The sequence below is a fragment of the Macrobrachium nipponense genome, chromosome 18 (genome assembly GCF_015104395.2).
Source record: "Macrobrachium nipponense isolate FS-2020 chromosome 18, ASM1510439v2, whole genome shotgun sequence".
Taxonomy (NCBI): Eukaryota; Metazoa; Arthropoda; class Malacostraca; order Decapoda; family Palaemonidae; genus Macrobrachium; species Macrobrachium nipponense.
The window spans coordinates 65,149,639-65,211,464 of NC_087211.1; the positions used below are offsets into that span (position 1 = coordinate 65,149,639).

General features: G+C 48.4%; 1 protein-coding gene across 1 annotated transcript; it reads right to left on the reverse strand.

The window, feature by feature from the left end:
* Positions 1–7,515: 7,515 nt before the first annotated feature.
* LOC135196624 (uncharacterized) lies at positions 7,516–49,082 on the reverse strand. The gene is made up of 9 exons (XM_064223465.1): positions 49,075–49,082; positions 47,965–48,165; positions 47,539–47,793; positions 37,059–37,245; positions 36,352–36,486; positions 35,510–35,654; positions 34,979–35,095; positions 32,877–33,015; positions 7,516–7,849 (listed from the first exon to the last, which is right to left on the reverse strand). The coding sequence occupies exons 1-9, from the start codon at positions 49,080–49,082 to the stop codon at positions 7,768–7,770; spliced, it is 1,269 nt and encodes a 422-aa protein (XP_064079535.1). The 3' UTR covers positions 7,516–7,767.
* Between the last annotated feature and the right edge of the window lie 12,744 nt (positions 49,083–61,826).

The following is a 61,826-nucleotide window of genomic DNA, read 5'->3' on the forward strand; positions in this document are numbered from 1 at the left end:
TCACTGTTCTGAAAATTGAACAGCCTTTCTATTTGGTGACAATGCTGGTTTATCACTGAAAACTTAATGACGTAAGCTCCAAGGGTACAAACCCTGTCTGAAAAGAACTGGAGCAAGACATCAGAATTGTAGGTACTAGAAAGAACCGAGGTTTTGCAGCTGATGTGCAAGCTATTCTCACCATAAAATAACAATTTGTCGAAAATTGTATTTTTCCTAACTATACAAACATGAGGTCCTTTAACAATAGGAATGTAACTTGCGGCAGCCGGAACTGGTCGTAAGCTTCAATCAAGGGAGTTCGGTAGTTAACTGCTTGTCCAACAGTCGCCGCACCGCACGACTGGGAGGTGAAGATTCACTTTGCTTTAGGCCCAGGAAAACAGAGTGAGGGGTGGCATGAGGTGGGACTATGTGTAAAGGACCTCAGGTTTGTATAGTTAGGAAAAATACAATTTTCGACAAATTGTTATTTGTTTTGATACGCAATACAAACCATCGGTCCTTTAACAATACGAAGACTCGCTTCTTGGTGGGTGGAATCTGAGTCAATGAACAGACTGGCGTTCATCCAACCTGGTTCCCTCCCTGGTCGTAAGAGCAGAGGGAGGGATCCTAGCCTCTGCCCAATGATCGGGGTATGTACCGCAGGATCAATGGTCAGACCTCTGGACCCAAGTAATAAGAGGGAGGCAAGCGTACCTCTCAAAACTAGCAAGCAAGAACATGTTCCTATTGCAAGAGGCAATATGAAGTCCTGGGTTTGTCTCTTGTTGGCTTCCACTTACCCCCTTGTTGGGGAAAGTGGTGGATAATCGCTCCTATCCCTAATGAAAGGGGTAGGATGGGGCTCAGTCAAGTAGCTTACCTGCATCGGTCTCCTGTTCCAGCGTAGTGACGACCGCGTCCCTCTGCCTGCAGGTAGAGGAGGAGAAAAAGATGGGGAAGAGAAGCCAGTCACACTCTCATTCACTCATCCATTCCTGCAGTCACACAAGGATGCGATGCTGTTCTGTCCACTCGGGTGCTGGGTAAGCTACACAACTTGTTGAGCAGCCACCACGGGTCCCAAGGAAAAAGTGTCCAAGGACCTGTGGGCTATATCCCGAAGGTAGAAGGAGGTGAAGGTGGTCTGGTTGGTCCAAACCCCCGCCTTCAGGACCTGAGCCACGGAGAAGTTCTTGCGGAACGCAAGGGAAGGACCAATACCTCTGACTTCGTGGGCTCTAGGACGAAGGGTACGGATGTCGTCGCTACCATCAGCCTTGTACGCCCTCCTCATCACCTCACGCAGCTAGAAAGAAAGAGTATTCTTGGATACTTCTCTCTTGGTCACCCCGGAGCTAACGAAGAGGCGTCGACACTCAGGCCTCAGGTGCCGAGTTCTCTTCAGATAGCGCCGTAGCGCCCTCACAGGACAAAGCAGCATCTCATCCGCATCGTTGTCGGTGAAGTCCAGTAGGGAGGGGATTGTGAATGACTCAAACCGGTCGTTAGGGACCGAAGGATTCTGAGTCTTCGCTACAAAGTTCGGGACGAAACCAAGCGTCACAGATCCCCATCTCCTGGTATGCTTGACGTCGAAGGATAAGCCATGAAGTTCCCCTACTCTCTTCGCCGATGCCAGGGCCAGCAAGAAGAGGGTATTGAGGGTCAGATCCCTGTCTGACGACTCTCGGAGTGGCTCGAAGGGACTTCGAGTCAGACTCCTAAGGACAAGAGTCACATCCCACCCCGAGGGCCTGAGTTCCCTGGGTGGGCAAGACCTCTTGAAGCTCCTCATTAGCAGGGAGATCTCGAATGAGTTCAAGATATCCACTCCCCTCAGTTTCAAGACTAGGGCCAGGGCGGCCCTGTATCCTTTGACTGTGGGGATGGAGAAGAGCTTCTCTCGGCGAAGGAAAACGAGGAAATATGCTACCTGCTGAAGAGTGGCTCTGAGAGGAGTAAGACCCCGTCTACGACACCAACCACAAGACGGCTCACTTTCCCTGGTACACAGGACTGTCTGATGTACCCAGCCATCTCTGTTGCTGCTCGGCAAGAAAAGCCTCTCGCTCGCAAGAGATGGCGGATAACAGCCAGCCGTGAAGATGAAGGGACTGGACTGACTGGTGGTACCATTCCACTTGTGGCTGGACAAGAAGGTTGTGCCAAGGGGGAATCTCTCTCGGTGCTCCTGCAAGAAAAGCCAGCAGGTCTGGATACCAAATGGCCTGAGGTCATTTGGGAGCCACCAGGATCATCCAGAGATTCGGAGTGACCAGCACTCGGCTGATTACCTTGCAAATCAGACAGAATGGGGAAAAGGCGTAAACAAAGAGGTTGTTCCACGGGTGTTGAAGAGCGTCCTCTGCAGCTGCCCATGGGTTCCGGCACAGCTGAGTAGAAAACCTGAAGTTTCCTGTTGTGCCGGGTGGCGAACAGATCCACGACTGGACGCCCCCACAGGTTGAAGAGCCTTTCCACCACGTCTGGGTGTAGGGACCATTCGGTCCCTATCACCTGATCCCGACGGCTGAGCTTGTCTGCTACTACATTCCTCTTGCCTGGAATGTAGCGGGCTGACAGCTCTACCGAGTGAGCCATGGCCCACGCGTACACCTGCAACGTCAACTGGTGCAACGGGAGGGACACTAGGCCCCCGTTTGACGTATGCCACTACCGTGGTGTTGTCGCACATCAACACCACCGAGTGTCCCATCAGGCGGTCCTGGAACTATTGGAGGGCGAGGAACGCTGCCTTGAGCTCCAGGACGTTGATGTGAAGGTGCTTGTCGTGATGATCCCACACTCTTGCAGCCAGCAACTCCTCCAGGTGTGCGCCCCATCCCTCGGTTGACGCATCTGAAAACAGCAACATCTCCGGGGGGGGGGAGTGCGGAGAGGCACTCCTCTTACGAGGTTCCTGTCGTCCAGCCACCAGGCTAGGTCCTGCCTCACCTCCTCCATGAGGGACACGGGGAAGTACGGCGGGTCTCTTGCCCGTGACCAACTCTCCTTTAGTCTCCACTGGAGAGACTGCAAGTAAAGACGCCCGTGAGGGACTAACTTCTCGAGTGACGACAGGTGGCCGATCACGACTTGCCACTGCTGAGCTGGCTGTTCCTGCTGAGACAGGAACTGGTAGGCTGCCTCCCTGAATCTGCTGATCCGCGAGTCTGCGGGGAAGACTCGTCCTGCTACAGTATCGATCAGCATACCCAGGTACTTCATCCTCTGCTTGGGCTCGAGATCTGACTTCTCGAAGTTCACCACGATCCACAGATTGCGGCAGAACTCGAGGAGTCAATCCCTGTCCCGTAGCAACTGCGAGCGGGAGCTCGCCAGGACTAACCAGTCGTCGAGATACCTCAAGAGACGTATCCCTGACGAGTGGGCCCAAGCAGACACCAGAGCGAACACTCGCGTGAACACCTGTGGGGCAGTTGAGAGACCAAAGCAAAGTGCCCTGAATTGGTACACCATCCTGTCAAGGATGAAACGGAGGTACTTCCTGGAGGACTGATGAACGAGTATCTGGAAATATGCGTCCTTCAAGTCTCACCGAAAGCATGAAGTCGTTCTCCCTAATGGAGTCGAGCACGGAGTGTGCCGTCTCCATCGTGAACCGAGACTGGCAAACGAATCGGTTCAGGGGAGAGAGATCTATCACCAGGCGCCAGCCCCCGAAGACTTCTCCACCAGGAAAAGACGGCTGTAGAAGCCCGGTGACTGATCCCTGACGATCCCACAGCTCCTTTGCTCAGAATGGCTTGGACTTCCTGCCGAAGTGCTACGTCCTTGGATGTTCCGGGTACGTAGGTCTGAAGGTGGACCGGGTTGGAGGTGAGGGGTGGCCGAGATTCGAAGGGTAGTAGATACCCCTCCCAAAGGACGTCTCCTATCCAGGTCTCCGCTCCAAAGCGCTGCCATGTTGCCCAATGGCTCGCCAGGCACCCCCCCACTTCCGGCAGCAGGTGAGGGGGAACGCCGTCCCTAGTGTTTCCCACCTCTCTTTGGATTCTTCTTCCCAGCTCCCCCTCGTGAGAAGGAGGGCTGGTTACGGTCGCTCCTAGAAGTCGAAGGCAGTGTCTTTCCCCTGGGCCTTGACGATGCAATCTTCTTGGCTGCAGAGGAAGCGCTAACCAAGCTCTTGAGCTTGGCCGCAGTAGCTCGAGGCTGCCCAGACGCCTTCGAGACTGCCTGGTGTACTAGACAGTCACTGTCATCAGTGCGCCGTCGCTCCACTGCAGCGTCCACCATCTCTCCGGGGAAGAGAGCAGAGGAACTCCGCACTGGTCCGTTCCGAAGACCCAGAGCCGTCTCACGCCCAGCCGCCCTGGTCACTTAGGTTAGGACTGCGTCCCTACGCCAAAGAACCAGGTTGGCCCACAGGTTTGCCGTCTGGTGGGCTAGGTAGGAGATGGCTCTACCTCCAGACTGGCACAGTCTCCCGAAAGCCGGGTCAGCTTCAGGAGTGATATTTCCCGAAGTGGCCGTGACCTTAGACACCATGAGGGACCACAGGTCTAACCAGGAGACTGCTTGGAATGCTGCCATGGCGGTTGATTCCCGGTTGATTCCAAGGAGAGTGCCTCTTGCTGCGAGAACCATAAGTTCTCCGACAGGAGCTGCTGCAGAGACACCCCTAGAGTTAGCCTAGCTAGTTCCGGGTTAACCTGTTTGGGCGGCAAAGGGTCCTCCGATGGCACATAGAATCTCCTCTGTCGCAGTAGAGGCGGGGGAAGTAGCTTGGAAGACCTGCCAGACTGTAGCGAACCCTCCTGTCCGGAGACGAGAGTCCACCTAGCCCAGCACCGAGTCAGCCAGAGCCGATCGCGGCAGACCCACCGTCGTCTTGGGTTCCTTCTTAGGACCCCAGAACAACTCGAGGTGGGAGCAGCGATCCTTCCCCGAGGTCATTGTGCTGACAAACAGCGCAATAACCTCTGCAAACGACCTCTGGATCTCGGGAGTGACCGCGTCTTGTGGAGTAGGACCGTCAAGTCCCTCCAACAAGAGCGCCACCCGAGACCCTCCTCCTTCCAAAGGAGGAACTGCAACAGACCCCTCCTGGTCTCCTCCTGGCCCTTGCGCGTATGACCTGGTCGGTCCTAAGACCGTGCCAGGCTCGTAGGGCGTCGTGGTGGGACTGTGAGGAGCGTGCTCCTCATGGTCACTCTGGATCACCTCGCTCTTCCCGGCGTAGCCCGAGGAAGTTGAAGGGATCGGAGAGGAAGACCTGACGCTCCCCCCTCGCTCACCGGCAGAACCGGTGTGCTTGGGGGGCTGCAGGCGATCGCCAACCCACGGTGGCGATCGAGCTGCAGGCCTGGTCGCGCAGCTCTCCAGGGGAGAGCGGCTGGACCAAGAACAACGGCTCCGGTCCCGAGCGTCAGAGGAGCTGCTGCTGGTCCCCCTACCCACCCAGTCCCGGTGGAAGTGGCGGTCAGGGGACTCGCGGTGGGAGCGGGGACTGTCCTCACGGCGCGTCGAGCTGGCCGGTTCCGGCGACCAAGGGGACCTCTTCCTTGTCTCAACCCGCGGCTGGTCTGGGACCGTCGCGTCAACCCTGGGAGCCCGTGTATCGCTACGAGAGCAATCGCTGGCCTGGCGGAGTCACCTGAGCGACTCTCACCTGTCTTCCGCTCCGTGCCTCGGTCCTGGCGCCGAGCAAACTTGGAAGCCTGGACTTTGGCTGCACAGTCACCCGCGGGCAACCGCACAATCGGTACCTCTCGCGAACGAGAGGCCGAGATGGAACCTGATGCAGCGGCAGAGCCCCTAGCACCAGGTGAGGCGGTACCGGTGTTAGCCGGTACCCCTCTGGTCCCCGACTTCTTCCTTGCGGAAGGGGAGAGACGGACGGGAGGACCAGCGGAAGACCCACCCGTCCCACCGGAGTGAGACGGACCCTTAGAAGTTCCCGAAGGTGACTTTTTAGGGGGGGAGGAGAGAGCCTTCTTCTTCCTCGGCCGTGAAGCCTTGGAAGCTGAAGGGGAAGAGGCGGCAGCAGGCGACGACGAAGAAGACGATGACGACACCTTCCTCCTCTTCCTCTTCTTCTTCGTCAGCTTGCTCAGGACAGTCGTCAGATCCTCCATCCAGGACGGAGCCGGGGCAATTGACGAAGCAACACGGCCCGGCTGCACCTGTCCAGAAGGACCTGCGACTGGAGCAGCAACGACGTCGGCAGGGGCTGGTCCAGGTAAAGCAGGAACGTCAGGTATGGCAGGCACGGCAGGAACAGCAGGAGGTGGGGCAGCGGCCAGCGACTTCCTGGGTACTGGTGGCAGGTCCAGGGGCGAGCTCTTTGGGCACCAGAAGTCGGGGGCTGGGGCGAGAGCGGTGAACCCGGGCAGCGGTGTTACGACCCTCCTCGGAACACTAGGGAACGGCGCCTGCACTGCAGCTGAAGGGGTCACCGTAGCAATATGCTGCGTATAAACCAGGTGGGGAGGGGCGGCATACCCTGAGGTTGACACGGTGGTGGTGGTGGTGGTGGTTACCGGACCGTGCATGACCGGAGCAGAGCCACTCGCCAGGTGATGCAACAGCCCCCGAACACTCAGTGTCCCCTGGAGACCCAACGAGCACCACACCTGGCCGAGATCGTCACCCGCAGCAGTCGCACCTGAGGAGGCAAAAGTCGGGTTAGTAGGAGGGGTTTCCCCCCGCCCGGGGGGGGGACAAGTCCCACCCCGAGTACAATTGGATGTTGGGGTACCTCGCCCCCTCCTCCACGCTCGACGGATCGGGCGAAGAGAAGGAGCGAGAAACCCCCCCAAAGGGAAGGGGAAGCGCCATTAACGCGGGAAGCTGAGATGGGGGAGGGAAGGAACGAAGACAACGTGTCCGTGACCAGGGGAGTAGCTGGAGAACTTTCTGATGACTCCCTGGCAGGCTTACGTCGCTTCCTCCTCCCCTCAAAGTGCGCCCACTGCTCCTCCGACCACAAAACACAAATATCACAGGGCTCGGCGCGAGAGCATTCATGCCCCCGACACCGAGCACACAATTCATGAGGATCAACTTCCAAGAAGGAGCGGAAGGCCCCACACTTACGGCCCTCCACACCAGGGCAAATCCTGCGGCTGATGGGGGGGCGTGGGAACTCTCCAGCTCACGAGAATCCATTATAATAATAAAATACAAAGCACAAGTACTTACAGTATTTTACGGACACACAATAATTAGCAAACCAAGAAACAAAGCATACGACGAAAGGCGGACAGAGAGAAGTGGAGAACACGTCTGTCACCCAGCGTGGCCGAAAGCAAAGTGGATCTTCACCTCCCAGTCGCGCGGTGCGTCGACTGTCGGACAAGCAGTTAACTACCGAACTCCCTTGTTCGAAGCTTACGACCGGTTCCAGCTGCCGCAAGTTACATTCCTATTGTTAAAGGACCGATGGTTTGTATTGCGTATCGGAACAACTAAACATTATAGGAAGTAAGCTGATCCTTATGGATTATGGGTCCTCTATAAGTGGCATTTGGCAACTTCACCAATATAAGTATGTAAATATAAAAAAATAATTCACCATTTTATTCATCAAATATAAATGTACGTACAAAAATACACATAACACACTTAATAAGCTTGACATCCTAATACCTCTATATTTATCAAATGCTTTTAAATATATGGTAACTGTTGCTGAACATATAGCTTATAAGCTGATATTAAACACCACTGGCAAACAGCTGTGGTTTAAGAGAAGAAAGAAGGAAAACTGGTTCCTACTCAGAGATTTTCATTCTAATAAACAAACCTTGTAGAAAGTTACTCTTCTCTCTTTGCAACTATTTGTAAAGATGCTTCTTGTATAGCTAATCTGGAAGCCTGATTAACTTCTCTCTCATACCTGCAAAGAAAGAGAAGAACATATCACAATACAGTGGTACCTCGAGATAAGAATTAATCCGTTCCGAGGTGGCCTTCGTATCATGAGATTTTCGTATCTTGGAACACATTTTACATGTAAAATGGCTAATCTGTTCCAAGCCCTCCAAAAACACCCCAGTAAATTATATTTCCAGGCCTAAAACACATGTTCTAGGGTTACAGCGCCGATCCGACAGAAGAAATATGACTCCAAAAAGGCAAAATACTGTACATACTTGAGTAATATTCAACTGCATGTAATGTTCAACCCCATTTTTACTGCATATATTAGGACTTTAGCATATGTCCCTTAGCAATAAGCCTAGCCTATGTTAGCGGTTGCTACTGTAGCCTAGTCTATGATTCTGACATCTAAACCTAAGAGCTAAAGGCTTAGAATATGCCAATAAAATGTATAAATAATCAGTATGTACTCATTTCAAATAATTTTATTAATTAATCATACTATAATACACAAACAAACAAAAAAAACCTTCAAATCGATTGTTTACATTCAGCTCTTACCCGTCTTACGAGTATCGAATGAGCGCCAAGCAATCATTTTTTCCTAGCACACAGTAAGCCATAAATTGTCATTAGTATCTCTCTTCAACTAATGAAACTACCAACAGTATAATAACCATTCATTTCTATCTTTATTCTATCTTTACCTAATGGAGATACCGAGTTTACTGACAGCTATAATGAAACATACGTATACGTAACGTAAATAATAAAACAGAAGAAGAATTATAAAAAATACGTATTTGTTGGCAGTCTGATTTATTTTATATTTTGTGATATCTAATTCACAATTTTTTTTTATTTTTTTTTTAAATGTATTGCATGTACTCATTTCAAATAATTTATTTAAGTAACCATTAACTATAAAAAACAAAAAAAAAAACCTTCCAAACGTCTGTTTACATCCAGCACTTACAAGTATCGAACGATCGACAAGCAATCACTTTACACAGTAAGCCATAAATTTTCATTATCTCTCTTCAACTACTGAAACTACCAAACATGACAATTTGTCCAAAATTGCATTTTTCCTAACTATACAAACCTGAGGTTCCTTTTACAATAGGAAGGTACTAGCGGCAGCTGGATAGGTCGTAAGCTTTCGAACAAGGGGTTCGGTAGTTAACTGCTTGTCCGACAGGCGCGCGCGACTGGGAGGTAAACAATCACTTTTGCTTTTGGCCCAAGCAAAAACTGCAGAGTGAGGGGTGGCATGAGGTGGGACTATGTGTAAAAGGACCTCAGGTTTGTATAGTTAGGAAAAATGCAATTTTGGACAAATTGTCATTTGTTCCGACACGGCATACAAACCTTCGGTCCTTTTACAATAGGAAGACTCACTTCTTGGTGGGAGGAATCTGAGTCTTTTGTGAACAGACTGGTGTTCGCCCAACCTTGGCAATGCCTCCCTGGTCGTAAGAGCGAGGGAGGGATCCAAGCCTCTGTCCGATTGATCGGGGTGTGCACCGCAGGATCAATGGTCAGACCTCTGGACCAAGTACTAAGAGAGAGGCAAGCGTATCTCTTCGTACCAGCAAACAAGAACAAGTTCCTATTTGCAAGAGGCAACATAAAGTTATGGTTTGTCTCTTGTTGGCATCCACTTCCCCCCCTTGTAGGAGGAAGTGGTGGATATTCGCTCCCATCCCTAGTGAAAGGGATAGGATGGGGCTCTGTCGAGTAGCTCACCTGCATCTCGTCCTTATCCAGCAAGGTGATGACCGTATCCCTCTTACCCACACATTAGGGGGAGAAAAAGATAGGAAGAGAAGCCAGTCACTCTCTCATTCACTTATCTATTCTTACAGTCACACCAGGACTCGATGCTGTTCAGCCTGCTAGGGTCTGGGTTAGCTACACAACGTGTTGAGCAGCCACCCCACGGGTCCTAAGGAAAACGATCCAAGGACCTGTGGGCAATATCCAAAAGGTAGAAGGTGGTGCCAGTGGTCTGGTTGTACCAGACCCCTGCCTTCAGTACCTGCGCCACGGAGAAGTTCTTGTGTAACTCGAGGGAGTGTACTTCTAGGTCATCTTGGTGCTGACGAAGAGTCTTCAACACTCAGCCTGGGATGTCGAGTTTCTTCAGAAAGCGCGGTCGCGCTTTCACAGGACAAAGCAGCATCTCCTTCGCATCGAAGGCGGTAAAGTCCATTAGGGAGGGGATTGTGAAGGACTCTAACCGATCGTCAGGAACCGAAGGGTCTGAGTCTTCGCTACGAAGTCGGTACGAAATCGAGCGTCACGAATCCCCATCCCTGGAGCTTGACTTCGCAGGAAAAGTCATGCAATTACCTCAGAGGAAAAGAAGGGATGTCGTATGACCTATCCCTCTTCTCGACTTCGGTGATGTCCTGTACCCATACTGGTCTATCCGTCTGCAGCGAAGTGTCTCACATTCTCCTATCCCCATGCAGTGAAGTTCTTCTTCGGGTCGGAGTGGATAGGACACCGACACTCAATGGTGGGTGGTCGATGGTTTATGGGTACTGTGACAAGCCGTTAGGACGAAGAAAAGACTGTTATGGAACAACCGAACTAAGTCCACAGCGAAGTTCGTACTGACTTGGGCGTTCTGACAGCTGCCGACTGACTGCGTTCGGTAGGAGGCAAGTTGTCCAAGCACCCGAGCAAGTCACGTGACCTTCGCCTTAAAAGGGTTATGCCAAGAGACTAAACAAATAATTTGTTCGTCACCGATGCCAGAAGGCGAGGTGATGATTCTCTTAAGGCATATACCCAACAGGCGAAAGTCAATTGCCTTCTAGAGACCGAGGTCCCTGATGGCAAGATATCTCATAGTATAGTTGATTCTCAGCTAAGGAGAAACAACACTATGTGTCGTTGAAGACGAAGGTGTACAGAAAAAGCAACCTACGTCTTCACAGCTGAACCGAGAGAAGGATTCTCAAGATTCTGAACCTGTGCTACAAAGACTGAGAACGCTAACGATATTCCATTGCTGTCCGGTGAGGATCGTAGTTGCAATAAAAGCGGAGAGCTTTTCAGTAATGAAGAGACAGGGAAATACTGCCTGAAGAACTGCTTCTCATGGGCTGAACATTTGGAAGTAGAGCTGTCAGGTCGGAGAGTAGGCGATGTCTTCTGACACATCTGTTAATTCGGGGCGAGCAACATGAATAATTGCACACCTACGAATACGAGATATTTTGAAGACAAACTCAGATGTCTGCAAAAATCATTCGCATTATCGCGGTGCGATGCAGCGGGAGACTAGTACAGACTTCTGTTACCGTGCGGTAAACAGAAAGATGAAAGAGTCCAAGAGATATCTCTGTTGAAAATTCTCGCAATGTCGAAAGCGATGAAATCGAGCGTCACAGCAGTAGATGGTCCTTCATTATTGCAAAAATCCCCGTTAATCAGAGACCTAAGTCCATGATTGTTGGGCAGAGATACGGTTCGGTAGTCAATCAAACCAGGGGAGAGAGAGACGTAACCGACCGTGCATCTCCGAGACCTAGCTGATACTGAGCTGCTATCAGGCAGTCAATACGCAGTAGCTCTCGGTGACTCGTCATCCTGAGTTGCCAGGTAATCCATTATTCCACGAAGGAATACGTTCGGCTAGAACCATCGAGCATAAAGAATACGCTCTGAGCAATTATTTATTTAAACGAAAACGCGGATTTCGGTAAATACAAAGCTGATTTGGTGTTGTCATGACAATACCAAGTATCTAAAATCGAAACTGATAACTGCTGGGAGGTTGCACGGCAACCCCGAGTTGCAGTTCAATTAAGATACAATTCGTCTCGGTCACAAACCGTAGAGTTAACTACGGTATGCGCCCCTACCCCCCGGACAATTCAACTGTTAAAAGAATCATGTCGCGAGGGTAATATACGTAGTATATTGTAGGTTCTGTACCACGACCTCCATCCTAAATTCTTTTCCTCTCGAGGAATGAGAATAAGGATTGGAGATTGACCGCCTTCGTCTCTAGTCAAGAGAGTGAAGGAGAAGTCTTTCCCCAAAGGAAGCTCAAATGGGTGAACAGAATACCGAAGACGATAGCTTCAAGCCAAAACTGGAAGTTCCCACCCGTCCGTTCTTCTCTATTCCAGGTTAATCGCCTACTGTGAGATACTCTTCTTTCAGCAGCAGTCCTTCTTCCAAATGCTAGAAATTACAGGAATTCGAGCATAAGCGAGGTTCCAGATTATCGTGTAACAATTATCGGGGATTCTCGCTCACTTTGGACCGTGGTCTCGCCTAAGTGTTTGGAGATCGTAAAAAACTCGAACACTCTGAGTGCGCTAGAAATTCCGTAGAATTCTAAGCACTCTGCGAAACCCCCCACCGAATTCGTCAAACGATATCGGCTGGTGGTCCTCTCGATTCCCGTAGAAATCGAGAAAGGGGCAGGATCCCTCCTCAACGACCGGGGCTTACGTCAGGTAGGACCCGAAGGTCCCCCCCGGTAGCGCAGCCCCTAACGTGGGATCTTACAGAGAAATCTCTGTAGGATCCCTCCCCTTTCCCTCGTAGCCGTAAGGAGAGAGGGAATGGGGGAGGAATTGGCTACTGGCTCGCCTTCCCAGCGGAACTAGCAGTTGGAGAAGAAAAGGAGCAGCCATCGCCTTACGGCGATGGCCTCTCAGAGCCTGGGAAAACGTATCGTCAGGAGAAAACGTTTTCCCAAGGAGGGTTACGAACTCATACTGTAGGTAAGGGTCTGCCGCCACTGTGAACGTCGTCTGGGTGGGGCTGATCGACACCTGACAGGAGAGAGCCGATACCGTCCTCCGACCTCTTCCCAGTCCTCGTCGAGGTCGAAACCTCTCAGGAGGACCGAAGGGGTATTCAAATACGGTGTCCGAAGACACGTAGAAACGCCTCTGTCGCAGTAGAGGAGGTGAAGTAGCTTGTTCGACCGGCCAGAACTGAGAGAGCCTTCTTGTCCGGAGACGAGAGACTACTGGTTCAACACAGTCGGCAAGCTCCGATCGCGTCAGACCCTCCGTCGATTTGGGTTCCCTCTCGGGCCCCAAAACGACTCGAGCCGAGACGTGGCTCTGCTGGTGGGAGCGGCGATCCTTTCCCGAGGTCGTTGTGCTGACGAATCAGCGCCATAACCTCGGCAAAGTTCCTCTGGATCTCGGAAGTCACAGCATCTTGCAGAGTAGGACCGTTAAGCCCTTCGAACAAGAGCATATTCCGAGAACCTTCCTCCTAAGAAGGGGGAAACAGCGACAGCCCTCTCGGTCTTTTCCATCCACTTGCGCATACGTCCTGGCCGGTCCAGAACCGTGCCTGGCACGTAGGGCGCGTCGGTGGCCCGGGATCATGAGGGGCGCACCCCTCACGATCACTCCCCAATACCTCGCTCCTCCCGGTGTAACCCGAGGTGGTTGAAGGTACGGGGAGAGGCAGACCTGACGCTCCCTCCTCGCTCGCTGGCAGAACCAGCAGGCTTGGAGGGCTGCAGGCGATCGTCAACCCGCGGTGGCGATCGAGCTGCAGGCCTGGTCGAACCGTCTCGCTGTGGAGAACGGCTGGACTGAGCACAGCGGCCCCGATCTCGAGTGTCAGAAGAGCTGGTGCTGGTTGCCGTATCCGATCGCTCTCTGTGAGAGCGACGGTCAGGCGACCTGCAGGCTCCACTGTCACAGTGAGACCGGTGCTTTGTCCTCACGGCACGTCACGTCGCTGGTTCCAGCCGTGGCTGGCACCGGCGAACGGTACCTTTTCCCAGCCTCAGCCCGTGGCCGGTCGTGGACCGTCACGTCCCCGGGTAGCCAGCTGGTCGCCGCGAGAGCGAGAGCTGGTCTGGTGAGAATCGCGTGAGCAGCTGTCACCAGTCCTTCCGCCCCGTGCCGTGAACCTGACGCTGAGCGGGCTCAGAGGTCTGGTTCCTGGCTGCACGGTCGCTGGTAGGCGACCGTACACTCGGTACCTCCCGTCGCGAACGAGAGGCCGAGACGGACCCTGATGCAGTGGCAGAACCACTGACACCAGGCGAGGAAGTACCGGTGTTAGCCGGTACCCCTCTGGTCCCCGTAGTCTTCTTCCTTGCGGAAAGAAGAGACGGCCCCGCTCCGAAGGAGCAGGGGAGGACCAGCGGAAGGAACCCTCCCGTCCCACCGAGGTGAGACGGGTCCCGAGAAGCTCCCGAGGGAGACTTCTTAGGAGGGAGGAGGCAACCTTCTTCTTCCTCGGCTGTGAAGCCTTAGAAGTCGAAGGGGAAGAGGCGGCAGCCGACGACGATGAAGAAGATGAAGACGACGACGACGACACCTTCCTCCTCTTCTTCGTCAGCTTCCTCAGGACAGACGTAAGATCTGCTATCCAGGGCGGAGCCGGGGCTGCTGTAGCCGAAGCCACAGGGCCCGGACGCACCTGTACAGACAGACCAAAGTCTGGGGTAGTACCACCACGAACAGGGACAACGTCAGCAGGTATGGGCATCTCAGGAACAGCAGCACAGCCAGCACAGCATCGGTAGGGACAGCCAGCGCAGCAAGCGGCAGGGACAGCCAGCGCAGCAACGGCAGGGACAGCCAGCGCAGCAAACTGCATGGACAGTCAGCCCAGAATCGGCAGGTACGGCACGGCAGCACCGGAAAAACACAGGAATGGAGCAGCAGCCAGCAACATCCTGGTACCGGCGGCAGGTCCAGGGGCGAGCTCTAGGGCAGCGGAAGTGTGGTCGCGGCAGCGCGGCAACCACGAGCGGCGGCGGCACGCCCCCCTCTCGGTACGGCGAACGGCACTTCACAGCGGCTGTAGGCAAGACTGTTACCACGTGAGGCGAGTACACCAGGTGAGGAGGGACGTCGTCACCTGGAGCGTGGTCACCACTCCATGGGTGACCGCAGTAGGCCCAGACAATAGAACCGGCAGCCCCGGACACTAGCACGCCCTGCAAATGGAAGGACGCCCATACCTTGCCAAGGTCCACCCTCGTGGCAATAGCACCTGCGGAAATAACAGTAGTAGTTAGATTAGTGGGGGGGGAAGTCCCCTCGCGCGGGGGGGTGAGCCCCACACCGAACGAGTGGAAGACCCCGAATACAATTGTACATCGGGCACCGAGCGCCCTCCCCCATGCGCCCGAAGGATTCGGGCGAGGAGAAGAACCCACCCCAGATAACCCCCCCCCCCCCCCCCCCCCCCCCCCCCCCCCCCCCCCCCCCGCAAGGGGAAGGTGGGATCTGTGGGAGCTGCGCGGGGGGGGGGGGGGGGGGGGGGGGGAATTCTCGCTTAACCCCCACCCCCGCACAGCCCCCATGTACCCAAACAATCAATAATAAGGAGCCCAAGAGAGCAATCGTGCCCTCGGCCCGAATGCAAGGGCATAAGGATCAATTCCCTGACTGAGCGGAACTTGAACCAAATAAATATTGATGCAATCAATAATAAAAGGAATAAAATGAAAAAGAATCTTGCATTACGATTCACTTCACAATGAATAAGGGCTCGGATCGAGCGCATTAGTAAAAGGTCCATTCCCGATTATGAACGGAAACCTTGATCCATAATGAATTGATGCAATCAAAATATATATGAAAATGAAAAAGAATACTGTGCTTGCGATTTCACTTCATACAAAATAAAAAGGGGAAGGATCAATTCCCGGGAAATAGCGGAAACATTGATCCAAGTAAATAATGCAATCTCAATAAAATATGAAAATGAAAAAGAACTGCACTTGCGATTTCACTTCATTCAAATAAAAAGGGGAAAGGATCAATTTCCGGGTAAGAGCGGAAACTGATCCAAAATGAGTATTGCTACAATCAAAATAAATATATGAAAATGAAAAAGAATACTGTACTTGCGATTCCACTTCCATACAGAATAAGTTTTTGTGCCGAGCGCATTCGCTCGGCAACGAGCATACAGGTCAAAAAAATATAAATGAAAAGGGCACTTACTTACGATTTTCATCTACACATTTCCAACCAAAATATAAGCTCGGAGCGAGCGCTCTCCCGCCCTCGGCACCGAGCATACACAATACGAGGATCATTTCTGGGAAAAATGAATTCCCGCACTTACGCCCTTCAGTCCCGGCCACTCGGGTAATCGGAGGGCGTGGAGAAACCAAGATCCTTTAATTCACAATTGAATTCAATGGAAATAAATATGAAATGATTATACTTACAATTCAGTTTCACTAGATAAATAGAAAAAGAAAAACACAACCATGCGAAAGCAACGACGATGAAGCGGGCAGAGAGCGATGATACACGTCTACACGCCAGCAGGCCGAAAGCAAAAGTTTGTTTACCTCCCAGTCGCGCGGCGCGCGCGCCTGTCGGACAAGCAGTTAACTACCGAACCCCTGTTCGAAAGCTTACGACCTATCCAGCTGCCGCTAGTACCTTCCTATTGTAAAAGGACCGAAGGTTTTGTATGCCGTGTCGGAACAAAGTATAATACCATGTTCATTTTCTATTCTTTATTCTATCTTACCTAATGTTTTTTTTTTATTAAATGTATTGCATGAATAAGTTTGTTTTTTCAATTTACAGCATCCTTTTACCAATAGAATACTTAAAGCACAAGGGGTAGATGCTGACCAATAGGAGAGCAGGACCTTATGGGGTGACTAGCATCAGGAACCAATGGGAGAGCAGGAGGATGGTGGCGAGTTTACTCAGATGGCGGCGCGGGAGTTTTAAAATTGTTCTCGGTGGTCCGGGCGAATCTCGGGACTTTCCGGCAACAACCTTTTGTATTTCTTGAAAACTTTTCGTATGTAGAGCAGTAAAATTTTTCGCATTGGCTTTCGTATCTCGAGTTTTTCGTAAGTAGAGCCTTTCGTATCTCAAGGTACTACTGTACTATTGAACAGAATGGTAATCTCCACCCCCCAAAAAAATTCTGCAACAACCTCACAAATTCAAATGAAATATATAACTTTTAAGAATAAAAGTATATTTTTTTTACACAAATTTGACATTTGGAAAATTACCAACATCTGTAATTCTTAAATGTCCCGAACACTGTAGTCTTTTATCTAAGAGGCATGAACATGGCCACAAGGATTCACAGTAGTCAACTGCCCACTTTTTGTGTTGTCTGTAATGCTACTTGCAAGTAATTAGTGGAGGAAGAAGAAACATTATGCAATAAGTCTGCATGAAAAATTCAACACTGAATTTTTAAAAATTTAATTAGTTCGGCCAATAGCTAGTCATTCACATATAACCTGAATATCAATTGAAATAAGGGGTATACCAAGTTGCTGATGGATGCATGAAGATCTCCTAGCATAAAAAGTTAGCACAGAACCTGAGGATCTGATAGGAACAGGAAATCAGTTATGTAAGTTAGAAACCCTATCAAGAAGCAAAAAAAGTTGTTAGCAGTTGAGTGCTTGATTACAAATCTCAGTAAAACAAATCACTTATCATTTGTGTGAGATATAGTAAGAAACAAGTGGCAAGCACAGAGCTACTTAAGGATGACTGATAGTACTGGCTGGGGACTGAAGACTTGGCATTACACACAATACTGATGGATGCCTGAAAGACAGCACACAAGACAGGAAGCAGAAAAGGGCCAGAAGCAGTAGTACATGGACAGGAGAACTGGTGTGAAGAGCAAAGCAGGACCTACAGGAGTTGCTAAATCAGGGAAATCTAAACAGATCCTGAAGGAGTGGCAGGGAGGCACTAGGCAATGTCAAGCTCTCTGCCTGTATTGACTAGAATGAAGGAAACAATGAAGTTGTCAAACATTTGCATTGGGAAGACACCTGATTATGGATGCTCCTGGGAAGGAACAACAGCAAGGCAAACCCAGCTAGTAACAGAAACATACATTCTACAGCTGTATAGAATGGGAAAACATGCAGTCCCCACTGTATCATTACGGCCCACTCTAAAGAAACAGGTAGTCATGGGAGCTTGACTCAATGAAAATAAATCAAAAGATCCCAAGAAAGTCAAGGAAAAAAATAATTGGAAGTACACAGTAGTATCTTGGTGACACTCAAAAGAGAATTTTCAACTGAAGAAATGCCAACCTTCTTCATCAGTGCCACTCTAACTCAGTCGAGGCAAAATTCCAGTGGACTGGAGACCAATCCTGTCCTAAGAAAACATTAATTTTTGGAATCAAATAGTCCCATCAAAAAGTGTACCTGTATCTTATTAAATCTCTGTAAAAGATGGCATGCAAAAACCATGTCAATACACCTTGTGGAAAGCCTAATGCAATGGAGAAAACAATTGTAAGTAATATGAAGAAAAATCACTCTTAAAACAATTTCACTAGACTGCAGGAGAAAATCCAAAATATAATAATTAGGCAAACTATTCACTACTATGTGCAAGTGGAAAATACAAATTTTGGGAAATTAAGGTAAAGGCTTCAAAAATTATTTTGTTTCATGATCAAAAAAATTTCAACAGTTTGGCATATCATAAAGAGCAGTGGTTCTAAAACTATGGGTTGTGAGATAAATTTTGATGGGTTGCAGGGACACAGGAAAATGATCATGTTTTCAGTTACTTAATTGAATTCTTCTTTTAACTACAAATTACTTATGTAATTTGTAAAGCAGTGCCAAGGATACCAATAGTTTGATTTTATGAATGAATAGCTGAACACTTTCTTTTTTCCATAACAAAATGATATTGTTAGTATACAATAAAGTTTTGTACATACTTACCTGGCAGATATATACTTAGCTTAGGTCTCTGACGTCACGACAGAAAATTCAAAACTCGCGGCACACGCTACAGGTAGGTCAGGTGATCTACCTTACCCGCTGCTGGGAGGCGGGTGTAAGAAACCAGTCCCCCTTTCTTTGTCAGGTTATTTTCTTCCACCTGTCTCCTGAGGGGAGGCTGGGCGGGCCATCAATCGTATATACTGCCAGGTAAGTATGTACAAAACTTTATTGTATACTAACAATATCATTTTTTGTACATGAACTTCCCTGCCAGATATATACTTAGCTGATTGACACCCTTGGTGGAGGGAAAGAGACACATACTTACTTAGAAAGTGGGGACAACACATGTTAAAGGAATACATAATATAAACCTCTGGTTCTTACCTGATTTAGGCAGAAGACTTGATAGTTACTGTCTATTAGTCTGCGTTGCCTAAAGAGTCTCAGCGAGGGCGTGACCTATGGCTGAAGGACTCTTTGGGTCTACCAATGGGAACTGAGTCCACTTACTTGGCAGAATCCAAGCAGGATCTGGTCCATGGGGATCAACCCCGCTTACATGCCAGAGCCTATCACTACCAATTGCAAGGAGCCTCAAGCACAAACCGATCACCTAACCAATTACTAACATTAGTATACGAAAGAAGGAGCTGCCTCCTGCAACTTCCTTCGTACAACCAAAAACTCAAACTTAAAACTAACAGGGAAAAAGGATTAAAAAGGATGTGTTTCAGCTCCCTGCCCCAGCACTGAATCCGCCGATACGTAAGGGCCTAGCCCAAAACACTTATCATACGTAATCGATACGTCCCTTAGGTAGTGATTAGAGAAGACTGATTCACACCTCCAAAAAGTGGCCTTCATAAGGTTTTGTAATGACAAATTCTTCTTGAAAGCCAAAGACGTCGCGATGGCCCGTACTTCGTGCGCCTTGACTTTCAGAAGGTTAAACTGTTGCTGATTGCAAGAAGTGTGTGCTTCTCTAATAATATTCCTGATAAAGAATGAGAGTGCATTTTTAGATAAGGGCCTACTGGGGTCCCTTACAGAGCACCAGAGATTGCTCTCATTAGCGGCAAGTCTTTTCTTCCTCTGAAGATAATATTTCAGGCTTCTCACCGGGCAAAGAGATCTCTCCTCTTCTGTCCCAACTAAGGAGGATAAGCTTTTGATTTCGAAGCTCCTGGGCCACGGCGAAGAAGGGTTTTTCTTTTATTCTTGGCTAGGAAAAGCCGGCAAGAAATAGCAAACCGCGGAGCCTCCTTGGAAACCTACCTCACCTTCTAGAGCCTGCAGCTCGCTGACCCTCTTCGCTGACGCTAACGCACAGAGAAAAAGAGTCTTCATCGAAAGGTCTCTGAACGAAGCAGCATGGGGAGGTTCGAACCTTGAGGACCTCAGGAAGAGCAGCACGACATCAAGATTCCAGCTAGGCACTAAGGAGGAGGTTCTTTTAACCGTTTCAAACGATCTGATTAAATCATGGAGGTCCTTGTCCTCAGATATGTTTAATCCTCTATGACGAAAACTGAGGAAAGCATGCTCCTGTATCCCTTGATGGTGGAGACAACCAACCCGCATTTTTCCCTCAGGAAGATAAGGAAATCTGCAATCTGAGTCACAGAGGTACTGGAGGAGGAAACTTTATGAGTCCTGCACCAGCGTCGAAAAACATCCCACTTCGACTGGTAGTACTCTAGATGTGGTGAAGGTCTACGTGCATTGGCAATAGCCCTTGCAGACTTTGCCGAAAAGCCCTTAGCTCTGACGAGACTCTTGATAGTCTGAATCCAGTCAGACTGAGAGAGGGAGGTTTTTGTGAAACCTGTCGAAGTGGGGCTGTTTGAGCAGATCGACTCTTAGAGGTAGGGATCTTGGGACATCCACCAGCCATTCCAGTACCTCTGTGAACCAGTCGTGGGCGGGCCAGAACGGAGCTATCAACGTCATCCTTGTTCCCTCTGACGCTGCGAATTTCCTTAACGTTTCCCCTATAATCTTGAAAGGCAGGAACGCGTAAAGATCCAGATTCCTCCAATCCATCAGGAATGCATCTATTGCCACTGCTCTTGGGTCTGCAATAGGGGAGGGGGCAGTATAGATCTATACCGCGCATTCCTGGAGGTCGCAAATAGATCAGAAGATGGGGCCTGCCCCACGTCCTCCACAGCTCCTGGCATACGTCCGCGTGCAGAGTCCACTCTGAGGGAAGGACTTGATTCCTTCTGCTTAGCAGATCCGCTCTGACATTTCTTTTCTCCCTGTACGAACTGGTGAGAAGCCTTATGTTCCTTTCCTCTGACCACAAGAGGAGCGATCTCGCTGTCTCGTACAGGGAGAAAGAGTGAGTCCCCCCCTGTTTCCGAACGTAAGCCAGGGCTGTAGTGTTGTCGGAGTTGATCTGAACATATTTCCCTTTTACGAGGGGTTCGAAGGTCTTGAGAGCTAACCAAATCGCTGTTAGCTCCTTCTTGTTGATGTGCCAGACACCTGATCCCCCATCCAGGTGCCTGACACTTCTCTCGACCCGAGAGTAGCTCCCCAACCTTTGTCCGAAGCGTCTGCATACAACACTAGGTTGGGGTTCCGAACCTGCAAGGAAAGGCCTTCCTTGAACAATAGAGGGTCTAGCCACCAACGTAGATCCTCCTTTATCTCTTGCGAAATCTTGAACGCAAAATCCAGACCTTGAGATTTCCGATCCCAGTTCCTCGTCAGGAAGAACTGTAGGGGTCTGAGGTGCAACCTTCCTAGAGAAACGAATTGCTCCAGCGAGGAGAGTGTCCCCAACAGACTCATCCACTCCCTCGCTGTGCATACATCTTTCTCTAGAAAGATTGCTACCTTCTCCACAAACCTCTTCGGGTCCTCTCTGGGGCGGATACGCCCGAAAAAAACCTGAGAAGCCATCAGAATCCCCAGATAGATACGCTCTTGACTGGGGATTAGCTGTGACTTCTCGAAATTCACTAGCAAACCCAGAGAAGCTGCTAGAGCCAACGTCAACTCCCCCCCCCCCGTAAAGAAAAAAGTCCGTCCTCCAGACATTTCTCCTTGGATTTGGCCCTGATAAGCCAATCGTCCAAGTAGAGGGAAATCCTCACTCCCTCGAGATGAAGCCACTGGGCAACGTTCTTCATCAGTCCTGTGAATACTTGGGGGGCCGTGGAAAGGCCGAAGCATAGGGCCCTGAACTGAAAAACGTTCCCTCCCCACATGAATCTGAGATTTTGCGAGAAGGATGGATCGGCACATGGAAGAAGAGTAAGCGTCCTGAAGGTCCAGCGACACCATCCAGTCCCCGGGACGAAGAGCTGCTAAGACTGATGACGTCGTCTCCATAGCGAACTTCCTCTTCTTCACAAAGACATTCAGGGCGCTTACGTCCAGAACCGGTCTCCATCCTCCTGAGTTCTTGGGAACTAGGAACAGACGGTTTGTAGAACCCCGCTGAAAGAGGGTCCTGAACCATCTCTATTGCCTCTTTCTCTAACATCAGCTCTACCGCTAGAGCGAGGGCTTGATTCTTAGTGGGTCTTTTTGTATTTGGCCACCAGTGCCCTTGGAGTGGTGGTCAAGGGTGGTCTCGAAATAAAGGGAATGAGGTATCCCCTTTGATGATCGCGAGGGACCAGTTTTGTCTGCCCCCCGTTTCGTGCCCAGACATCTGCAAAGTTCAGAAGTCTGGCACCCACAGTTTGTCTGGAGGACACCCGAACTATTTCTTGGCCCTAATAGACCGGGAGAAGGTCCTTCCTCTTCTAGGTGGTCTCGAACCTCTGGAGGAAGAAGAGCGACGAACGAATCCTCCTCGAAAGGGTTCTTGCCTACTTTGAGCCTCTTTCTTCGTCTTCTGCTGAAACGAAGGTTTCGGAATTCTAGCCAAGCGAGCTAGCATATCCTGCGTCGCTTTTGCTGATAACGAGCTGGAGATATCGTTAATAGTCTTCTTGGGGAAGAGTTGCGGGGAAAGCTGTGAATACAGCAAGGAAGCTCTCTGTGCGTGAGAAACCGCCTTGGTAAGAAAAGAGCAGAAAACGGCCCTCTTCTTTACCACTCCTGCACCAAAAAGTGAAGCAATTTCCCCGGAAACCGTCTCTCACTACCTTGTCCATGCAAGACAGAAACTGCGTGGAGGTCTTCTTCAGGCGAAAGAGTGTCATGCTCTTGAGTCCTCTTAGCCAACACTCCCAGGGTCCAGTCAAGAAAGTTAAAAACTTCTAAGACTCGGACATTCCCTTCAGAAGGTGATCCAACTCGCTCATACCCCACGTCGTCTTCGCAGAATTCAGCGCCGAGCGACGTGCGGAATCGACCAACGAAGAGAAGTCCGAGTCTGCAGAAGAGGGAAGAGTTAGACCCAAGGGCTCTCCTGACTCGTACCAGAACCCCATCTTACCCGTCAGCTTGGACGGGGGGAAAAGAAAAAACTGTCTTGCCCTTCTCTTCTTTTGAAAGCAACAGCCATCGTCAAAGTTCTTCATAGCCTTCTTCATAGACATGTAGGGCTTCATCTTAACGCTGAAGACTTCTTAGCCGTATTGGTCGTTGAAATAAGGACGGAGGAGACGGAGAAGCAACGGCCGAAAGAGACTCCCCAAAATCTTGCAAGAGGAGGTCTGTAAGTCTCTTATACGAAGAAACCGAAGCATCCTTGGGCAAATCTTCCTCCGAATCAGCAACAAATTCTTCCGAAGAATGACGTCTAGAAGCTCTACTGCCCAGAGGTAGAGCTAATCCTTGAGAGCCCGCCTGTTCGGAGAGCGACTACTAGGGCAGCGCCTACTGGAAGAAAAACAAACCACCGGGAGAGCGCTTACACTGGGGAGCGCCTACTTTGAGAGCGCCTCCCAGGAGAGAGCCTACTAGGAGAGCGCCTAGTTGTTGAGCGCCTACTAGGAGAGCGCCTACTTTTGAGAGGCCGCCTCCCAGGAGAGAGACTACTTGGTGAGCGCCTGCTAGGAGAGCGCCTACTTGGGGGAGCGCCTTACAAGTGGAGGCCCGTCTGTCGGAAACAGATTCTAACTCCACAGAAGAGCGTCTGGATAAGGGAGAGCGCCTATCAGGCTCTCTGCGCCTGCTAGACTCTTGGCGCCTGCCATCCTCAATACGCCTGCCAGGCTCTTGACGCCTGCCACGGGGGAGAGAAAAACATCACCGATGAATCCCTGTCAGAAGCGCGGCGCTTACAAGGCTCTGAGCGCCTATCCAATCGGAGTGATCTAACGGAGGAGAAAACTTCCGTTGCCGCCTACCAGGCTCTTGGCGCCTACTAGGCTCTTGGCGCCTACTAGGCTCTTGATGCCTACTAGGCTCCGAGCGTCCGTCAAAAGGAGACGTGGCCAGGCGAAGAACTCTTCTTCGCTCCTGACGAAAACGAGGCTCTTGACGTCTGTCAAGCTCTTGACGCCTACTGAAAGAGGAGCGGAAATCCTGAGGAGAGAGCCTGTCTGGCTCCTTACGCCTTACATGCTCACAACTCTTGCTGGGAAGAGAGGAGCTACTCGGAGAAAGATCCCGAGCTCCAGCCTGCACTTCTTCTGACCTCCTACTAACAGGCTCAAAAGCTCTTCTAGCCAACGGAGATTTAGCCGAAGGAACGTTCTTAGACTTCTTCACCGGAAGTGAGGCGTCCTTCCGACGATGAGAAGTCCGGCAATAGACTCCGCTAAAGCCGCAATCTGCGCCTGCAGACCCGCCAGGATACGCGCAGGAGATCTCTTAAACTCCTCTACAGGGGACGAAGTCCGAGAGCGAACAGGAGAAGCGTAACCGGACGAAATCTTGGTTCTCTTGCGTTCCACTTCTGGCTCTTCCGCGAAGGATTCGGGGCTGGAAGGAAGGGCGCAAGGATCCTTCCAGGGACCTCTGAGGGCGAGACGACTCCGATGCGCTCCATCTACGCTGAGGAGAAGGCGACGAAGATGACGAGAAGCACTGGCGCAACAACTCCTTGGTTCGATCCAAGGCAGCCTGGGAACGAGCAACAGGAACTGCCGAGGGACGCCTGACCGGTGGGGGTTCTCCCTAACCTTCCTGCGGCTTTCAACTTTCCTCCTCCACTGGTCTGGGAGTCTGGAAGAGGTCTAGGTTTAAACTAGGTTTCTTACTTCAGAATCATCCATGATTATAGATATGTAAGAGAAATCCAAAAGAAAAAATCCAAAAAACAGTCCAAAATGACAATTTGTCGAAAATTGCATTTTTCCTAACTATACAAACCTGAGGTCCTTTAACAATAGGTAACTATAGGAAGTAACTAGCGGCAGCTGGACGGTCGTAAGCTTCGAACAAGGGGAGAACGGTAGTTAACTGCTTGTCCGATCGTGCGCGCGCCCGCGCGCCCAAGAGGTGAAGAATCACTTTTGCTTTAGGCCCATGCAAAAAGTTGCAGAGTGAGGGTGGCATGAGGTGGGACTATATGTAAAGGACCTCAGGTTTGTATAGTTAGGAAAAATGCAATTTTCGACAAATTGTCATTTGTTCCGATACGTAATACAAACCCTCGGTCCTTTAACAATAGGAAGACTCACTTCTTGGTGGGAGGAATCTGAGCCTTTTTGGTGAACAGACTGGTGCTTCGTCCAACCCTGGAGTGCCTCCCTGGTCGTAAGAGCAAGGGAGGGATCCAAACCTCTGTCCGATTGATCGGGGTGTGCACCGCAGGATCAATGGTCAGACCTCTGGGCCAAGTACTAAGAGAGAGGCAAGCGTATCTCTTCGTACCAGCAAGCAAGAACTTGTTCCTGTTTGCAAGAGACAATCATAAATGATGGTTTGTCCTCAATTTGGCATCCACTTCCTCCCCCTTGTTGGAGGAAGTGGTGGATATTTACTCCTATCCCTACTGAAAGGGATATGGATGGTGCTCTATTGAGTAGCTTCAACCTGCATCTCGTCCTTACCCAGCAGGGTGACGACCGTGTCCCTCTACCCAAAGGTAGAGGGAAGAAAAGATGGGAAGAGGAGCCAGTCACACTCTCATTCCTCATCCATTCTTACGGTCACACCAGGACTTCGATGCTGTTCAGCCTGCGAGGGTCGGGTGGGTTATCTACACAACGTGTTGAGCAACCACCACGGTTCCCAAGGAAAAGATCCAAGGAACTGTGGGCAATAACCTGAAGGTAGAAGGAGGTGCATGCGGTCCGGTTGGACCAGGCGCCTGCCTTCATTACCTGCGCCACGGAGAAGTTCTTGCGGAACGCGAGAGAATGATGAAGAGGCGTCCACACTCATCCTGGGTGTCGAGTTTCTTCAGACAGCTCCGTCGCACCTTCACAGGACAAAGCAGCATAGCCTTCGTATCGGAGGCGGTGAAGTCCATTAGGGAGGGTATTGTGAAGGACTCGAACCAATCGTCAGTTACCGAAGGGTTCTGAGTCTTCGCTACGAAGATCGGTACGAAATCGAGCGTCACAAATCCCCATCCCTTTGTGCTTGACTTCTCAAGAGAAGTCATGCAGTTACCTAAGACGAAAAGAAGGGAATAGTCGTATGACCTATCCCTCTTCTCGACTTTGGTTATGTACAGTACTCATACTGACAAGCTATTAAGACGAAGTAATGATTGCTCTGGAACAACCGAACTAAGTCCACAGCATAGTTCGTAACTGACTCGGGCGCTCTGACAGCTGCCGACTGACTGGTTCGGAATCAGTAGAGGCAAGTTGTCCAAGCATCCGGGTAAGTCACGTGACCTTCGCCCTTTAAAGAGTTATGCTGAGAGACCAACAAATAAAATATTTGTTAGTCACCGATGCCGGACGGCGCGGCGATGATTCTCTTAATGCATAAGCTCAAAAGGCGAAAGTCAATTGCCTTCAAAAGACCGAGGTCCCTGATGGCAAGAAAATCTCATAGACGTTGAATCTCAGCTTAAGGAGAAACAACACTATGTGACGTTGAAGACGAAGGTAGGCAATGAATGCAACCTACGTCTTCCAGCTGAATCGAGAGAAGGAATCTCAAGATTCTAAACCTGTGCTTACAAATGACTGAAAACGCTAACCGCCATTTCATTGCTGTCCGTTGTGCAATGAAAGCGGGGCGTTCTTCAGTAATGAAACACAGGGGAGAGCCGCTTGAAGAACTGCTTCTCATGGGCTGAACGTTTGGAAGTAGAGCTGGCAGGTGTGGGAGTAGGCGATGTCTTTCAATACATCTGCTAATCCGGGGTGAACAATGAACAATTGTACACCTCCGAATACAAGATATTTTGAGGACAAACTCAGATTCCGCAAAAATCATTCGCATTATCGGGATACGATGCAGCAAGAGACTATTACAGAATTCTGTTACCGTGCGGTAAACAGAAGATGAGAGTCGAATAGATATCTCTGTTTAAAATTCTCGCAATACCGAAGACGATGAATACTAGCGTTTCACAGCAGTAGATGGTCATTCATGTATGCGAGAATCCCCGTTAATCAGAGACTTAAGTCCGTGATTGTTTTTGGAAGAGATACGGTTGTTATTCAATCAAAGCAGGTGAGAAAGAACATAAACCAACCGTCTATCTCAAAGCGGCAGCTGATACTGAAATGCCTCGGGCAATTCAATACGCAGTAGCTGTCGCTGACTCGTCATCCTGAGTTGCCAAGTAATCCTTTCCACGAAGGAATGCGTTCGGCTAGAACCACCGAGCATAAAAAGATATGCTCGAGCAATTATATTTAAGCGAAACGAATTTCGGTAATATAAAAGCTTAAATGGTGTTGTTGTGACAACACCATAAGTTATACAAAATTGAAACTGGAAACTCCTGGGAGGTTGCAGGCAACCCGGCGGGTTGCAGTTCAATTAGAATACTTTTCGTCTAAGTCGCAATCCGTAGAATAACCAGGATATGCGCCTACCCCTCGGACCATTCAACTGCTTAGCAGAATCATGTCGCGAGGTTAATATACGTAGTATATTTGTAGGATTCTGAACAACGATCTCCATCCTAAATTCTTTCCTTCAAGAAAACAAAATAAGGATTGGAGATCGACCACCTTCGTTCTCTATTAAAGAGAGTGAAGGAGAAGTCTTCCTCGAAGGAAAGCTTCAATGGTGAACAGAATACTAAGACGATAGTTCCAGCCAAACTGGATATTCCCGTCCGTTCTTTTTCTATTCCAAGGTTGGTCGCCTACTGTGAGATAGTCTTCTTTCAGCAGCAGTCTTCTTCCTAATGCTAGAAATTCCAGGAATTCGAGCATAGGCGAGGTTCCCGATTATCGTGTAACATATCGGGGATGTTCATCCGTCTCGCTCACTTTGGAGGACCGTGGTCTCGCCTATGTGTTTGGAGATCGTAAGAAAATCTAACACTCGAATGCGCTAGAAATTCCGTAGAATTCTAGCAGTCTGCGAAACCCCCACCGATTCGTCAAACGATATCGGCTGGTGGTCCTCTCGATTCCCGTAGAAATCGAGAATGGGGCAGGATCCCTCCTCAACGACCGGGGCTTACGTCAGGTAGGACCCGAAGGTCCCCCCTGGTAGCGCAGTCCCCAACGTGGGATCCTACAGAGAAATCTCTGTAGGATCCTTCCCCGTTCCCTCGTAGCCGTAAGGAGAGAGGGAATGGGGGAGGAATTTGATACTCGCTCGCCTTCCCAGTGGAACTAGCAGTTGGAGAAGAGTAGGGGGCAGCCATCGCCTTGCGGCGATGGCCTCTCAGAGTCTGGGAAAACGTATCGTCAGGAGAAACGTTTTCCCCGAGGAGGGTTACGAACTCTCACTGTAGGTAAGGGTCTGCCGCCACTGTGAACGTCGTCTGGGTGGGGCTGATCGACACCTGACAGGAGAGAGCTGATACCGTCCTCCGACTCATTCCATCCTCGTCGAGGTCGAAACCTCTCAGGAGGACCGAAGGAGTATTTAAATACGGTGTCCGAAGACACGTAGAAACGCCGCTGTCGCAGTAGAGGGAGGTGGAAGTAGCTTGATCGACCGGCCAGAACTGAGAGAGCCTTCTTGTCCGGAGACGAGAGACTCTGGTTCAAGACAGAATCGGCAAGCTCCGATCGCGGCATACCCACCGTCGGTTGGGTTCCCTCTCGGGCCCCAAAACGACTCGAGCAGAGACATGGGTTCTGCTGGTGGGAGCGGCGATCCTTCCCCCCGGTCGTTGTGCTGACGAATCAGTGCAATAACCTGGGTAAAGTTACTCTGAATCTCGGAAGTTACAGCGTCTTGAGGAGTAGGACCGTCCAGTCCCTCCAACAAGAGCAGCTCCCAGGACCCTCCTCCTTCAGAAGAAGGAGGACCAGCAACAGATCCCCGACGGTTGCCTCCAATCACTTGCTGCGTACGTCCTTGGTTGGTCCCTAAGACCGAACCTGGCAACGGCCTGGTCCGGCTCGTTTGACATGGGGATCGTGAGCGGCGCATAATCTCTCACGATCACTCCTATATACCTCGCTCTTCCTGGCGTATGCCGAGGAAGTTGAAGGTATCGGAGAGACAGAACTGACGGCTTACCCCCTCTCCCCTGACGGTCGCCTCCAATCACTTGCGCGTACGTCCTGGTTGGTCCTAAGACCATACGTGGCACGTGCGGCGTCGTGACGGGATCGTGAGCGGCGCACCTCTCACGATCACTCCTAGCTACCTCGCTCTTCCCGGTGTAGCCCGAGGAAGTTGAAGGTAGTGGAGAGACAGACCTGACGCTCCCCCCCCGCTCGCTGGCAGGACCAGCGTACGTGGGGGGCTGCAGCCGATCACCAACCCGCGGTGGGGATCGATCTGCAGGCCTGGCCGTGCCGCTCACCTGTGGCGAGCGGCTCGACTGAGCACGTCGACCCCGGATCCCCGTGCGTCAGACGAGCTGCTGCTGGTCACCGTATCCGCCCGGTCCCTGTGGGAGCGGCGGTCAGGTGACCTGCAGAGCTCGCTTTCGCCGTGAGACCGGTGAGGCGTTCCACTCGCGCACGTCAAACCGCTGGTAACAGCCGAGGCTGGTACCGTCGGTCGAGGGGACCTGGGGACCTCTTCCCAGCCTCAACCCGTGGCCGGTCATAGACCGTCACGTCCACCCGTGGGTACCGGTGGTCGCTGCGAGAGCGGCCGCTGGCCCATGGCGAGAGTCACCTGAGCGGCTCTCGACAGTCTTCTGCTCCGTGCCTCGGTCATGACGCTGAGCGAAACTCAGGCGTCTTAACTTTGGCTGCACGGTCACCCGAAGGAGATCGTACACTCGGAACTTCTCGCGGACGAGAAACCGAGCCGGTAACCTGGCTTAGCAGCAGAGCTGCCAAACCAGGCGAGGGTGTACCAGCGGTAGCCAGCACACCCTTGGTCCCCGTCTTCTTCTTCTTCTCAGAAGGGGAGACGGGCCCCGTTCCCGAAGGAACAGGAGGACCAGCAGAAGAACCCCCCCGTCACACCGGAATGTGACGAGCCCTTCGAAGTTCCCTGAAGGAGTCTTCTTAGGGGGAATAACAAAACCCGGTTACCAGGGCTGGTCGCTGCCGAGAGCCGGCCGGCTGGGCCTGGCGGAGATGTCCACCTCTGCGCGGGTTCTCGCCAGCCTTCTGCTCCGTCGCCGTGGTCTTGGCGCCGAGCGAACTCTGGTGCCGAAACTTTGGCTGCACGGTCTCCCGAGGGAGAGGAGCGTACACTCGGGATCTCCCGCGAACGAGAGACCGAGCCGGAACCTGGCGCGTTAGCGGCATCGCCGCTAGCACCAGGCGAGGAAGTACCAGAGCTAACCGATACTCCTCTGGTCCCCGTCTATCTCTTCCTTACGGAAGGGGAGACGGGCCCCCCGCTCCCGAAGGAGCAGGAGGACCAGCAGAAGGACCCCCCGTCCCACCGAGGTGGGACGGGCCCTTAGAAGTTCCCGAAGGAGACTTCTTAGGGGGGGGAGGCCAGCCTTCTTCTTCTTCGGCTTATGGGCCTTAGAAGTCGAAGGGGAAGAGGCAGCAACAGACGAAGACGAAGATGACACCTTCCTCTTCTTCGTCAGCTCACGCAGGACAGTCGTCAGGTCCTCCATCCAGGCCGGAGTCGGGCCTATTGCCGAAGCAACACGGCCCGACTGCACTGTCCGGAAGGACCTGGGACTGGGGAAGAACACACGGGCCATGGGCATTACCAGCATGGACAGGCGCAGGAACCAGGAGCGACAGGAACAGCAACCAGCTCAGGAGCGGCAGGAACAGCGGCAGCGGTAAACACAGAAGGGACAGCCAAGCCAGTAGCGGGAACCACATCAGCGACAGGTACGGCAGGCCCAGCCATCGCCTCGTAGAATCATCGGCAGCCAGCGTGGTACTGGCAGAACCGGTCCAGGGGCCGCGAGCTGCTGGAACAGCGGAAGTCTGGGGCAGGCAACACGAAGAAAACACAGGCGGCGGCGGCATAACCCTCCTCGGTACGGCGGGCGACCGGCCCTAGAAGCGGCAGACGGCGTCACCGACACAGCATGGGGAGTGTAGACCAGCTGGGGGAAGCAGCATAAATCGGCCGTTGAAGGGTTGTAGTGAGACCACTCCAAGGTCACCGCCCCAGCCTGCTAGACTCTGCAGCAGATCGTGGATGCTAGGCACGCCCTGCAGCCGCAGTGGTCCATACCTGTCCAAGGTCGTCTCCCACGGCTGTAGCACCTGCGGTAGCACAGACAGATTAGTAAGAGGGGTTCCCTCACGCACGGGGGGGGAGACATGTGCCCCACCCCGAACGAAGGAAGACCCCAAAAAACAAAATACGAGGAAGCTGAGCGGGGGGGCAGGAAAGAAGACGAAGAATCGGATACCAAGGGAGTCGCGGGAGAGCTTTCCGACGACTTCCTGGCAGACCTTCGCTTCCCCTACCCCCGCACAGCAGTGAAAAGTTAATATGAAAATGAAACAGAATACTGCACTTGCGATTCACTTCATAGAACTTAAAGAGGGAAAAATCAATTCCCGGTAAGAGCGGAAACTTGATCATAATAATCTGATGCTATCATAAATATATATGAAAATGAACAATACTGCACTTGCTATTTTCACTTTCACAGCAATAAATCGTAAGGATTAATTCCGGGTAAGAGCGGAAATTGATCCAAAATTAAATTTGATGCAATTAATAAATGAAAATGAAAAGAAAACTGCATTGCGAATCCACTTTCATTGCATTCTATTCATACAAAATAAGAGGCTCTTGCCGAGCGCAATCAAGCTCTCGGCAACGAACGCACAGGGCAAAAATATAATGAAAAAGAGTACTTACATCTTTCAATTACACACTTTCGCCCAAAATACATGACTCGGCGCGAGTGCGCCCGCCCTCGGCACCGAGACATAATTCAAGGGTTCCCAATTCAGTGAAAAGAGCGGAAATCGCCGTCTCTACGGCGATAGCTCCATGTTGATTCATAATTAAGTAATGAAAATGAAAACAGTGTACTTACAGTTTCATTTTCAAGTCAAACCAAAACCATTAGTAGAAAACACAATTATAAACAAAGCATACGACGATGAAGCGGGCAGAGAGCGATGACGAAACACGTCCTTCACACCCGCGGCCGAAAGCAAAAGTGATTCTTCACTCTCGGGCGCGCGGGTCGGGCGCACGATCGGACAAGCAGTTAACTACCATTCTCCCCTTGTTCGAAGCTTACGACCGTCCCAGCTGCCGCTAGTTACCTTCCTATTGTTAAAGGACCGAGGGTTTGTATTACGTATCGGAACAAAGCGTATGCCAAGCCAACAAACAAAGGGTACTTCACCAAAATCCAAATCGTCGGCAACGAGAACGAATTTTAACTATCGTAAGGACTGAACAACAGGTGTTGTCCAGCCGGCGACAGAAAATAATCTGACAAGAAAGGGGGACTGGTTCTTACACCCGCCTCCCAGCGGCGGGTAAGGTAGATCACCTGACCTACCTGTAGCGTGTGCCGCGAGTTTTGAATTTTCTGTCGTGACATCAGAGACCTAAGCTAAGTATATATCTGGCAGGGAAGTCATGTACAAAAATGTATATATCACTGTACATTTTCTTTCTCTTTAGTTTACACTGGGTCACAAAGAATTGAGATGTTCCAAAACAGGGCTGCTCACAAAGAACTTTGAGAACCACTGATACAGAGGTAATGAATGGACACAACTCCTTACAACCAAATTATTGTTTCTAAATTTATCTCTTCGATTAAGTTTTGTTTGCCATATTATCATCAATATCTTTACCACACTTTACTTAGTTAAGTCTCAGTGGAGTGAAAGAAACGGTTCACATATTTAAACTTTTAGGGATCAATGCTCAACTTGTCATGAATTCACCAATTTCTACATATAAGGATTTTCTAAATCGGCCTTAAGAATTAATAAAAACACAAAGAACTAAGATTACTTACTGTTGTGCATTTTGAGAACTGGTTTTTAAGTTGTCTAAAAGACCAATTGTGTCAGTAAGCTGATGAGAACGGGGCTCCAACAAGCATTCCAATTCACAAAGACAACTAGTCATATCCTTCAGAGCTCCAGATAACTGATCTGAAATGAAAATCATTGTACTTGTATGCAGCAATATAAACTGTAAGGAACACTGATTGCTAAAATCAGTGTTCCTTAAATAAAATGTTCCATAAAAATGTATTGTATAAAATTTAACACAAATTAATATCTGATAATCTGGAAATCACAATCTGATATAAATGCTATCTCCTGTTAATACAATGTGTTACAGTACAGTTGGAGAATGTCAGGACATCACCTTGAGTATGATGTAACATTTCTATGTCAACCGTATGGACTGAAAGGTAAAAAATTTTACAGAAAATTCTAAAAAGGTGAATATTTAAATTTTCTACCATAGTATTGAGAATAACTATATGTAATAATCTGCTTTAAAAGGTAATACATAAATGTTTTTATTTTTATATTTGACAGACACAAGGACATAGATCGTTAGTTATTGAAAAAATGCTCACTTTACTCTTGTACATACATGGACAGAATAAGTATTAAAAATTTGTTGTTTGCAGTAGGTAATTATTAAATGAGTGAATCCATCCACTTAAGAAAAGCCTTTTACCCTGGCCAACTTTGTCAGGTTTTAGCTGCAGTTACAGATTGAGCCCGACTATGCAACCAAACAGCAGTTTAGGTATTTACAATTGAGGGCAATCATTGATCATCAAATCACCTACAGTCCCTTTGGGAGTTATGTTAAATAGCATTCACAACAAGTACCATATTCACAGTTTCATGCCTAAAGAAGGTTAAATGCTGTAACTTGTAAAAGGACTGATTACTGGTGAAGCTTTCAGGAGTTAAAGTTCAGATAAATTACACCAGTCACCATCAATGATAAAGGTCTTGCAACCATAGAAGATTTTCAGTACAACACCACAGAACTTGAAAGTGACCCAGACACAAAAATCACCATTGAGATAAGTAACAATTATGTATTTCACTTTCAAATAGTATTATCTTAATTGTTATATTCTTTTTTTCAAAATATTGTGTGTTCTAACATGGAAAACATGGAAATCAACACATATGCCTTGCTTGATTAAAATTGAAATGGGCAAATTTATGACATCACAGTCCAGTATCAAGGATCCAGCCTCTTGTATGTGTAACTTTGTTCAAGAAAATTTATAAAGCTTGCTAATCTGTCTTGAAGACACAAAACAAAGAAGAAAGGGTCTTCAATATGGGATGCCTCAGGGCTACCTTGTTCAAAACTTATACTTGTGAAAAATACCTATTGGGAGGCTTACACATCTGAGGCATCTCTTTCTAAAAGTACTGGCAGTCCTTCAGGCTCAACAGAAGCACTTATATAGAGTCCACAAAGCTAAAAAAAACTTGAGATAGGGAAGACCTATAGCCATTAATAGCAAAGACAGGTAACTTCTTCACATGCCTCAGAACCAAAAATAAATCTGTTAAAAGTGGAATACAGGCATCAACTGGATCTATATCATCTCAACCACCTGCCAAAACCTGACATTAAGTACTGTAGCAGTAAACACAAGACCTTGAAAAACACTGTTATACTGTTAACAACTGCAGAGAACCAAAAATTTCAAGACAATAAAAATTGTGTGTAATTATTCAGTCCAGTACCCAACAATCCAGAGGTAGAAATAACCAACTAAAGAAAGTGACTGCTCAAGTATAAAGCTCCTTCATTTATTACTTACTAAAATAGTGAAAAAACTGGAAACATAAATATGTATAACCTTGCAAAATAGCAATCAGTTCTGGACAGAGCTGTACAGTGCTGCAGACATTCAGAAGAAAATAAGGTAACTATGCATATGAGATGACTACTATAATACTTCTGTCTGTTAGACAGGATTCCTGAGTCCAGGGGAAGGTAGACCTTTGGAGGCCATAAATGATGCAGATGTGATAGAGCAATTACAGAGATGTCCTACATTTTGATCTATTTGTACTTATGCCTCAAGAAAAATATAAGCAAATTATTTCTTTACTACATACTTACCTCTATAGGCTGCATGATTTGTTGGCATATACAGATTATCCATCTTTACTTGATGCAAATTTTTCTCAGATTCCTTTGTCAGAACTTCTAATGCAGATTCACAGCCTGGTAGACAGTCTGAATTATAAAAAAAAAATCAATAGTACAGTAACCGTATAATTGGAACTTGCAATGATCCTGTAATCAGATATCTAATTTAAAAAATCAAGTAAATTCCTGAAATATATCATGAATTTGATTACAGTATACAGAAAATTTTATTACTGTATACAGTATAGCCTCAAAGATCCAGCCAGGCTAGGGGGAAGGGCAAGATCTTTGCAAATTTTGTTCTAAATGTATGGCCTATTTGACAAAATAATTTTGCTTAGCTATCTCCTAGTGAAGTTAATGAAATGAAAAGTATATAGTATAGCAGATTTTAAAAATTCACTCTATGAGAGAGAGAGAGAGAGAGAGAGAGAGAGAGAGAGAGAGAGAGAGAGAAATTTCAAAAAATAAGCAACAAAATGGCACACATCATAATCTCACCTGCAAGTTTACAAAGCAGATCAGTCTGATCTTTGTAAGACTGGAAGACTTTCTGGTGATGGTAGAGCAACTCCAACTTCTTTTTACGCTCCATCACTTCCTCCTGTTTTTCACTTGTTAATTGATCCAAGAACACTAGTTGGGTCTTATTGGAAAGAAAACAGATGAAAATAAGATTTTAGGACTTCTTTATCACAGCTGATATATCTACAGTTAAAATCAAATACGTATACTTATTTGTAGAAATTACCGTTTCTGTGCCATACGCCATATTATACGTGATTAAGTAATTCATTCTAAAACAGTCTTTGTTCATGTTAAATCTTACTACATGAAAGACACATATTAGTTATCTATCCTCATAACACTATACTGTAATGTGAATCTTTATAAAAATGATCATTTCTTTTGCAAGAGAATAAAATTCACGTTACAGTCCTATTCTGAAATAAGCTTATTCAGTAAATTAGTATTAAAATACATATATGCAAAATTTATTCCATAAACTCTGATTTCTACACATCACATGACAAGAGGGCACCAAATAAGGAGTGTGCCTGTGTAACACAGTATAGATCATGTGAAAGGTTCTTATCAGTAGCTGTATGAATATGAAAGTCATAGATTTAAAATAAGAAATATTAAGAGAAACTTGATATGATGAAAATGAAATGTGTAACAACGAATAACAAGCTAACCGACACATCAGTGTTCTAGAAAAAAAGTGTCAAGAGTTTTTACTCCGAGGTCTTCCAATTATTTAGCAACTTTCAAAAACACATGCACCATCAAAAAACTCTTATGTAAGAGCTTAAAAAGGAACAATAATTCAGCAAACCTACCTTCAAGTCTTCCAACTGTTTGTTGAATGCCTCTTCTGTGACAACATCAATATAGGCTGCTTGCAAGTACCTTAAATATTCTTTTGCAAGGTCTTCAAAAGTAACCTCTTTAGTAGATCCTATACTTGTGTCTTCCTGTTAGTAACAGAACATACTTGCTTTAGTTTCACAAAACTACACCTAACTGACATTACAACATTATTATTATTACAGACAGTCAGTAGTCTGGTTAACCAAAGATACACTTAAATCAGTAGTCTGGTTAACCAAAGATGAACTTAAGTGAAAAAGAGCTAGAACTGAAACTATTTCTTACGTCAAGAATTCATCAGATTTACTTGTAAAGTTGGCAACAGTCCTTTTCATAATCTTTTATGAAATACAGTATACTATGCATCATTAAGTGTCCAGTATCCATCACTTTACTTATGAAAAAGCAACATTTTGAGAAAGTATGCTGTAAGTGTTTAATAAATCATGCTTTCTTTATGTAAACAGAAACAACCTCTGTGCATTGGTTTAACAAGGTCTTTGAGGCAGATTTCTAAGCTTTAAGAGGGTTAATCAGAAAGATATGTTGCTTAGTGAGGAGCCAAAATTGAAGAATGCTGAAAAAGCTGCTTGCCCAATTACAAATGTACAGTGTGCTTATAAAATAAAAGTTAATTTCAAAACAGAAATGGTATTAACTTTATGCAATGACTCACACTGAATTCTTTTTCACCAGTAGATAAGATAGTAACTTCATTCTTTTCACCACTACTCGAGTCCAGTCGTATAGCAGATATATCAGGAAGTTCAGGAAGCTCACGAATGGCACTATTTGTTATGTCACATCCTTTCGGACCAATAAGATTTGCCTTCCCAGGTTCAACTCCACCTACAAGTGTTGTACTTCAAGAAAAAATAGAAGAAAAAGTTTAGTAATATAAATCCCAACTACAAGCTTTGTATCAATAATAATTCTTTTTCTTGGTTATAAATAAAAAATAAATATATGCCAACCAGGGAAAAATGCTCCGGGGACAGTAGTTAAAGTTACCATGTCACAAATCCATGAATCTTAATCAATACTTTCCAAATAATATAAAGTACTATGCCAACAAAGTTCTTAACCACTCAAGTGGTTCAGTAAAGTTTCACTTCCTAAAAATATTCAATACTTTCCAATAAGAAAAAAATCAGCAGAACATGGAAGAAGCAGGATGAAAACCACAGTGTAGACCAAGAGAATGATGAAGAAATGAAGACTGAGACCAAATGCAAATTCAGACAGAAAATACACAAAATAGAAGTGGCTGTAGAAAAATCATTACTACATGTAACTAGGTCAAGAGAACTTGAAATTAAAATGTTAACAAAGATAAACTGTACTGCCTATTGCTAATAGGAATTTCAAAAGTACACTCAGAGTTTTCATATCTGCATTTATAGTTCAAGACTATTCCAGAGAACTTTATACAGTTAAGTCACTTTTTGCTGTTATGTTTTGCAGAACAATATCACTAGAATACAGTTTTCTTTAAAGTATTCAACATAATCTTCTTGTACCTTTCAAGTCTATTACAGTATTTCTGAATTTTTATAAACAATATTTCTCATACCTGTAATCAGCATCATACCAATAACTTTTGATTCCTGACATCAAACACTTAATTGTTCATTGCCCTACTGATGTTAACATTGTTTCTCAGTTTTCCAAATAATTTTCAAAACAACTAGCAAAGCCAGATAAAATTTTATCTAATGCACTAATAAAAGATTTTTTTCAAACTATGAGACAATCTAAAGGTAGTATACTCAAACCTGATAGGATTTCCTTAGAATGTTTTGAATTCAAGATTTACTGTCTGTTATTGGTTGAAATGGAGTCAAATAAAATTTCAAAATGTCCCCTGCACGTGGGTTCAATGGAATGCACCTCACATACTATACATAAAAAATTACTAAGCATTCTTATCAGCACCCTCAGGATCCCAGCAGCAATTTCTTTCTTGTTTACTTGACATCCATTCCCTCTTTCTTTTCCAATACTCACGAATCACCTCTACATACTGATATCACCATTTTAATGCATATACTCTGTAATAACTGTAATCTAGAGGTAAAGCAGAAATTTAATATTCAGACTTGTTTTCATCCAGCCCAGGGCAATCTCTCACTACTGGCCCCTAAATAAAAATGCAAAATGAAAGCACCTTGATCTTGAGACCGAAGATTGTGACTTGCCATCTTGACATTCTAATTTACATCAGTTATGGTATACTAGTTTGAAAAAAATCTTCTGAACTAAGTCCTGAGACCAATAGTGGTATGATTAACTTGCAGACTGCAGTATCCCTTACATAAATCCACCTTTCTAGAGCCAAAGTGATCAAAATTTAAACATTAAATTCATTACTGTAAAATGCACTTGCTGACTTCTACAACATATGTACATACAAGAGTACACTCCAATTCTATCAATAAATTCTTAGGCATAAATAAGATGTACTAGACTACCAGGTGAATTCTTCATTCTTACAGCTACTAAGAATGATTTTTCAATGTTACCCCAGTGTTGTTTTCACCATCTTCATCCTTCCAGAATGATAATTTTTTTGAAAGTAAATTGTATTTTTCCTAACTATACAAACCTGAAGTCCTTTATATTAGAAATTACTTTTAGCTAAGCTGGAAACGGCAGCTAGATTTTCAAACAAGGTGGTTAGGCAGTTAACTACCATTTGGTAGCAAACATTCCAATTTTCCTTTCAGCCCAAGCATCAGATTGAGGGGGTGGCATGAGGTGGGCATGAAATATAATGTAAAGGACCTCACAATTGTATAGTTAGGAAAATACAATTTACTTTAATAAAATGATATTGTCATGTTACAATAAAGTTTTATACATACTTACCTGACAGATATATACTTAGCTATAGACTCCGTCGTCTCCGACAGAATTTCAAATTTCGCGGCACACGCTACAGGTAGGTCAGGTGATCTACCCGCCCTGGCCCTGGGTGGCAGGACTAGGAACCATCCCCGTTTTCTAATCAGAATTCTTCTCTTCCACCTGTCTCCTGCGGGGAGGCTGGGTGGGCTATTAATCGTATATATCTGTAGGTAAGTATGTATAAAAACTTTATTGTAACATGACAATATCATTTTTATAAACATTCAACTTCCCTGCCAGATATATACTTAGCTGATTAGCACCCATTGGTGGTGGGTAAGAGACAGCTAACTACTGAAATAGACAGGTAAACAACATATGTTGTAGGTATTTATAAACCTTGGTTCCTACCTTATTAGGCTGAAGACTTCGTGGCTACTGCCTTGGAGTCTGCTTAGCCTCAAGAGCCTCAGCGAGATAATGATCTATGGCTAAGAGTTCTTGTGGTCTGCCAATGGGGTCTTATCCACTTACTCGGCAGAGCCTAAAGGCCTTTGTCATTGGGTGCTATTCCACTAACATGACAATACACCTTGTTCAAGGAGCACAAAACCGATCCCGATCACCTGATCCTAACATCCATGTTAGTTCTAAGATTGTAAGGAGTTATCCCCCCGAACTCCTCACAAACACCAAAAAACTCGAAACATAATTACACTTTCATTACAAAATATACAAAAAAAAAATTTTGTACTCCCCTACTAGTCATACATACCCTTGATCCCCACCCCTACCAGCAATGACACCTGCTCCCGTGCGACAGTAGTGAGCTTGCTACTAGAAACCAAGCACATATCTGACAAGAGGGTTTATGTACGATTACAAAAACACAAAATTAAGGATCAGTCTTTGCTCCAAGACCCAGTACTGTATCTGCTGATACAAAAGGACCTAGCGAGAAAGCACTTCTCATAGGTCACTCTCACGTCCTTCAGATAATGAGATGCAAACACTGAATTGCACCTCCAATATGTAGTCCCTCATGATATTCTTCAGAGACATATTCTTTTGGAACGCCAAAGACGTTGCTACTGCTCTTACTTCATGCGTCTTGACCTTTATTTAGAAGACCGAAGGATTCCTCGAGCAGTTCTTGTGAGCGTCCGTAATAACGCTTCTCACAAGAAAGCCAAGGCGTTCTTGGACATGAGTTGTTTGGGGTTCTTCACTGCACACCAAAGACCTTGTTGACAAGCTCCCATCTGTCTCTTCCTCTCTAAATAGTATTTAAGAGCTCTCACTGGACAGAGAGATCTCTCTATCTCTCTGCCTACCAGGTTAGATAGGCCTTTTACCTCAAAACTTCTGGGCCAAGGTTTTGATGGGTTTTCGTTCTTTGCCATAAACATTGTCTGGAAAGAACCAGATGGCGCATCTCCTTTGAACCCCACGTGGAATCCAGAGCGTGTAATTCGCTCGTCCTCTTGCTGTAGCGAGAGCCACCAGGAACAAGCATTTCCTAGTGACGTCGCGGAAGGACGCCAGATGTAAAGGTTCGAATTTATCCGATGAAAGGAATTTCAGGACCAACGTCTAGATTCCAACTAGGTGTTCTAGGAGTAGCTGCTTTCGAAGTCTCAAAAGATCTAATTAGATCGTGTAGATCTTTGTCGTTAGCAATGTCCAGGCCTCGATTCCTGAATACTGAAGACAGCATGCTTCGGTATCCTTTTATTGTCGAGACAGATAGGTGTGATTCCTCTCAGAAAGAGGAGGAAATCGGCAAATATTCACTATAGAGGTACTGGAGGAGGACAGCTTCTGACCCTTACACCACCTCCTAAAGACTTCCCACTTCGACTGGTATACTCTTCTCGTCAAAGCTCTGCGGGCTCTAGCGATAGAGCCCGCAGCCTTGCGAGAAAAGCCTCTCGCTCTGACAAGTCTTTCGATAGTCGAAAGGCAGTCAGAGCGAGACCTGGGAGGTTGTGATGAAACCTCTCGAAGTGGGGTTGTCTGAGTAGATCGTGTCTGTTTGGAAGCGATCTGGGAAGTCCACTATCCACTCCAGTACCTCCGTGAACCATTCCTGGGCTGGCCAAAATGGGGCTATGAGTATCAACTTCGTGCTCTTCGAAGCTACTAACTTCCTGAGCACTTTCCCCCAGGATTTTGAACGGGGGAAAGGAAAGGCGTAAGCGTCCACACCCGACCAATCCATGAGAAACGCGTCTATTGCGAAGGCTCTCGGATCTTCTACTAGAGAGCAAAAGGTCTTTATTCTTTTGGAGAGGAACGTCGCAAACAGGTCTATGTGAGGTCTCCCCCACAGGGACCAAAGACTTCGACACACTTCTTCGTGAAGAGTCCATTCTGTGGGAAGGACCTGGTTTCTCCTGCTCAGTCTGTCCGCTCTCACATTCTTGATCCCTTGAACAAACCTTGTGAGGAGAGTTATGCCTCTTTCTTCCGTCCAGGTTAACAGGTGTCTTGTCAACTGATAGAGGGAGAAAGAGTGCGTGCCTCCTTGCTTGCGTATGTAAGCCAGAGCCGTGGTGTTGTCTGAGTTATCTGTATCACCCCGTCTCTGACTAATCTCTTCGAAGAACTTTAAGGCTAGGTGTATGGCCACAAGTTCCTTGCAATTGATGTGCCAGGACACCTGTTCCTTGTCCAGGTGCCTGACACCTCCCTTGCTCCCAGCGTCGCTCCCCATCCCGACTCCGAAGCGTCGGTAAACAACACTGGTCTGGGTTCTGCAGAGCAAGCGATACGCCTTCGTTCTTTTGAAGCTGAGGGATCCACCACTTCATATGATCTTTACTTCTTGTGGAAGTTGGAAGACGTCGAGAGTTAGTTGACCCGTCTTCCAACTCCACACCTCTTTGAGGAAAAACTGAAGAGGGCGGAGGTGAGGTCTCCCTAGCGAGAAGAACTTTTCCAATGAGGACAGGGTCCCTAAAAGGCTCAGGTAATCCCTCGCTGAGCTGTTCTTTCTTTCTAAGAAGCTCGAGATTCTCGACAAACCTCGAGCGATTCTTTCTCGCGAAGGATATACCCGAAAACCCCGAGAATCCATCTGAATCCCCAGATAGACCAAGAAGTTCTGGCTGGGGATCAGTTGTGACTTCTCGAGGTTGACGCGCAACCCTAGCGAATCTATCATGTTCCTTGTTACTTCTAAGTCCTCCAAGCACTGACTCTTCGACTTGGCCCTGATCAGCCAGTCGTCCAAGTAGAGGGAGATGTTTATCCCCTCTAGGTGAAGCCATCTTGCTACATTCGCCATCAGGTTGGTGAATACTTGTGGGGCTGTAGACAGTCCGAAGCACAGAGCCCTGAACTGAAAGATCTTGTCTCCTATCACAAAGCGAAGATATTTCTTTGACAAATGGTGAATGGGAACGTGGAAATAGGCGTCTTGCAGGTCCAGAGAGACCATCCAATCTCCTGGGCGAAGCGCCGACATTACAGAGGCGGACGTTTCCATACGAAACTTCTTTTTCTGTACGAAGCGATTCAGAGCGCTTACGTCCAGAACTGGCCTCCACCCCCCCGATGCCTTTGGTACTAGAAAAAGGCGATTGTAAAATTCCCGGGGAGTGTGGATCCTGCACAAGTTCGATGGCCTCTTTTTCCCACATTTGCTCCACCATTTGAAGGAGAGTCTTTCGCATTAACGGGTCTCTGTACCTCGCTGACAGTTCCCGAGGCGTAGATGTTAGGGGCGGGCTGTCGTCGAAGGGGATTACATATCCCTTCTTTAGGACCGACACTGACCAAAGGTCGGCTCCCCTTTGTGCCCATACTCCTGCAAAGTTCAGGAGTCTGGCGCCCACTGGTGCTTGGAGGAGCAACAAGTCACTTCGATTTCTTGAAGGGCCTAAATGAAGACCTTCCTCTCTTTTGTCAGAGCTCTTCTTCTGGCAGGGGGACGAAGCCGCTGCACCTCACGAAAGGGCTGCTGAGTAGGACGAGATTCCATTCCTTAAACCGTCGACACTACCGTTCGTTCCTTTTTCTTGGACGTTTGCGTAAGTAGGTCTTTGGTGTCGCCTTCTCAGTTAGCGAGCGAGATATATCCTTCACTAACTGAGAAGGAACAGATGATCTGATAGAGGGGCGCGAACAGTAAGGCAGTCTCTGGCTCGGAGAAACCCTTTCGATAAAAGGGAACCATACACTGATCTCTTTTTCAGGAGACCAGCACCAAAAAGGGAAGCCACTTCACCCGAACCGTCCTGTACTGCCTGTCCATGCAGGACAGGACGCTATGGAGAATTTCTGGGTTTTTCAGAAACTCCGGATCCTTAGATTTGTTGGCCAGAACTCCGAGTGACCAATCCAGAAAATTGAACACCTCTAAAGTGACAAAAAGTCCCTTTAGAAAGTGGTTCAACTCTGAAGTGCTCCACGTCGCTCTGACCGATCCTAAGGAGTGACGTCTAGAGGCCTCCACTAAACTGGAAAAGTCGGCATCTGCAGAGGCGGGTAAAGAAAGACCCATAGTCTCTCCTGTCCCATACCAAATACCTCTCTTCCCGTGCAATCTGGAAGGAGGCATGCAGAATACCGTCTTTCCTAACTCCTTCTTCTTGTCCATCCAAGAATCTAAAGAATGGAGTGCCTTCTTCATTGATATCGCAGGCTTCATTTTCAAAAAGGCCGACGATTTAGCCGTAGCTGAGCTCGAAAAGAGCGAACGAGGAGAAGGAGGAGCCGCAGGACTAAGAGAATCTCCAAACTCTTGTAGTAGTAATGAGGCCAAGACTTTATAACTAGAAAGTCCCTCATTAGCAGGAGGTTCGTCGTCAGACAACTCGTCTAACCCTCGATCAGACGAAGGAGAAAGTTCACGTTTGGAGGGAGAGTCCTTCCAAGACCTCCTATGTTCTAAGGAGGAGAGGAGCTCCTATTTGGCGAAGAGTCATAACCTCCAGGAACGAGTCCCCGACTCTTGACTCCTGGCTCTTGACTCTTGCCTCCTGACTCCTGCCTCCTGGCTCCTGACTCCTGCCTCCTGACTCCCTGCCTCCTGGACTCCGGACTCCTGCTCCTGATCCGGACTCCTGGCTCCTGCCTCCCGACTCCTGCCTCCTGCCTCTTGGCTCCTGGCTCCTGCCTCCTGCCTCTTGCCTCTGGCTCTTTTTGCCTCCTGGGCTCTTGCCTCTTGCCTGGATGCCTCCACACTCTTGGCATCTTGGCTCCCTTGCCTCCTGGTTGACGTCCTCCCACTCCTGGCTCTTGGCTCCTGCCTCCTGGGTGGACCCCCGTCCTCACTCCTGGCCGGTGCCAGACGTCTGATTGTTTCATCCAGGTTCGTACCGGAAACCTCACCCTCGAGTAGGAGTATCGATCCTGGAGGTAGATACCTCCATACGTCTGGAGGATCTTTTAATAGGAAGGGAAGTGTCTTTCCTTCTAGGAGGCTCCTTTGACAGGACTCCTACAAACGACGAAATCTGTTCCTGCATCGCCATCATGAACCTCTTAGTAGCCTCCTCTTTATCCTCTTCGGGAGGAGGGGAAGGAGGAGGGGGGAGGAGTCCATAGCCTCCACCTCCTGCCTCCTTCTCACTCTGGTTGAAAGAATGGCTCTTCTTGCCTTCTTCACTCCCGATGGAGACTCCTCAGGGAAGTTTTCAGGGCTCGAGTCAATAGTCGGCGCCCTCCAAACTCCTCTTGAGAGGCCGAGATCGATCGGAATCTCTCCAATCACGTCTCGGTGATGAAGATCCCGACGACGAGAAACACTCACGTAGGACGCTTTTACAATAGCGGTCCTTGGCAGTCTGGGGTGTCACAGAAACCGCCGAAGGGACACCTGATCGGTGGGGATTCTCCACAACCTCCTTTCGGCTTCGACATTCCTTCTCCTCGGGGCATGTGAGCTTGGAAGAGGTCTAGACCTAGGAGCGTTGCTGAGCCGACCAGATGCCCCCTCCACTACACTGGGGACACTCATATCACTGTCCACTGACAAATCACTAGCCTTACCTTGATGGCAGCCATTTTGTTTTCCATCAACTTGAAGGCTGCTTTTAGATCTGCAAGTTCTTTCGCTGGATCTACAGGTTCTGCAAATCGGAGGAGAAGGGGCTGCAATGGAAGGAGAAGTAGCGATACTTACCCTTGGGGAAGATCCCAAGCTTGGAATTAGTTCAGATCTAGAACTACTTAAAACTTCTATGAGAAGCCTTCCTCACTCTTTCTCTTTCTAACTTTTTTAAATAATTAGTTAGATTCTTCCATTCGTTCTCACTCAAGTTCTCACATTCCTTACAAGTATTAGTAAAAGAACATTCATACTCCCTGCACCTCTTGCATACCGTGTGAGGGTCTACCGAAGCTTTCGGCAACCTCACCTTACAGCCTACATTCACACAACGTCTCACAACCATACCAGAGTCAGACATATTTAAAGAAAAATCCAAAATCAAGTACACAAAACAGTCCACAAAAAGCGCTTATTGCCAATCCAACAATCCAGATACGTCACCAAAAGTCGGTCAAGAAGATCAATTGCCGGTGAAAAAAGAAAAACCAATCGAGAGGAACCAACAACAATGTTGATGGTCCGGGCGACAGAAGAATTCTGATTAGAAAACGGGGATGGTTCCTAGTCCTGCCACCCAGGGCAGGGCGGTAGATCACCTGACCTACCTGTATGCGTGTGCCGCGAAATTTGAAATTCTGTCGGAGACGACGGAGTCTATAGCTAAGTATATATCTGGCAGGGAAGTTGAATGTATAAAAAAAAAAGTTTCATTTGTTCCTACACAGTATAGTATACAAACCATTGGTCATTTACATTAGGAAGACTCAATCTTGGGAGGAGGAATCTGAGTGAGTCTCTAGAACTGACTGGAGTTTGCCACACATGGATCTTCTTCCTGGTCGAAAGAGTGAGGAAGAGAACCATGCCTCTGACAATTGATTGGAGATCAATGGTCAGGCGGGTGATGGCAAAATACCATAGTAAGAACCTTGGCAAATGCAGAGGTCATCACCATAGTTGTGGTCAAGGTCTCAAGCGCATGGGTCACTGCAGGCATTGCCAAGTGAGCCAAGAGACTTGCCGAGATGGAGTGCCAACAAGTCCCAACAAATGCCAGGCTGCAGACAGGTCTGAAAGATGCTTCTCCACCACACCTGAAGAGGTTCCCCCGTGGAGTGACTGGAGGGCCCCCGAGCAGAGGAGACACTGATCACCTGGTCCCCCAATTCTCTTCGTCTGACGAAGCAGACAAGAGAAGGAGAGACCTCTCCCAAAGGAAAGGGAGCAAGGGGGACAACTGCCAGGAAAGAGAAACGAGGACAAAAGATTGGCCACCAAGGGAGTCGTCAGGGGCATATAACCTTCAGACGATACCTTAGTACCCTACCTCTGATATCATTTATTCCCGGCAAACTTCACCCACTGCACAGACGACCAGAAGCGACACTCATTACAAGAGAGTTCACGATCACAGTCACATCCCCTTCAGGAAGCACAAAGGACGTGAGGGTCGACATCAATACAGGAGCAAAAATAATAGTACACCCCTTACCGCCAACCCCAGGACACATGCTGGGGAGTGGCGGTCTTATGTACAGGCTTAACTGATTTGTGGGTTTGTATATTGCAATAAATAACAAACACACCAACAAATAAAACAAGATACCACTAGGAAAAAATGGCTAGTGACAGTCAGGCAGTAAACACATGTCCGCATCTGACGACAGCCAAAAGAAAATTGGAATGTTTATGTTCAGGTGGGATGGGATGGGATGGGACTCCCACCAACCGAACGGTAGTTAACTAACTTACTACCTTGTCTGAAAACCTAGCGGTCATTTCCAGCTTCACTGAAAGTAATTCATAATGTAAAGGACCAAGGGTTTGTACTATATTGTGCAGGAACAAATGCCTTTGAAAGTTATTTTGAAGAAATATTATATCAGAAAACAAATAGGAAATACAAGAAAAGGCAAAAGAATATCTTTAATGATCCCAGTGCTATGTTACTACTTATCTTAGCATTTGTCAACAAAAAAAGAAAATCATGCCAGGGGAATCAACAACTGAAGCAGGATGGAAAAAAGCAAGATGACAGACTAAATAAGATTCAGACAAAAAGTACACAATATAAGAGGTGCAGAAAGAACTCATTTCACATTAGCCCTGTAGAGGGTAAACCTGAGGTAGAAAAACTAATGATAGTCAAATACATTCACAAGTACATATTCTGCTGAAATGTCTGAAATTATAATGCAGCAATTAAAAACTAGCAGACAAAAAATACAGCAAAAGTAAAAATACAGTGTACCTGAAAATATTTTGTGTGCTCCCCAACATGGTCCTTTCTGCCAAGACTGTTGAATGAAGCTTTGAACTCCCACTAGCTGAAGATTTAGACTTCAATGGACTACGACCATTAAGTCTGGACTCATTCAGATTGAAAGCTGATTTGGCAGGTCTTGGTTTTGAAGTTACATTGACAGTGCTTCTCACTGCATTCTCAGATGTTCTTGTAATATTATTCAACGATTTTCCAACACCAGGCCTCTGAGACGATGAACCCCTAAAAATAAAGAAAATACATACACATCATCCCTCACCTGGGGGGTCCTTAGTTTGATCCTAATGTGAAATGAAAATTTATAAAATATTTTCTTTGGTAACAATTTATACACAAATAACCAAATTTCAAAAGCAATTATGAATTTTCAAACTTTGAGAAAAAATATCGTACCTCATCACTTTCTTCCTGGCAGTTGTGTCAGGCAAAGATGCCGGACCACTTGTGCAGTTCAGATTATTCTTGCTGTGGCTACTGTCATTACCAGTTATTCCACTCCTGCTGTTGCTGTTGTTATTTTTTGAATTGCTCAAACCAGTTCGAAACCGTGATTGAACAACGCGGGACTTTGGCTTACTTTGCTGCTTTTCTTTACTGTAAAAATGAAAATAGGTGACATTATGTTGCATACTAAATGACAGTCATTCTAACAACTAGTTTCAACATTTCTGTTGTTTTAGCATATTTGTTTTTCTTTGCTAATCTATTATATAATATAACCTTTACAACCCTTTTTTTTCCACACTACGATCCTTTTCCTTTTAAAGTCCTTGGGTTTGTAGCATCCTACTTTTCTTAATAAATTTCATTTAAAATGACAATTTGTCGAAAATTGCATTTTTCCTAACTATACAAACCTGAGGTCCTTTAACAATAGGAAGGTAACTAGCGGCAGCTGGGACGGTCGTAAGCTTCGAACAAGGGGAGAACGGTAGTTAACTGCTTGTCCGATCGTGGCTCGCGCCCGAGAGGTGAAGAATCACTTTTGCTTTAGGCCATGCAAAAAGTTGCAGAGTGAGGTGGCATGAGGTGGGACTATATGTAAAGGACCTCAGGTTTGTATAGTAGGAAAAATGCAATTTTCGACAAATTGTCATTTGTTCGATACGTAATACAAACCCTCGGTCCTTTAACAATAGGAAGACTCACTTCTTGGTGGGAGGAATCTGAGTCTTTTTGGTGAACAGACTGGTGTTCGTCCAACCCTGGAGTGCCTCCCTGGTCGTAAGAGCAAGGGAGGGATCCAAACCTCTGTCCGATTGATCGGGGTGTGCACCGCAGGATCAATGGTCAGACCTCTGGGCCAAGTACTAAGAGAGAGGCAAGCGTATCTCTTCGTACCAGCAAGCAAGAACTTGTTCCTGTTTGCAAGAGACAATCATAAAATGATGGGTTTGTCTCAATTTGGCATCCACTTCCTCCCCCTTGTTGGAGGAAGAGTGGTGGATATTTACTCCTATCCCTACTGAAAAGGGATAGGATGGTGCTCTATGAGTAGCTCACCTCTGCATCTCTGTCCATTCAACCCCAGCGCAGGGTGACGACCGTGTCCCTCTACCCAAAGGTAGAGGGAAGAAAAAGATGGGAAGAGGAGCCAGTCACATCTCATTCCTCATCCATTCCTACGGTCACACCAGGACTCGATGCTGTTTAGCCTGCGAGGGTCTGGGTTAACTACACAACGTGTTGAGCAACCACCACGGTTCCCAAGGAAAAAGATCCAAGGAACTGTGGGCAATATCCTGAAGGTAGAAGGAGGTGCATGCGGTCCGGTTGGACCAGGCGCCTGCCTTCATTACCTGCGCCACGGAGAAGTTCTTGCGGAACGCGAGAGAATGATGAAGAGGCGTCCACACTCATCCTGGGTGTCGAGTTCTTCAGACAGCTCCGTCGCACCTTCACAGGACAAAGCAGCATAGCCTTCGTATCGGAGGCGGTGAAGTCCATTAGGGAGGGTATTGTGAAGGACTCGAACCAATCGTCAGTTACCGAAGGGTTCTGAGTCTTCGCTACGAAGATCGGTACGAAATCGAGCGTCACAAATCCCCATCCCTTTGTGCTTGACTTCTCAAGAGAAGTCATGCAGTTACCTAAGACGAAAAGAAGGAAATAGTCGTATGACCTATCCCTCTTCTCGACTTTGGTTATGTACAGTACTCATACTGACAAGCTATTAATTAAGACGAAGTAATGATTGCTCTGGAACAAACCGAACTAAGTCACAGCATAGTTCGTAACTGACTCGGGCGCTCTGACAGCTGCCGACTGACTGGTTCGGAATAATCAGTAGAGGCAAGTTGTCCAAGCATCCGGGTAAGTCACGTGACCTTCGCCCCCTTTAAAGAGTTATGCTGAGAGACCAACAAATAAAATATTTGTTAGTCACCGATGCCGGACGGCGCGGCGATGATTCTCTTAATGCATAAGCTCAAAAGGCGAAAGTCAATTGCCTTCAAAAGACCGAGGTCCCTGATGGCAAGAAAATCTCATAGACGTTGAATCTCAGCTTAAGGAGAAACAACACTATGTGACGTTGAAGACGAAGGTAGGCAATGAATGCAACCTACGTCTTCCAGCTGAATCGAGAGAAGGAATCTCACGATTCTAAACCTGTGCTTACAAATGACTGAAAACGCTAACCGCCATTTCATTGCTGTCCGTTGTGCAATGAAAGCGGGGCGTTCTTCAGTAATGAAACACAGGGGAGAGCCGCTGAAGAACTGCTTCTCATGGGCTGAACGTTTGGAAGTAGAGCTGGCAGGTGTGGGAGTAGGCGATGTCTTTTCAATACATCTGCTAATCCGGGGTGAACACTGAACAATTGTACACCTCCGAATACAAGATATTTTGAGGACAAACTCAGATTCCGCAAAAATCATTCGCATTATCGGGATACGATGCAGCAAGAGACTATTACAGAATTCTGTTACCGTGTTTGCGGTAAACAGAAAAGATGAGAGTCGAATAGATATCTCTGTTTAAAATTCTCGCAATACCGAAGACGATGAATACTAGCGTTTCACAGCAGTAGATGGTCATTCATGTATGCGAGAATCCCCGTTAATCAGAGACTTAAGTCCGTGATTGTGGGCAGAGATACGGTTGTTATTCAATCAAAGCAGGTGAGAAAGACAAACAACCGTCTATCTCAAAGCGGCAGCTGATACTGAAATGCCTCGGGCAATTCAATACGCAGTAGCTGTCGCTGACTCGTCATCCTGAGTTGCCAAGTAATCCTTTCCACGAAGGAATGCGTTTCGGCTAGAACCACCGAGCATAAAAGATATGCTCGAGCAATTATATTTAAGCGAAAACGCGAATTTCGGTAAATATAAAAGCTTAAATGGTGTTGTTGTGACAACACCATAAGTATATAAAATTGAAACTGGAAACTCCTGGGAGGTTGCAGGCAACCCGGGTTGCAGTTCAATTAGAATACTTTTCGTCTACGATCGCAATCCGTAGAAATAACCGCCAGGATTATCGCCTACCCCTCGGTACCATTCAACTGCTTAGCAGAATCATGTCGCGAGGTTAATATACGTAGTATATTTGTAGGATTCTGAACAACGATCTCCATCCTAAATTCTTTCCTTCAAGAAAACAAAATAAGGATTGGGAGATCGACCACCTCGTTCTCTATTAAAGAGAGTGAAGGAGAAGTCTTCCTCGAAGGAAAGCTTCAATGGTGACAGAAACATACTTAAGACGATAGTTCCAGCCAAACTGGATATTCCCGTCCGTTCTTCTCTATTCCAGGTTGGTCGCCTACTGTGAGATAGTCTTCTTTCAGCAGCAGTCTTCTTCCTAATGCTAGAAATTCCAGGAATTCGAGCATAGGCGAGGTTCCCGATTATCGTGTAACATATCGGGATTCTCGTCTCGCTCACTTTGGACCGTGGTCTCGCCTATGTGTTTGGAGATCGTAAGAAACTCTAACACTCTGAATGCGCTAGAAATTCCGTAGAATTCTAAGCAGTCTGCGAAACCCCCACCGAATTCGTCAAACGATATCGGCTGGTGGTCCTCTCGATTCCCGTAGAAATCGAGAATGGGGCAGGATCCCTCCTCAACGACCGGGTGCTTACGTTCATGGTCGGAACCCACGAAGGTCCTCCCCCCTGGTAGCGCAGTCCCCAACAAGTGGGATCCTACAGAGAAATCTCTGTAGGATCCTTCCCCTTTCCCTCGTAGCCGTAAGGAGAGAGGGAATGGGGGAGGAATTGGATACTCGCTCGCCTTCCCAGTGGAACTAGCAGTTGGAGAAGAGTAGGAGCAGCCATCGCCTTGCGGCGATGGCCTCTCAGAGTCTGGGAAAACGTATCGTCAGGAGGGGGAAAACGTTTTCCCGAGGAGGGTTACGAACTCTCACTGTAGGTAAGGGTCTGCCGCCACTGTGAAACGTCGTCTGGGTGGGGCTGATCGACACCTGACAGGAGAGAGCCGATACCGTCTCCGACTCATTCCAGTCCTCGTCGAGGTCGAAACCTCTCAGGAGGACCGAAGGAGTATTTAAATACGGTGTCCGAAGACACGTAGAAACGCCGCTGTCGCAGTAGAGAGGTGGAAGTAGCTTGATCGACGGCCAGAACTGAGAGAGCCTTCTTGTCCGGAGACGAGAGACTCTGGTTCAAGACGGAATCGGCAAGCTCCGATCGCGGCATACCCACCGTCGGTTTGGGTTCCCTCTCGGGCCCCAAACGACTCGAGCAGAGACATGGGCTCTGCTGGTGGGAGCGGCGATCCTTCCCCCCGGTCGTTGTGCTGACGAATCAGTGCAATAACATGGGTAAAGTTACTCTGAATCTCGGAAGTTACAGCGTCTTGAGGAGTAGGACCGTCCAGTCCCTCCAACAAGAGCAGCTCCCAGGACCCTCCTCCTTCAGAAGAAGGACCAGCAACAGATCCCTGACGGTTGCCTCCAATCACTTGCGCGTACGTCCTGGTTGGTTCTAAGACCAACCTGGCACGTGCGGCGTCGTGACGGGATCGTGAGCGGCGCAATCTCTCACGATCACTCCTATATACCTCGCTCTTCCTGGCGTATGCCGAGGAAGTTGAAGGTATCGGAGAGACAGAACTGACGCTACCCCCTCTCCCCCCTACCCTGACGGTCGCCTCCAATCACTTGCGCGTACGTCCTGGTTGGTCCTAAGACCATACGTGGCACGTGCGGCGTCGTGACGGGATCGTGAGCGGCGCACCTCTCACGATCACTCCTAGCTACCTCGCTTTCCCTTCCCGGTGTAGCCCGAGGAAGTTGAAGGTAGTGGAGAGACAGACCTGACGCTCCCGCCCCCGCTCGCTGGCAGGACCAGCGTACGTGGGGGGGCTGCAGCCGATCACCAACCCGCGGTGGGGATCGATCTGCAGTCCTGGCCGTTGCCGCTCACCTGTGGCGAGCGGCTCGACTGAGCACGTCGACCCCGGTCCCGTGCGTCAGACGACTGCTGCTGGTCACCGTATCCGCCCGGTCCCCTGTGGGAGCGGCGGTCAGGGTGACCTGCAGAGCTCGCTTTCGCCGTGAGACCGGTGGGAGCGTTCCTCGCGGCACGTCAAACCGCTGGTACCAGCGTCGGTCGAGGGGACCTGGGGGACTTTCTTCCCAGCCTCAACCCGTGGCCGGTCAGAGACCGTCACGTCCACACGAGGTGGGTACCGGTACTGGTCGCTGCGAGAGCGGCCGCTGGCCTGGCGAGAGTCACCTGAGCGGCTCTCGACAGTCTTCTGCTCCGTGCCTCGGTCATGACGCTGAGCGAACTCAGGCGTCTTAACTTTGGCTGCACGGTCACCCGAAGGAGATCGTACACTCGGAAACTTCTCGCGGACGAGAAACCGAGCCTTGGTACCTGCTTAGCAGCAGAGCTGCCAAGACCAGGCGAGGGTGTACCAGCGTAGCCAGCACACCCTTGGTCCCCGTCTTCTTCTTCTTCTTAGAAGGGGAGACCGGGCCCCGTTCCCGAAGGAACAGGAGGAACCAGCAGAAGAACCCCCCCGTCACCAGTACCACCGGAATGTGACGAGACCCTTCGAAGTTCCCGAAGGAGTCTTCTTAGGGGGAATAACAAAACCCGGTTACCAGCTGGTTGCTGCGAGAGCGGCCGCTGGCCTGGCGAGAGTCACCTGAGCGGTTTCTCGCCAGCCTTCTGCTCCGTGCCGTGGTCTTGGCGCCGATGCGAACTCTGGCGAACCGAAACTTTGGGCTGCACGGTCTCCCGAGGGAGAGCGTACACTCGGGATCTCCCGCGAACTAGAGACCGAGCCGGAACCTGGCGTAGCGGCATCGCCGCTACACCAGGCGAGGAAGTACCAGAGCTAACCGATACTCCTCTGGTCCCCGTCTATCTCTTCCTTACGGAAGGGGAGACGGGCCCCGCTCCCGAAGTAGCAGGAGGACCAGCAGAAGGACCCCCCGTCCCACCGAGGTGGGACGGGCCCTTAGAAGTTCCCGAAGGAGACTTCTTAGGGGGGGGGAGGCAGCCTTCTTCTTCTTCGGCTTATGGGCGCTTAGAAGTCGAAGGGGAAGAGGCAGCAAACAGACGAAGACGAAGATGGACCCACCTTTCCACTTCTTCGTCAGCTCACGCAGGGACAGTCGTCAGGGTCCTCCATCCAGCCGGAGTCGGGCCTATTTGCCGAGCAACACGGCCCGACTGCACCTGTACCCCGGAAGGACCTGGGACTGGGGAAGACACCCATGGGCAGGACCAGCATGGACAGGCGCAGGAACCAGGAGCGACAGGAACAGCAACCAGCTCAGGGCGGCAGGAACAGCGGCAGCGGTAAACACAGAAGGACAGCCAAGCCAGTAGCGGGAACCACATCAGCGACAGTACGGCAGGCCCAGCCATCGCCTCGTAGAATCATCGGCAGCCAGCGTGGTACTGGTGGCGGCCGGTCCACCAGGGGCGAGCTGCTGGAACAGCGGAAGGAAAGTCTGGGGCAGGCAACACGAAGAAAACACAGCGGCGGCGGCATACCCCTCCTCTGTACGGCGGCGACCGGCCTAGAAGCGGCAGACGGGCGTCACCGACACAGCATGGGAGTGTAGACCAGCGGGGGGAATGAGCAGCATAATCGGCCGTGAAGGTTGTAGTGGAGACCACTCCAAGGTCACCGCCCCAGACCCTCGCTAGACTCGCAGCAGATCGTGGATGCTAGGCACGCCCTGCAGCCGCAGTGGTCCATACCTGTCCAAGGTCGTCTCCCACGGCTGTAGCACCTGCGGTACCACAGACAGATTAGTAAGAGGGGTTCCCTCACGCACGGGGGGGGAGACATGCCCCACCCCGAACGGAAGGAAGACCCCAAAAACAAAATACGAGGAAGCTGAGCGGGGGGGTGGGGGGGGGGCAGGAAAGAAGACGAAGAATCGGATACCAAGGGAGGTCGCGGGAGAGCTTTCCGACGACTTCCTGGCAGACCTTCGCTTCCCCTACCCCCGCACAGCAGTGAAAAGTAATATGAAAAGAAATAGAATACTGCACTTGCGATTCACTTCATAGAACTTAAAGAGGGAAAAATCAATTCCCGGTAAGAGCGGAAAACTTGATCCATAATAATATGATGCTATCATAAATATATATGAAAAAATGAACAATACTGCACTTGCTATTTTCACTTTCACAGCAATAAATCGTAAGGATTAATTCCCGGGTAAAGAGCGGAAATTGATCCAAAATTAAATTTGATGCAATAATAAATGAAAATGAAAAGAAAAACTGCAATGCGAATCCACTTTCATTGCATTCTATTCATACAAAATAAGAGGCTCTTGCTGAGCGCAATCAAGCTCTCGGCAACGAACGCACAGGGCAAAAATATAATGAAAAAGAGTACTTACATCTTTCAATTACACACTTTCGCCCAAAATACATGACTCGGCGCGAGTGCGCCCGCCCTCGGCACCGAGACATAATTCAAGGGTTCAATTCATGAAAAGAGCGGAAATCGCCGTCTCTACGGCGATAGCTCCATGTTGATTCATAATTAAGTAATGAAAACAGTTGTACTTACAGTTTCATTTTCAAGTCAAACCAAACCATTAGTAGAAAACACAATATAAACAAAGCATACGACGATGAAGCGGGCAGCAGAAGCGATGACGAACACGTCCTTCACACCCGCTGGCCGAAAGCAAAGTGATTCTTCACCTCTCGGGCGCGCGGGCGCGCGCACGATCGGACAAGCAGTTAACTACCGTTCTCCCCTTGTTCGAAGCTTACGACCGTCCCAGCTGCCGCTAGTTACCTTCCTATTGTTAAAGGACCGAGGGTTTGTATTACGTATCGGAACAAACCTGGATTTCAAAGGACTATCTATCAATCAAAGCTCCAATACCTTTATGAACCTGAACAATGACATGTCGCTGATTCTATAAGTTACTATTGATTAGTTATCAAAATTCATCTCAAGATATCATAAACAAAACCTTTGAAAGAAAGCAATTATCTTTGCATCGTGTTATGCATGAAATCAGTGTCTAAGTATGATATTGTTATTGTACAATAAAGTTTCATACATACTTACCTGGCAGATATATACTTAGCTATAGACTCCGTCGTCCCCGACAGAAATTCAAATTTCGCGGCACACACTACAGGTAGGTCAGGTGATCCGCCGCCTGCCGCTGGGTGGCAGGAATAGGAACTATTACCGTTTTAAGCCAGATTTTTCTCTTCCACCTGTCTCCTGAGGGGAGGTTGGGTGGGCCATACGATCGTATATATCTGCCAGGTAAGTATGTATGAAACTTTATTGTACAATAACAATATCATTTTCATACATTCAACTTCCCTGTCAGATATATACTTAGCTGATTGGCACCTTTGGCGGAGGGCAAGAGACAGCTAATTACTGACCTAATAGGTAAACAACATATGTTGTAGGTAATACAAGTTAATTAATAATACCCTAGTTCCTACCTGTTTAGGCGGAAGATTTCTTAGCTTGTGCTGAGAAGTCTGCTTCGCCTCAAAGCTTCAGCGAGGGTGTCCCCTATGGCTGAGAACTCTTGAAAAGGACTGTCAATGGGGTCTTATCCACTTACTCAACAGAACCTAATGGCAATTGTCACTAGAGTCTTATTCACTTACATGACAATATACTAAGCCTCTTGGCATATAAAGGAGTAAACAAAAATACTGATCGATCACCCGATCCTAACCGTGGATTAGTAAATATGATTGAAAGGCGTTATCCCCAAACACCTTTCAAACAACCTAAAAACTCAACACCAATAATTTTAAAATCACAATATATAAAATATAAGGACAAAAATTAAGGATCAGTCTTCTCTCCTTTCCCCAGCACTGTATCCGCTGATACATAAGGTCCTAGAGAGAAGCATTTCTCATATGTCACTCTCACATCTTTCAAGTAATGTGAGGCGAACACTGAGTTACATCTCCAATACGTGGCCGCTAAGATGTTCTTCATTGACATGTTCTTGTGTGAACGACAATGATGTAGCGACTGCACGTACTTCGTGTGCTTTACCCTTAAGGTCTTATATTGCCTCACTATCACAGCTCATGTGGGCTTCCGTTATGATGTTCCTAACAAAAAATGCTAGGCATTCTTTGACATAGCTCTTCTAGGGTCTTTAACTGCACACCATAAACTCTGATTGCAACCCTGCAACTGCTTCTTCTGCAGGTAAAATTTCAAAGTTCTCACAGGACATAAAGTTCTTTCCATTTCATTCCCAACTAATTGAGAAGGCCTTTTACTTCAAAAGTCCTAGGCCAAGGTCTCGAGGGTTTTCATTTTTTGCTAGAAAATAAAGGTTTAAAGGACAATACAGCCGAATCCTTCTTAAAACCCACTCTAGAGTCAAGCGCTTGCAGCTCAACTCACTCTTTTCGCAGTGCGAGAGCTATTAAGAAAATGCATTTTCTAGTCAAGTCCCGGAAAGTAGCTTTATCGGGAGGTTCAAATCTCTCCGACATAAGGTATTTGAGAACCACATCCAGATTCCAACTAGGGGCGAGAGAAGTTCTTAATTTTTTAGTTTCAAATGATCTAATCAAATCATGCAGATCTTTGTTATTCTCTATGTTCAGGCCCCTATTCCTGAACACAGCTGATAACATGCTCTTGTAACTTTAATGGTTGACACTGCCAGATGAGATCTTCTCGTAAAAACAAAAGAAAATCAGCAATTTCGGTCACAGAGGTATCGGAGGAGGACAGCTTCTTCGCCTTACACCATCTACGGAAAACTTCCCACTTCGATTGGTATATCCGCATGGTTGAGGACCTTCTTGCTCCAGCAATTGCTTTTGCCGCTTCGCGAGAAAAGCCTCTCGCTCTGACCAATCTTTCGATAGTCGAAAGGCAGTCAGAGCGAGAGCGTGGATATTTTTTGTGATACCTCTCGAAGTGGGGTTGTCTGAGCAGATATGACAATTTGTCGAAAATTGCATTTTTCCTAACTATACAAACCTGAGGTCCTTTAACAATAGGAAGTAGCTAGCGGGCAGCTGGAACGGTCGTAAGCTTCGAACAAGGGAGAACGGTAGTTAACTGCTTGTCCGATCGTCGCGCGCGCGCGGACTGGGAGGTAAACAAATCACTTTTGCTTTTGGCCCATGCAAAATACGCAGAGTGAGGGGTGGCATGAGGAGGGACTATATGTTAAAGGACCTCAGGTTTGTATAGTTAGGAAAAATGCAATTTTCGACAAATTGTCATTTGTCCGATACGTAATACAAACCCTCGGTCTTTAACAATAGGAAGACTCACTTCTTGGTGGGAGGAATCTGAGTCTTTTTGATGAACAGACTGGTGTTCGTCCATCCCTGGAATGCCTCCCTGGTCGTAAGAGCGAGGGAGGGATCCAAGCCTCTGTCCGATTGATCGGGGTGTGCACCGCAGGATCAATGGTCAGACCTCTGGGCCGAGTACTAAGAGAGAGGCAAGCGTATCTCTTTGTACCAGCATTGTAAGAACTTTTTCCTTTACATGAGCAAATGTAAAGTAATGGGTTTGTCTCATGTCGGCATCCACTTTCTCCCCCTTGTTGGAGAAAGTGGTGGATATTTACTCCTATCTCTAGTTAAAGAGGTAGGATGGAGCTCTGTTGAATAGCTTACCTGCATCTGACTCCCTTCCAGCAAGGTAACGACCGTATCCCTCTGCCCACAGGTAGAGGTAGAAAAAGATGGTGAAGAGAAGCCAGGTCACTCTCTCATTCACGCATTCATTCTCCCAGTCATACCAGGAATGATGCTGTTCTGCCTGCTCGGGTGCTGGGTAAGCTTACACAACGTGTTGAGCAGCCACCACAGGTCCCAAGGAAAAAGTATCCAAGGACTTGTGGGCAATATCTCGAAGGTAGAAGGACGTGAAGGTAGTCTGGTTGGCCCAGACGCCTTGCCTTCAGGACCTGCGCCACGGAGAAGTTCTTACGGAACGCTAAGGAGGGTCCGATACCTCTGACTTCGTGGGCTCTCGGACGGAGCGTACGGATGTCTCGCTACCATCAGCTTCGTACGCTCTCCTGATCACCTCACGCAGCCAGAAAGAAAGCGTGTTCTTGGAGACTTCTTTCTTGGTAACCCCAGTGCTAACGAAGAGGCGTCGACACTCAGGCCTGAGATGTCGAGTTCTCTTCAGATAGCGCCGTAGCGCCCTCACAGGACAAAGCAGCATCTCATCCGCATCATTATCGGTGAAGTCCAGGAGGGAGGGGATCGTGAAAGACTCGAACCTGTCGTCAGGGATCGACGGATTCTGAGTCTTAGCTACGAAGTTCGGGACGAAATCGAGCGTCACAGATCCCAGCCTCTGGTATGTTTAACATCATAAGAAAGGCCATGTAGTTCCCCTATTCTCTTCGCCGATGCCAGGGCCAGCAAGAAGAGGGTCTTGAGGGTCAGATCCCTGTCTGACGACTCTCGGAGTGGCTCGAAGGGTCTTCGAGTCAAACTCCTAAGTACGAGAGTCACATCCCACGCAGGGGGCCTGAGTTCCCTGGGTGGGCAAGACCTTTCGAAGCTCCTCATTAGCAAGGATATCTCGAACGAATTCGAGATGTCCAGTCCCCTCAGTTTTAGGACGAGAGCCAGGGCGGCTCTATATCCCTTAACTGTGGTACTGAGAGGAGCTTCTCTCGGCGAAGAAACACGAGGAAATCCGCTACCTGCTGAAGAGTGGCTCTGAGAGGAGACAGACCCTGTCTACGACACCAACCACAGAAGACGGCCCACTTCCCCTGGTACACAGCTGCAGAGGACTGTCGGACGTGTCCAGCCATCTCTGTTGCTGCGCTACGAGAAAAGCCTCTCGTTCGCAAGAGATGGTGGATAACAGCCAGCCGTGAAGTTGAAGGGACTGGACTGCTTGGTGGTACCGTTCTACGTGTATGTGGCTGGGCTAGAAGGTTGTGCCAAGTGGGTAGCTCTCTCGGTGCGTCCGCAAGAAGAGCCAGCAGGTCCGGATACCAAACGGCTTGTGGTCGTTTGGGAGCCACCAGGATCATTCTGAGATTGGGAGTGACCAGCGCTCGACTGATCACTTTCCGAATCAGACAGAAGGGAGGAAAGGCGTAAGCGAAGAGGTTGTCCCGGGGAGGGGTGTTGGAGAGCGTCCTCTGCAGTGCCCATGGGTCCGGCACAGCTGAAAAGAAAACCTGAAGTTTCTGTGTGCCGGGTGGCGAACAGGTCTACGACGGTCGCGCCCCCACAGGTTGAAGAGCCTTTCCGCCACGTCTTGGTGTAGAGACCATTCGGTCCCTATCACCTGATCCCGACGGCTGAGCTTGTCTCTACTACATTCCTCTGCCTGGAATGTAGCGTGCTGACAGCTCTATCGAGTGAGCCGTGGCCCACTCGTGCACCTGCACCGTCAACTGATGGAGCGGAAGAGACACTAGCCCCCTCTGCTTGTTGACATATGCCACTACTGTGGTGTTGTCCGCACATCAACACACTGAGTGTCCCACCAAGCGGTCCTGAAACTCTTGGAGAGCCTTGAACGCCGCCTTGAGTTCCAGGACATTGATGTGAAGGTGCTTCTCGTGATGGTCCCACACACCTGCAGTCAGCAACTCCTCCAGGTGTGCGCCCCATCCCTCGGTCGATGCGTCTAGAGACAGAAGCATCTCCGGGGGGGGAGTGCGTACCTGGGCACTCCTCTTAAGAGGTTCTTGTCGTCGAGCCACCAGGCTAGGTCCTGCCTCACTTGTCCGTGATAGCCACGGGAAAGTAAGGAGGATCCTTGGCCTGAGACCAACTCTCCCTTAGTCTCCACTGGAGAGACCGTAGGTGAAGACGCCCGTGAGGGACTAACTTCTCGAGTGACGACAGATGGCCGATCACGACTTGCCATTGCTGTGCTGCCTGTTCCTGCCGAGACAGGAACCGGCCGGCTGCCTCCCTGAATTTGCTGATACGCAAGTCCGCGGGAAAGACTTGCCCTGCTACCGTATCTATCAGCATACCCAGTGGTACTTCATCTTCTGCTTGGGTTCGAGGTCGGACTTTCTCGTAGTTTATCACGATCCCAGATCGCGACAAAACTTGAGGAGTCGATCTCTGTCCTGTAGCAACTGCGAGCGGGAGCTCGCCAGGACTAGCCAATCGTCGAGATACCTCAGAAGACGTATCCCGTTCGAATGGGCCCAAGCCGACACCAGAGTGAACACTGCCGCTGAACACCTGTGGGCGGTTGGAGACCGAAACAAAGTGCCCTGAATTGGTACACCGTCCCGTCGAAAGATGAAGCGGAGGTACTTTCTGGAGGACTGATGGATGGGTATTTGAAAATACGCGTCCTTCAGGTCCACTGAAAGCATGAAATCGTTCCCCCTGATCGAGTCGAGCACTGAGCGTGCCGACTCCATCGTGAACCGCGTCGTGCGAACGAAGCGGTTCAGGGGAGAGAGGTCTATCACCGGACGCCAGCCCCCGATGCCTTCTCCACTAGGAAGAGGCGGCTGTAAAAGAAAACCCGGTGACTGGTCCTCCACGATTTCTACAGCTCGTTTCGCCAGCATGGTCTTGATCTCCTGTCGAAGAGCGTTGTCCTTTGCTGATCCCCGGACATAGGTCTGTAGATGGACCGGTTTGGAGATGAGGGGGGGCCGAGACTCGAAGGGTAGTAGATATCCTCCGAAGGACGTCTACTATCCAGTTCTCGGCGCCGTAGCGCTGCCAAGTCGCCCAATGGCTCGCCAGGCACCCCCCCACTTCCGCAGCAGGTGAGGGGGAACGCCGTCCCTAGCGTTTCCCTCCTCGTTCGACTTCTTTTCC

Coding starts and splice junctions, on each gene's coding strand:
- LOC135196624 (XM_064223465.1), bottom strand. Junction 47,794..47,964: donor GCCAGGAAGAAAGTGATGAG/GTACGATATTTT, acceptor CTTTATTTTTAG/GGGTTCATCGTCTCAGAGGC. Junction 37,246..47,538: donor AGCACACAAAATATTTTCAG/GTACACTGTATT, acceptor TTTTTCTTGAAG/TACAACACTTGTAGGTGGAG.